Raw genomic sequence first — 72,089 nt, forward strand, 5'->3', positions numbered from 1 at the left:
ATAATCAACGAAATAGCACTCTCCAGTAAAAAGTTGATGCTAATCTCGTGAGCGCTAAAGTTTCTGTTTTTTACAGCATGATCATAAAGACTTCACCCAAGTCTTCCCAAAGGTTCTACTTGGCACAAACACTAATTAAAACATAAAACCACATCTAAACATAAGCTATATGGATTATTTATCCTAAACAGAACCAAAAATCAAGAAACTAAAATAAAATTGGGTTGCCTCCCTACAAGCGCTAACGTTTAACGCCCCTAGCTAGGCATGATGATTTCAATGATGCTCACATAAAAGATAAGAATTGAAACATAAAGAGAGCATCATGAAGAATATGACTATCACATTTAAGTCTAATCCACTTCCTATTCATAGGGATTTTGTGAGCAAACAACTTATGGGAACAAGATTCAACTTGCATAGGAAGGTAAAACAATCATAACTTCAAGATTTTAAGCACATAGAGAGGAAACTTGATATTATTGCAATTCCTACAAGCATATATTTCTCTCTCATAATAATTTTCAGTAGCATCATGAATGAATTCAACAATATAACCAGCACCTAAAGCATTATTTTCATGATCTACATGCATAGAAATTTTATTACTCTCCACATAAGCAAAATTCTTCTCTTTCGGAATAGTGGGAGTATCATAAGAGACTCAAATACTATAAATTGTTTCCACATTAAAAGAGTAATGTTCAGAAAAAGGGTAATCATAATCATGACAAGTTTTATAAATACAATTATCACTACTTTTTGTAGAATATGTATCATCACAATAATCATCATAAGTAGCAACTTTGTTCTCATCATAATCGATTGAAACCTCTTCCAAGATAGTGGAATCATTACTAAATAAAGTCATGACCTCTCCAAATCCACTTTCATAATTATCATAATAAGATTCAACATCCTCCAAAATAGTGGGATCATTACTTCCTAAAGTTGACACTCTTCCAAACCCACTTTCATCAATATAATCATCATAAGTAGGAGGCATGCTATCATCATTATAAATTTGCATATAAAAACTTGGGAGACTAAAAATATCATCTTCATTAAATGTAGCATCCCCAAGCTTAGGACAAACATTAATTTCAGCAAATATATTCTCAAACATGTCATTCTCATCAAACATAGCATCCCCAAGCTTGGGCCTTTTCATATCATAAGCATAATCACTCTCATCATTAATAGTATGGATAGCACCAATAATATAGCAATTGTCATCATCACAATGAGTAGTAGGAGCAACATCATTTGGGAGGGATACCTTTTTACCTTTGCTTCTCCGTTTTTTCTTTTTCTTCTTCACATCATGTGCGGGTTTATCCCTCTTTTTTGAGCTCCTTATTGATGAGATTGGTTGAATAGAAGGCTCCTCCTCGTTACCTGATTCATCATAAGAAATAATAGGAGGATATTGGGAAGTCTCTTCCCTTTCATTAGTATTCTCTTCATCTTCTATTTGCTTTCTTTTCTTTATGTAATTGGCAATATAAGGATTTTCAATGCAATTCACCGCACAATACATATAAATTTCCTCTAGATCAAAATTAAGAAGTTTATAACGGGCAAATTCTGGAAGATAGTTAGTTATACGTTTCATTTCTTCATAGCCCATAAGCAAACTAAGTTCATTATGATGTGCAAGGGAAATCAAGTCATCAAAAATTTTGGACACGAATAGATCAAGAAACAATTTGCATCGGATAGTTAAATGACCACGTTCATTGCAAAGTTCACAAGTACGGCTAAGAAAATTTAAATTTTCAGCACAAACATCTAGCCTTTCTTGCAACCATTTAGTTTCTAAGTACTTATGCCTCTTACAAAATATATCTTCCCTTTTTGGTATGTATTTGCAAACTCTATGCAGTCCACAAAAATCGACATGCTTACAAGAGATATTTTCATCATGACTAGTGCAATCATCATTAGTACCATGGATATTCAATGAGTTCATACTAACAACATTGCAATCATGCTCATTGTAGCGACCCGACCTCAAACGGTCAAGCCTCTGTGTATCTGTACCATCCCTGGATCGGTATGCTGGCACGCACAGTACATCGATGTATATATCAAAGTGCAATCACATGTATAAATAATGTAAAACTGATATATACCTCATAAGTCTTAGCGGAAACAATCGAACGGGTGTGGAGAGGGTCGTCTTACAGCGGGGACGTCGACGAGCAGGAGACGGCGGCGCCGGCATTGGGCGGTGACAGGGCGGCGGCTGCGGTGGCCTCCGGCGGCGGGGGAGAAGACGAACGGGATCGGCGCGTCAAGGGCTATCCGGTGGTGGAGGCAGCTCGCGTCAGGGACGTCGAGGTCGTGCTGCGCGGGGATGGCGGCTCCGTGCTCCGGCGAGGACAGAGGTCGCCGGGGCGGCGTCTCCGGCGAAACCTAGGGGCAACAAATATGTCAACTGGATGCGCTTCGACTCGGGCAACGGATTGGAGAAGAAGACGGGGGCCGTGGCGGCTTACGGACGACGGCAAACTCCGGCGACGGAGCTTCGGCCGGCGAGATCCAAGCGGCAACTGCGGGCGGTAGGAGCGGTGAGAGGACGAGAGAGTGGTCAGGATGGAGAGAGGAGGCTCCGAGGCTTTTATAGGCGCGGAGAGAGGGCTCGGGAGCGAGGGATAAGCCTTCTCCCGAGAGATTCGGCTGGCGGGTTCGGGCGGAGCGCGTGTGCGTGCTCATCCAGCGGGAGGAGCGGGAGGTTGGGGGTGACATGGGGAGCGGGCCCCATCTAGCAGCGGACGCAGCGTGCGAGCGAGGAGAGGAGCGGGCGGCTCGTGCGTGCGGCGCTGGGGCGCTGGCCTCCTGGCGCTTGCCTGGCAGGCCGCTGGCTGCCCTAGCGCTACGGCTGGGCCATGGCCTCGCTGGCCTGTGGCTGGGCCATGGCCTCGCTGGCCTGTGGCTGGGCCGATGTGCTCGAGCGCGCGTGCTTTTTTTTTAACAGAAAGAGAACTCCAACAGAAGTAAATTAAATAAAAATTATACATAGGCATATCATATACCAAAATGCTCACAAAAATACCAAGAATAAGATAAACTATTTTCCAAGTTCAAATAAATGCTATAAAAATTCATAAAAGTCAAACGGTGCTAGATTTGCATTTAAAATCCATACAAATCATTTTTTAAATACCAAAATGATTTAGAATTTATTTTCTCCTAATTTTCTATTGAAGGGAATCATTTTACCCTTATTTCCATTTATTTATTTTTAGGAGAAAAATAATTTGAATTAAAACTAAATAACTCCCAAGAGGATTTGAAAGTTGGAAATTCAAATAACTTCAAAGTGACTTTCAAATCATTTCTTTGAAACTTCCAACTCTCTTTCTTCAAATTTGAAGAAGTCATTTTATCTTCCCTCATGAACTCATTGAGTTGCTTAAAGTTTCTAAATTTGAAATATTTCAAATGGAATTCAAATCATTTTCAAACCCCTTTTTATTTATTTAAATGGAAGAAGTCATATTATCTTCACTCTAGGGTTTTGTGATGAAATGAATTTGAATACACGAGGATCAAAATGCAAGATGAAACATTTTGGGAAAGTCCTTTTATTCCCTCTCATGCAACTTTCAAAAGTTTCAATTCCACTCAATTTCACACAATCAATCACACAAAAATCAAACAAACAATCACAATTATTTATTTAATATAACATTCCAAAATTTAGAATTTTGGGATGTTACAAACTACCACCCTTAAAAGGAATCTCGTCCTTGAGATTCGGAGAGGCTAGAAAGAAGGTTAGGTTTGGGGGTCTTCTTGAAATTTAATTCATCAACACAAGGTATGGGGTGCTACCACCCTTGAAGCATGGTTAAGGTTCCAGCAAAACTCATGTACTCCATCCTTTGCGTTGACGGTGTCGGTCTTCTCATATTCGTCGAGATAACTCCTTCACTTGTGCTCTTCCGGTAAGGGCATGATCTTTTCCTCAAAATCTGGAGTTCTTGCATCAAATAAGATCCTTCTAAGACTTGAAAGGTCTGGCGCCAATGCTAAACAACTACCGAAAACCTCATGGTGGTCAACAATTATTGGTTCCTCCTGCAGGAAATGGGTCTGGGCTGAACCTCACCGCATAACCTACGATTGGCAACAGGTGCCTGTACAGGGTTTCCATCGTCCTGCCATTCTAAGGCTTTTGGTTTGTCGTGTCGACACTCTTCTAGGGTTTTAAGGCTCTCTGATTTTCCATCAACATATGATAGCTCATGATAGAAGTCTCCGGTATGGGGGCCAATCCATCCCGTACTTGAATCATTACCACATACGCAGATAGTGAATCACGTATTCTAACACTTGGGCATCCTCACAAGCATTGCAGAACTTCTCTTCTCCATGAACTGGGTTCGGGTAAATCCAATGGTTCTTCAAGCCAAACAAACCCTTTATCGTTTCTTCACAACTCTTAGGTTTACGTAACCTCCTATGGAACGTCTGCTATGAAATCACAGCTTCTTCCAGAATTCTTTCTGCAACAAGGCTGTGCTTGCTTCTTTATAAATCCCGATCCTATGGGTTATGGCCCACTTCAACACTTGTATATCTTTAACTCATCCTTGGAGTTACTATTTTTCCTTATTCCAACATTTCATCTCCTTTAAATCCAATAGTACTTCATTCCCTCATACTCTTGGGGTAACCATCATAACTAAAATAAAACTCCAACTTATTTTGTCCAAACTGCACCTATGGAACAACATTTTCCTTTCCAGCGGTCTAGTGTTCACACAGGGTTTTACTATTAAAACAACATGTACTAGTTCATCCATAATTCATATTCTCTTCATATCAAATCCTTTATTACATTCTTAACCACTACTCAAAACTCAAATTTCAAAAGTACTTTATTACAAATGTTGCCATCCACATAGTTTGGTATGGTCAAGCATTACTTCCATCTTTATTCATTTGCCCTACTTGAATATGATTCAATCCCACTGGAATTGTGCGATGTGATCCTTCAAATCATCGATGTTTTGCTTCATCTTGGTGGCCATGAGTTTCATCTCCATCATCTCTGCATGCACTTCCCTCAGGTATTCCTGAGTGTGACGGAGTCTTGCTTCTAGTATTTCTCCAATCTGATGTATGGCTTCCATAGCAGCTTCACGAACAAAGTCAAAGACTGTTGCTCGTGGTACTCGAGAGATGAAAAAGTATTGACCCATAGTCTTTGGGCAAACTCCCTTCACACGGTGGAGGTGTACCTCCATGTACCAAAGTTCAACTCCATTCTCCATGAAAGGATAACCCTTGTAAACTGCATCTCCTTCAAGATGAATATGCTTCATCATGTCCTTCAGGATCTTCGGGTAATCCTGATCACTGGTCAGGGTCATGATCGTTTCTGGGCCCTTCAGAAAAGACTCGTAAAGGTTTGTCATCTGCAGGCATAAGATAGAAGGGGTACTCAGGATACTGTATGTATTTCCTTGGGTGAAATGTGGTTATTTTTCCGGGGAAGGTTTGGGTCAGCTTGTCCATGGGTTCAAGGTTTAAGTCTGGGTGACATAGTGAGAGAGGCACTCACAATCAATAAGAACTCATAACATCTCATATGAGATTCTAACCACATCAACTTTTATTGCTTCTTGAGCTATTACAATTTCCATTTCATAACTCAACTCAACATCCTCAATGAAAATAAAAGTATATTCCACATTTATTACATGCTTTATTCCAATATCAAGATCTCAACTACTCTGCTCAAGCTTTCCTCGGGTCTGAACATTCTCTGGCAAAATGTCCTACTCCTTTGCAGCGTAAACAAATGACTTCAGAAAAATCCAGGGGCTTCCTGGTGGCTATCTTGGTTACTTGTGTTCTTGGCTTCCTTGCTGGGCATTTGCTAGCGTAATGACCTAAATCCTTGCACCTATAACAAGTGATATGACTCAGGTCCTTTCCTGCAGAAATTGGGTTGTTCTGGGGACACATGCTCCTTCTCTTCCTGGACTTCTTCTTTCCGATCAATTCTTCTAACTCTTGTGGATCAAACTCCACTTCTTCTGTTGGGAAGTCTCCCAGATACTCTTGGCTTTGCTTCATGCAATACAGTGAAAAATGTTCTTCTTCTCCATATGAATAGCACGCATTGGAGTAAAATTTGTTTAGGCCTTCTCCCTTAGGGTCGTCAACATCTTCCTTCATCACAGGTTCTTTTAAACTTTCCCTGAGTGCTTCTTTCATTGCTCCATTCTGCTGCTTGTCAATTTCTTGTACCTTGGGGTAAATATGACACTGGGCAGGGTAGTGCATAGTTCCTTCACACACGAAACAAGTAATCTGCCTAGTTGGGCATTCTTCCGCCGATTGATTTCCTTCACAATGAGGGCATCCATCCTTGTGTTCCTCATGGGTGTGTCCTATTTCTCCGCATATCTTGCAGGCACGAGGTTTATTCATTAGGTTATCATCGTGCTTCCGGATAAGACGAGATCCCAACAGAGTTTTCTTCAATTCCTCCCAAGTGTTTGCTCCATTACATCCTTGTATGGCCTGATGCATTTTCCATGAGGTTGCAGCTCTTTTTCTAAAGTACTGAAGAGTGTATTGAACCTCATACTTCCTTGCAACCAAATTGCTCCCAAAGTGACTCTCCATATTTTGAATCCATAGCTCTGCCTCCAACTGAGTGATCGGTCCAGAGAATACAAGTCCATCTTCATTCATCATCTATTGGGTCCAAGGGTTTTGGGATGAGATAAGAGGGATAGAGAGAGATACACACAATACAAACAATATAGTTTTGAAAATAAGTTTTATTTGTTGCTGTCGGAAAACACACACAAAATATGACAGCTCACAAATCATCGCATCTAACGTGAGTATACAACAAAGGTTTGGTCCTCTAAAGGTCATATAAATCTTGGAATTCTTCCGTGTCTTCATATTCTTCGAGTCTTCGACTGTCGTAGCATTAATTCTTCTAGTGTATGGTGAAGTCTGATACCTTCCTTCTCGGAGTGGTCTCATCAGTTGATCCTCCATGTGGTCAAAGGGAAAAGGGGTATTGTCTAACTATTTGGGGCAAAATGAAAGATTTGATAAAGCTCGGAAAAGAAGAGAAGTAAAGGATCTTTTTGAAAATAAAGTTTTAGAGAGATCCTTTCCTAAGGGCTTTCCAGTTTCTAGGGTCACGTCCTACAGTCAACATGTGCTCTGATACCATCTTGTAGCGACCCGACCTCAAACGGTCAAGCCTCTGTGTATCTGTACCATCCCTGGATCGGTATGCTGGCACGCACAGTACATCGATGTATATATCAAAGTGCAATCACATGTATAAATAACCTAAAACTGATATATACCTCATAAGTCTCAGCGAAAACAATCGAACGGGTGTGGAGAGGGTCGTCTTACAGCGGCGACGTCGATGAGCAGGAGACGGCGGCGCCGGCATTGGGCGGTGACGGGGCGGCGGCTGCGGTGGCCTCCGGCGGCGGGGGAGAGGACGAACGAGATCGGCGCGTCGAGGGCTATCCGGTGGTGGAGGCGGCTCGTGTCGGGGACGTCGAGGTCGTGCTGCGCGGGGATGGCAGCTCCGTGCTCCGGCGAGGACGCAGGTCGTCGGGGCGGCGTCTCCCTCAAAACCTAGGGGCAACAAATATGTCAAATGGATGCGCTTCGACTCGGGCAACAGATTGAAGAAGAAGACGGGGGCCGTGGCGGCTTACGGATGACGGCAAACTCCGGTGACGGAGCTTCGGCCGGCGAGATCCAAGCGGCAACTGCGGGTGGTAGGAGCGGCGAGAGGACGAGAGAGTGGTCAGGATGGAGAGAGCAGGCTCCGAGGCTTTTATAGGCGCGGAGAGAGGGCTCGGGAGCGAGGGATAAGCCTTATCCCGAGAGCTTCGGCTGGCGGGTTCGGGCGGAGCGCGTGTGCGTGCTCATCCAGCGGGAGGAGCGGGAGATTGGGGGTGACATGGGGAGCGGGCCCCATCTGGCAGCGGGCGCTGCGTGCGAGCGAGGAGAGGAGCGGGCGGCTCGTGCGTGCGGCGCTGGGGCGCTGGCCTCCTGGCGCTTGCCTGGCAGGCCGCTGGCTGCCCTAGCGTTGCGGCTGGGCCATGGCCTCGCTGGCCTGTGGCTGGGCCGGTGTGCTCGAGCGCGTGCGTTTTTTTTAAACAAAAAGAGAACTCCAACAGAAGTAAATTAAATAAAAATTATACATAGGCATATCATATACCAAAATGCTCACAAAAATACCAAGAATAAGATAAACTATTTTCCAAGTTCAAATAAATTCTATAAAAATTCATAAAAGTCAAACAGTGCTAGATTTGCATTTAAAATCCATACAAATCATTTTTAAAATACCAAAATGATTTAGAATTTATTTTCTCCTAATTTTCTATTGAAGGGAATCATTTTACCCTTATTTACATTTATTTATTTTTAGGAGAAAAATAATTTGAATTAAAACTAAATAACTCCCAAGAGGATTTGAAATTTGGAAATTCAATAACTTCAAAGTGACTTTCAAATCATTTCTTTGAAACTTCCAACTCTCTTTCTTCAAATTTGAAGAAGTCATTTTATCTTCCCTCATGAACTCATTGAGTTGCTTAAAGTTTCTAAATTTGAAATATTTCAAATGGAATTCAAATCATTTTCAAACCCCTTTTTTATTTATTTAAATGGAAGAAGTCATATTATCTTCACTCTAGGGTTTTGTGATGAAATGAATTTGAATACACAAGGATCAAAATGCAAGGTGAAACATCCTGGGAAAGTCCTTTTATTCCCTCTCATGCAACTTTCAGAAGTTTCAATTCCACTCAATTTCACACAATCAATCGCACAAAAATCAAACAAACAATCACAATTATTTATTTAATATAACATTCCAAAATTTAGAATTTTGGGATGTTACACTCATCATTCAAATATTTAGTGCCAAACATTTTAATGCGTTCTTCTTCTAATACTTTGGCACAATTTTCCTTTCCATCATACTCACGAAAGATATTAAAAAGATGAAGCGTATGAGACAAACTTAATTCCATTTTTTTATAGTTTTCTTTTATAAACTAAACTAGTGCTAAAACAAGAAACTAAAAGATTCGATTGCAAGATCTAAAGATATACCTTCAAGCACTCACCTCCCAGGCAACGGCGCCAGAAAAGAGCTTGATGTCTACTACACAACCTTCTTCTTGTAGACGTTGTTGGGCCTCCAAGTGCAGAGGTTTGTAGGACAGTAGAAAATTTCCCTCAAGTGAATGACCTAAGGTTTATCAATCTGTGGGAGGCGTAGAATGAAGATGGTCTCTCTCAAACAACCCTGCAACCAAATAACAAAGAGTATCTTGTGTCCCCAACACACCCAATACAATGGTAAATTGTATAGGTGCACTAGTTCGGCGAAGAGATGGTGATACAAGTGCAATATGGATGGTAGATAAAGGTTTTGTAATCTGAAAATACAAAAACAACAAGGTAACTAATGATAAAAGTGAGCGTAAACGGTATTGCAATGCTAGGAAACAAGGCCTAGGGTTCATACTTTCACTAGTGCAAGTTCTCTCAACAATAATAACATACTTGGATCATATAACTATCCCTCAACATGCAACAAAGAGTCACTCCAAAGTCACTAATAGAGGAGAACAAACGAAGAGATTATGGTAGGGTACGAAACCACCTCAAAGTTATCCTTTCTGATTGATCTATTCAAGAGTCCGTAGTAAAATAACACGAAGCTATTCTTTCTGTTCGATCCATCATAGAGTTCGTACTAGAATAACACCTTAAGACACAAATCAACCAAAACCCTAATGTCACCTAGATACTCCAATGTCACCTCAAGTATCCGTGGGTATGATTATACGATATGCATCACACAATCTCAGATTCATCTATTCAACCAACACAAAAGTACTTCAAAGAGTGCCCCAAAGTTTCTACCGGAGAGTGAAGACGAAAAAGTGTGCCAAAGCCTATGCATAGGTTCATGGGCGGAACCCACAAGTTGATCACCAAAACATACATCAAGTGGATCACGTGATATCCCATTGTCACCACAGATAAGCACGACAAGACATACATCAAGTATTCTCAAATCCTTAAGGACTCAATCCGATAAGATTACTTTAAAGGGAAAACTCAATCCATTACAAGAGAGTAGAGGAGGAGAAACATCATAAGATCCAACTATAATAGCAAAGCTCGCGATACATCAAGATCGTATCACCTCAAGAACACGAGAGAGAAAGAGAGAGAGAGATCAAACACATAGCTACTGGTATATACCCTCAGCCCCGAGGGTGAACTACTCCCTCCTCGTCATGGAGATCGCCGGGATGATGAAGATGGCCACCGGTGAGGGATCCCCCCTCCGGCAGGGTGCCGGAACAGGGTCCCGATTGGTTTTTGGTGGCTACAGAGGCTTGCGGCGGCGGAACTCCCGATCTATTCTGTTCCCCGATGTTTTTAGGGTATATGGATATATATATAGGCGAAAGAAATACATTAGGGGAGCCACGAGGGGACCACGAGGGTGGAGGGCGCACCCAGAGGGGGTGGGCGCGCCCCCTGCCTCGTGCCTCCCTCGTTGCTTCCCTGACGTGCACTCCAAGTCCCCTGGATTGCTTCTGTTCCAAATATAACTTTCCCGAAGGTTTCATTCCGTTTGGACTCTGTTTGATATTCCTTTTCTGTGAAACACTGAAACAAGGGAAAAACAGAAACTGGCACTGGGCTCTGGGTTAATAGGTTAGTCCCAAAAATAATATAAAAGTGCATAGTAAAGCCCATAAACACCAAAAACTGATAATATAATATCATGGAAGAATCAAAAATTATAGATACGTTGGAGACGTATCAGCATCCCCAAGCTTAATTCCTGCTCGTCCTCGAGTAGGTAAATGATAAAAACAGAATTTTTGATGTGGAATGCTTCTTAGCATAATTCTTAATGTAAGTCTTTTTATTGTGGCATGAATATTTAGATCCGAAAGATTCAAGATAAAAGTTTAATGTTGACATAAAAAAAATACTGCAAACATGCTAACCAAGCAACTATGTCTTATCAAAATAACACCAATGTGATGGTACTACCCCGCAAGAAGAAGACACTCACACTGGTACCAGTGCAGATGGTAAACCACAAAATGAATCTTCGGAAGAAGAAGAAGAAGATTCTTTAGAAGATGAAGAGGCAGAGGAAGTTGAAGACCAATTATCAGAAACTCTAGGGAATGGGGAAGACTATGGATGTTGCATGTGCAGCGACGATGCTCTGGAACCAGCGCAACAACAGCAGGACGATCGACGCAAGACCGACGATGGTTTTGTGGTCGAGAAGCGGGCTAGCTTTAGGAAGATTCATGATATCATGGTAGAAGTGGACCGATCCAAGAAGTCCAGGCCCGCGGAGGGGAAAAACTCTGAAGCTTCATCCGATGATCCAGTTTCTGGGGGAGCAGCGTCAAGCGACAGCTTGGCAGGTAATTAAGAAGAACCCTCTAATCGATTGACTAATTTAAAAATAATTAGTACATGTAGTACCTTTTACATATATATTGTTATGAGATGGCTTGATTTTCTAAAATGATTCGTATACTCTTGTTATCGAGCTAACCTTTGTCTATGTGCACATCGAACTATAAGAAGAATCTGAGCGTCATCCACCCATGATGTCCAAGTCAGAGGAGATAAGGTCTCCACCTGGTGATTCCGCTTCTAAGTCAGTAGCATCAAGTGACAGTTTGGTAGGTAATTCAGAATAACCATTGGATGGATCGATTTCAAATTAACTATATATTGTGATGGCAAAATGTTGCCACATGATTCATAGGCTCTTGTTATCTAGCTAACCTATGGGCACATCCATTGTAAGCAGAGTTGGCCAGTCGTCCATCAAAGGACTCCAAGGGTGAGGGAAAAAGCTGCTCCTTTAATTGTTTATACCAGGTCTGCTGCTTCGGCATCTAAAAGAGTTCCCCTCAAAAAATCTTTGGAAGAAATAACATCAAGTGATAATTTGGCAGGTAACGAATCGATTTCAAAATGAGTAGTACTTTTTTACACACACACACGTACACACACACACATTGGTTGAGATGTCTTACATGTTGTATCATCGAGCAATCCATATGCTCTGCAAGCTACATAGCACCGCTCTTTGTTGGAAATATGCCCTAGAGGCAATAATAAATGGTTATTATTATAGTTCTTTGTTCATGATAATTGTCTATTGTTCATGCTATAATTGTGTTATCCGGAAATTGTAATACATGTGTGAATACATAGACCACAACGTGTCCATAGTAAGCCTCTAGTTGACTAGCTCGTTGATCAACAGATAGTCATGGTTTCCTGACTATGGACATTGGATGTCATTGATAACGGGATCACTTCATTAGGAGAATGATGTGATGGACAAGACCCAATCCTAAGCATAGCTCAAAGATCGTGTAGTTCGTTTGCTAGAGCTTTTCCAATGTCAAGTATCTTTTCCTTAGACCATGAGATCGTGCAACTCCCGGATACCGTAGGAGTGCTTTGGGTGTGCCAAACGTCACAACGTAACTGGGTGACTATATAGGTACACTACGGGTATCTCCGAAAGTGTCTGTTGAGTTGGCACGGATCGAGACTGGGATTTGTCACTCCGTATGACGGAGAGGTATCTCTGGGCCCACTCGGTAATGCATCATCATAATGAGCTCAATGTGACTGAGGAGTTAGCCACGGGATCATGCATTACGGTACGAGTAAAGAGACTTGCCGGTAACGAGATTGAACAAGGTATTGGGATACTGACGATCGAATCTTGGGCAAGTAACATACCGATTGACAAAGGGAATTGTATACGGGATTGATTGAATCCTCGACATCATGGTTCATCCGATGAGATCATCGTGGAACATGTGGGAGCCAACATGGGTATCCAGATCCCGCTGCTGGTTATTGACCGGAGAGGCGTCTCGGTCATGTCTGCATGTCTCCCGAACCCGTAGGGTCTACACACTTAAGGTTCGGTGACGCTAGGGTTGTAGAGATATTAGTATGCGGAAACCCGAAAGTTGTTCGGAGTCCCGGATGAGATCCCGGACGTCACGAGGAGTTTCGGAATGGTCCGGAGGTGAAGAATTATATATAGGAAGTCCAGTTTCGGCCACCGGGAAAGTTTCGGGGGTTATCGGTATTGTACCGGGACCACCGGAAGGGTCCCGGGGGTCCACCGGGTGGGACCACCTGTCCCGGAGGGCCCCATGGGCTGAAGTGGGAAGGGAACCAGCCCTTAGTGGGCTGGGGCGCCCCCCTTGGGCCTCCCCCTGCGCCTAGGGTTGGAAACCCTAGGGGTGGGGGGCGCCCCACTTGGCTTGGGGGGGAAGCCACCCCCTTCCCCCTTGGCCGCCGCCCCCCTTGGAGATCTGATCTCCCAGGGCCGGCCCCCCCCAGGGGTCCCTATATATAGTGGGGGGAGGGAGGGCAGCAGCACCACAGCCCCTGGCGCCTCCCTCTCCCCCTGCAACACCTCTCTCTCTCGTAGAAGCTTGGCGAAGCCCTGCTGAGATCCCCGCTACTTCCACCACCACGCCGTCGTGCTGCTGGATCTCCATCAACCTCTCCTTCCCCCTTGCTGGATCAAGAAGGAGGAGACGTCGCTGCTCCGTACGTGTGTTGAACGCGGAGGTGTCGTCCGTCCGGCACTCGGTCATCGGTGATTTGGATCACGGCGAGTACGACTCCATCAACCCCGTTCATTGGAACGCTTCCGCTCGCGATCTACAAGGGTATGTAGATGCACTCCTTTCCCCTCGTTGCTAGTATACTCCATAGATGGATCTTGGTGATGCGTAGGAAATTTTAAAATTCTGCTACGATTCCCAACAGTGGCATCATGAGCCAGGCCTATGCGTAGTTACTATGCACGAGTAGAACACAAAGCAGTTGTGGGCGTAGATGTTGCCAATTCTTCTTGCCGCTACTAGTCTTATCTTGTTTCGGCGGTATTGTGGGATGAAGCGGCCCGGACCGACCTTACACGTACGCTTACGTGAGACAGGTTCCACCGACTGACATCACTAGTTGCATAAGGTGGCTAGCGGGTGTCTGTCTCTCCCACTTTAGTCGGAACGGATTCGATGAAAAGGGTCCTTATGAAGGGTAAATAGAAATTGGCATATCACGTTGTGGTTTTACGTAGGTAAGAAACGTTCTTGCTAGAAACCTATACAAGCCACGTAAAAAAACTTGCAACAACAATTAGAGGACGTCTAACTTGTTTTTGCAGCATGTGCTTTGTGATGCGATATGGCCAGAAGATGTGATGAATGATATATGTGATGTATGAGATTGATCATATTCTTGTAATAGGAATCACGACTTGCATGTCGATGAGTATGACAACCGGCAGGAGCCATAGGAGTTGTCTTTATTTTTTGTATGACCTGCGTGTCATTGAATAACGCCATGTAAATTACTTTACTTTGTTGCTAAACGCGTTAGCCATAGAAGTAGAAGTAATCGTTGGCGTAACAACTTCATGAAGACACAATGATGGAGATCATGATGATGGAGATCATGGTGTCATGCCGGTGACGAAGATGATCATGACGCCCCGAAGATGGAGATCAAAGGAGCAGAATGATATTGGCCATATCATGTCACTATTTGATTGCATGTGATGTTTATCATGTTTTGCATCTTATTTGCTTAGAACGACGGTAGTAAGTAAGATGATCCCTTATGATAATTTCAAGAAAGTGTTCCCCCTAACTGTGCACCGTTGCGAAGGTTCGTTGTTTCGAAGCACCACGTGATGATCGGGTGTGATAGATTCTAACGTTCGCATACAACGGGTGTTGACGAGCCTAGCATGTACAGACATGGCCTCGGAACACACGCAATACACTTAGGTTGACTTGACGAGCCTAGCATGTACAGACATGGCCTCGGAACACGGAGGACCGAAAGGTCGAGCATGAGTCGTATAGAAGATATGATCAACATGGAGATGTTCACCGATCTTGACTAGTCCGTCTCACGTGATGATCGGACACGTCCTAGTTAACTCGGATCATGTTTCACTTAGATGACTAGAGGGATGTCTATCTGAGTGAGAGTTCATTGAATAATTTGATTATATGAACTTAATTATCATGAACTTAGTCTAAAATCTTTACAATATGTCTTGTAGATCAAATGGCCCACGTTGTCCTCAATTTCAACACGTTCCTAGAGAAAACCAAGCTGAAAGATGATGGCAGCAACTATAAGGACTGGGTCCGGAACCTGAGGATCATCCTCATAGCTGCCAAGAAAGATTATGTCCTAGAAGCACCGCTAGGTGAAGCACCAATCCCAGAGAACCAAGACGTTATGAACGCTTGGCAATCACGTGCTGATGATTACTCCCTCGTTCAGTGCGGCATGCTTTACAGCTTAGAACCGGGTCTCCAAAAGCGTTTTGAGAAACATGGAGCATATGAGATGTTCGAAGAGCTGAAAATGGTTTTCCAAGCTCATGCCCGGGTCGAGAGATATGAAGTCTTTGACAAGTTCTTCAGCTGTAAAATGGAGGAAAATAGTTCTGTTAGTGAGCACATACTCAGAATGTCTGGGTTACACAACCGCTTGTCTCAGCTGGGATTTAATCTCCCGGATGGCGCGGTCATTGACAGAATCCTTCAGTCGCTTCCACCGAGCTACAAGAGCTTTGTGATGAACTTCAATATGCAGGGGATGGAAAAGACCATTCCTGAGGTATATTCGATGCTGAAATCAGCGAAGGTGGAGATCAGAAAGGAACATCAAGTGTTGATGGTGAATAAAACCACTAAGTTCAAGAAAGGAAAGGGCAAGAAGAACTTCAAGAAGGACGGCAAGGGAGTTGCCGCGCCCGGTAAGCCAGTTACTGGGAAGAAGTCGAAGAATGGACCCAAGCCTGAGACTGAGTGCTTTTATTGCAAGGGAAGTGGTCACTGGAAGCGGAACTGCCCCAAATACTTAGCGGACAAGAAGGCCGGCAACACCAAAGGTATATGTGATATACATGTAATTGATGTGTACCTTACCAGTACTCGTAGTAGCTCCTGGGTATTTGATACCGGTGCGGTTGCTCATATTTGTAAATCAAAACAGGAACTGCGGAATAAGCGGAGACTGGCAAAGGACGAGGTGACGATGCGCGTCGGGAATGGTTCCAAGGTCGATGTGATCGCCGTCGGCACGCTACCTCTGCATTTACCTACGGGATTAGTTTTAAACCTCAATAATTGTTATTTAGTGCCAGCTTTGAGCATGAACATTGTATCTGGATCTCGTTTAATTCGAGATGGCTACTCATTTAAATCCGAGAATAATGGTTGTTCTATTTATATGAGAGATATGTTTTATGGTCATGCCCCGCTGGTCAATGGTTTATTCTTGATGAATCTCGAACGTGATGTTACACATATTCATAGTGTGAATACCAAAAGATGTAAATTTGATAACGATAGTCCCACATACTTGTGGCACTGCCGCCTTGGTCACATTGGTGTCAAACGCATGAAGAAACTCCATGCAGATGGACTTTTGGAGTCTCTTGATTACGAATCATTTGACACGTGCGAACCATGCCTCATGGGTAAGATGACCAAGACTCCGTTCTCCGGAACAATGGAGCGAGCAACCAACTTATTGGAAATCATACATACCGATGTGTGCGGTCCAATGAGTGTTGAGGCTCGCGGAGGATATCGTTATGTTCTCACTCTCACTGATGACTTAAGTAGATATGGGTATGTCTACCTAATGAAACACAAGTCTGAAACCTTTGAAAAGTTCAAGGAATTTCAGAGTGAGGTTGAGAATCAACGTGATAGGAAAATAAAGTTCTTACGATCAGATTGTGGTGGAGAATATTTAAGTCACGAATTTGGTACGCACTTAAGGAAATGTGGAATCGTTTCACAACTCACGCCGCCTGGAACACCTCAGCGAAACAGTGTGTCCGAACGTCGTAATCGCACTCTATTGGATATGGTGCGATCTATGATGTCTCTTACCGATCTACCGCTCTCATTTTGGGGCTATGCTTTAGAGACTGCCGCATTCACTTTAAATTGGGCTCCGTTGAGACGACACCGTATGAATTATGGTTTGGGAAGAAACCTAAGCTGTCATTTCTAAAAGTTTGGGGATGCGATGCTTATGTCAAGAAACTTCAACCTGAAAAGCTCGAACCCAAGTCAGAAAAATGCGTCTTCATAGGATACCCTAAGGAAACCATTGGGTATACCTTCTACCTCAGATCCGAAGGCAAGATCTTTGTTGCCAAGAACGGGTCCTTTCTGGAGAAAGAGTTTCTCTCGAAAGAATTGAGTGGGAGGAAAGTGGAACTTGATGAGGTGACAGTCACCCCTTCCGAACCGGAAAGTAGCGCAGCGCGGGAAGATGTTCCTGTGGTGCCTACACCAACTGGGGAGGAAGTTAATGATGATGATCATGAAGCTACGGATCAAGTTACTACTGAACTTCGTAGGTCCACAAGGACACGTTCCGCACGAGAGTGGTACGGCAACCCTGTCCTGGAAATCATGTTGTTGGACAACGGTGAACCTTCGAACTATGAAGAAGCGATGGCGGGCCCGGATTCCGACAAATGGCTAGAAGCCATGAAATCCGAGATAGGATCCATGTATGAAAACGAAGTATGGACTTTGACTGACTTGCCCGATGATCGGCGAGCCATAGAAAATAAATGGATCTTCAAGAAGAAGACAGACGCGGATGGTAATGTGACCATCTATAAGGCTCGACTTGTCGCTAAGGGTTATCGACAAGTTCAAGGGGTTGACTACGATGAGACTTTCTCACCCGTAGCGAAGCTGAAGTCCGTCTGAATCATGTTAGCAATTGCCGCATACTATGATTATGAGATATGGCAGATGGACGTCAAAACGGCATTCCTTAATGGCTTCCTTAAGGAAGAATTGTATATGATGCAGCCGGAAGGTTTTGTCGATCCTAAGAATGCTAACAAGGTATGCAAGCTCCAGCACTCCATCTATGGACTGGTGCAAGTATCTCGGAGTTGGAACATTCGTTTTGATGAGATGATCAAAGCGTTTGGGTTTACACAGACTTATGGATAAGCCTGTGTTTACAAGAAAGTGAGTGGGAGCTCTGTAGCATTTCTCTTATTATATGTGGATGACATACTATTGATGGGAAATGATATAGAATTCTTGGAAAGTATAAAGGCCTATTTGAATAAGTGTTTTTCAATGAAGGACCTTGGAGAAGCTGCTTATATATTAGGCATCAAGATCTATAGAGATAGATCAAGACGCCTCATTGGTCTTTCACAGAGTACGTACCTTGACAAGATATTGAAGAAGTTCAATATGGATCAGTCCAAGAAGGGGTTCTTGCCTGTATTGCAAGGTGTGCAATTGAGCACGGCTCAATGCCCGACCACGGCAGAAGATAGAGAAAAGATGAGTGCCATCCCCTATGCCTCGGCCATAGGGTCTATTATGTATGCCATGCTGTGTACCAGACCTGATGTAAACCTTGCCGTAAGTTTGGTAGGAAGGTACCAAAGTAATCCCAGCATGGAACACTGGACAGCGGTCAAGAATATCCTGAAGTACCTGAAGAGGACTAAGGATATGTTTCTCGTTTATGGAGGTGACGAAGAGCTCGTCGTAAAGGGTTACGTCGACGCTAGCTTCGACACAGATCTGGATGACTCGAAGTCACAAACCGGATACGTGTATATTTTGAATGGACGAGCAGTAAGCTGGTGTAGTTGCAAGCAAAGCGTCGTGGCGGGATCTACATGTGAAGCGGAGTACATGGCGGCCTCAGAGGCAGCACAGGAAGCAGTCTGGATAAAGGAGTTCATTACTGACCTAGGGGTGATTCCCAATGCGTCGGGCCCGATGACTCTCTTCTGTGACAACACTAGAGCTATTGCCCTTGCCAAGGAGCCCAGGTTTCACAGGAAGACCAGGCATATCAAGCGTCGCCTCAACTCCATTCGTGAAAGTGTTCAAAATGGAGACATAGATATTTGTAAAGTACATACGGACCTGAATGTAGCAGATCCGTTGACTAAACCTCTCCCTAGAGCAAAACATGATCAACACCAGAACGCTATGGGTGTTCGATTCATCACAATGTAACTAGATTATTGACTCTAGTGCAAGTGGGAGACTGTTGGAAATATGCCCTAGGGCAATAATAAATGGTTATTATTATATTTCTTTGTTCATGATAATTGTCTATTGTTCATGCTATAATTGTGTTATCCGGAAATCGTAATACATGTGTGAATACATAGACCACAACGTGTCCCTAGTAAGCCTCTAGTTGACTAGCTCGTTGATCAACAGATAGTCATGGTTTCCTTACTATGGACATTGGATGTATTGATAACGGGATCACTTCATTAGGAGAATGATGTGATGCACAAGACCCAATCCTAAGCATAGCTCAAAGATCGTGTAGTTCGTTTGCTAGAGCTTTTCCAATGTCAAGTATCTTTTCCTTAGACCATGAGATCGTGCAACTCCCGGATACCGTAGGAGTGCTTTGGGTGTGCCAAACGTCACAACGTAACTGGGTGACTATAAAGGTACACTACGGGTATCTCCGAAAGTGTCTGTTGAGTTGGCACGGATCGAGACTGGGATTTGTCACTCCGTATGACGGAGAGGTATCTCTGGGCCCACTCGGAAATGCATCATCATAATGAGCTCAATGTGACTAAGGAGTTAGCCACGGGATCATGCATTACGGTACGAGTAAAGAGACTTGCCGGTAACGAGATTGAACAAGGTATTGGGATACCGACGATCGAATCTCGGGCAAGTAACATACCGATTGACAAAGGGAATTGTATACGGGATTGATTGAATCCTCGACATCGTGGTTCATCCGATGAGATCATCGTGGAACATGTGGGAGCCAACATGGGTATCCAGATCCCGCTATTGGTTATTGACCGGAGAGGTGTCTCGGTCATGTCTGCATGTCTCCCGAACCCGTAGGGTCTACACACTTAAGGTTCGGTGACGCTAGGGTTGTAGAGATATTAGTATGCGGAAACCCGAAAGTTGTTCGGAGTCCCGGATGAGATCCTGGACGTCACGAGGAGTTCCAGAATGGTCCGGAGGTGAAGAATTATATATAGGAAGTCCAGTTTCGGCCACCGGGAAAGTTTCGGGGGTTATCGGTATTGTACCGGGACCACCGGAAGGGTCCCGGGGGTCCACCGGGTGGGGCCACCTGTCCCGGAGGGCCCCATGGGCTGAAGTGGGAAGGGAACCAGCCCTTAGTGGGCTCGGGCGCCCCCCCTTGGGCCTCCCCCTGTGCCTAGGGTTGGAAACCCTAGGGGTGGGGGGCGCCCCACTTGGCTTAGGGGGAAGCCACCCCCCCTTCCCCCTTGGCCGCCGCCCCCCTTGGAGATCAGATCTCCCAGGGCCGACGCCCCCCCCCCAGGGGTCCCTATATATAGTGGGGGGGAGGGAGGGCAGCAGCACCATAGCCCCTGGCGCCTCCCTCTCCCCCTGCAACACCTCTCCCTCTCGCAGAAGCTTGGCGAAGCCCTGCCGAGATCCCCGCTACTTCCACCACCATGCCGTCGTGCTGCTGGATCTCCATAAACCTCTCCTTCCCCCTTGCTGGATCAAGAAGGAGGAGACGTCGCTGCTCCGTACGTGTGTTGAACGCGGAGGTGCCGTCCGTTCGGCACTCGGTCATCGGTGATTTGGATCACGGCGAGTATGACTCCATCAACCCTGTTCATTGGAACGCTTCCGCTCGCGATCTACAAGGGTATGTAGATGCACTCCTTTCCCCTCGTTGCTAGTATACTCCATAGATGGATCTTGGTGATGCGTAGGAAATTTTAAAATTCTGCTACGATTCCCAATAGTCTTATACTATAAAATGGTTCCTATCTATATGCTCTTGTCATGGAGCTAATGAACTTTACCTGCATATAGTTCATACAGGTGTATTCGCACCAGAATCCGTGTGCACGGACTTAACCACGTGGCACAAATCTTTTGTAAAAGGCTTAGTAAGCAGAATCAGTTCCCGATGTTTAACAAGAGCAATGGTGAAAACCAACCTAGAAGAGGTAAATCTCTTTCTTCCTTCCTTCCTTCCTTCCTTCCTGTAAGCGCACCTTTTATTATACTGCTAGTACTAATTAGAACAAACTTGAAGTGAACTATCCTGATAGTATGCATCTTTTTATACTAGTTCTCATCAAGGTTATGAGAAGACTGGGATTAACGTCGCAGAGGCGTCCAATAACTCAAAGGGAGAAGGAATATGCCATGGACAGGGCATAGAGGTTCAAATCTGAGAGGCCCTTCACCATCAAGGCAATGAAGCACAACGATGTCTATGCCTCGTACTTCATGGTAATTGATCAATTCGATTTCTCCTTTCGATACACATATTAAAAAAATGCATTGCTCACCGAATGATTGTGATCGACCTGCAACTGTAGATCATCCCAGACAAGTTCGTGAAAACATTTCTCCCCAAAGAGAGTAGGAAGATGATGTTGTGGGACCCACAGGCGAAGCCGTGGAAGGTGTGGTACGAGTACACCGGCGGGAAAAGTCCCTGCGCAGTGTTCAGCGCTGGGTGGGGTGCGCTGGCCATGGAGAACAACCTGGAGAAGTGGGACGTGTGCGTCTTCGAGCTCCTAGACCAGGAATACAACATGAAGCTGCACGCCTACAAGGTCGTGCTGGAGATCACCCCCTGCGTCATCGCACCAAAACCTCGCACATGCGAGTGATAATTCGCTCCAATACGTTTTGATCTAGTATCGTTCATGATGGAGAAAGACCCATTCTATCCTGTCATTGTCAAACCACAATATTAAGAATTATATTATGTTTGTTGTTGAGGCTAATTATCAGATTATAAGGAAAAGATAAGCATGCAGTTCATACTTTTATTTCTTCTCCATGTCCCAATCCCCTTAATAACCTAGGGTTTCCGTCGTTGCCGAATTCCCTTTATTTATAAACCCAAAATTTTGCAAAATCCCTCGAGCCGCCGCTCCCACAACTAACCATTTGAATCGGATGGATCTCTTATCTCGTCCTCTTGTTTGAATCAAAGCCCCCTTGGCGAGGTCATCTGAACTCTGAAGATCCTTCTAGATCTTAATTGGTTGACTACGGTTGGTAAGCCTACATTATGTGTATCAGATCTATGCTAGCGCAAGTGAATCTTTAGCCCATTTGCACCATTATGGTTTTCAATCAACTTAGCTTTCTATACATAATCCATGGTGCATCTTACTTTTGTACTGCTTCCCACCACAAGAAATGGTGTATCCATGTTCCTAGTTCTTTCTGATGGAAATATTCCCTAGAGGCAGTAATAAAATGGTTATTATTATATTTACTTAATCATGATAAAGATGTATTATTCATGCTAGAATTGTATGGACCGAAAACGTAAATACATGTGTGAATACATAAACAAATACCGTGTCCCTAGTAAAGCCTCTACTAGACTAGCTCGTTGGTCAAAGATGGTTAAGGTTTCCTAACCATAGACATGTGTTGTCATTTGATAATGGGATCACATCACTAGGAGAATGATGTGATGGATAAGAGCCATCTGTTAGCTTAGCATATGATTGTTCAGTTTATTGCTATTACTTTCTTAATGTCAACCTGGCACCCGCCGGGTTCGGGTGCGGGTAATGGTTGCCCAAACTCTTACCCATCTCAGTATTTTCGCCCAAACTCATACCCGTACTCGCACATCGGGTTTCAAATTGTTTCCATACCCGTACCCGGCTAGGTGCGGGTAATACCCGCGGGTAAAAATACCCATCTTGTCCACCTTACCCAATTCATACTTCATCGTGTATTTTTTCGCATTTCTGCATATATACACAACATTTTAGTGTATATGATTTAAAATTTCAACACATATATACCAAATTTTAGTATTTCAACACACAGACACACACACACACACACACATATATATATATATCACAATTTGATGTGCGATGGAATAAAAAATGATGTTATTTTTCAGAAGTAGATAACAATAAGCTTGAACTAGATTGTACCAAACAATGTCCAATTACATTCATGGATGAGTAGCCTGTAACTGAACTTCTTAGAGAAACATTCCCATATTTTCTTTCTTGTTCTTCTTAATTACAGAACAAACAAGAGGGACACATTTTTCTCTAACTTTCTTTTATTCAAGTTACTTCTACAACTCCTACTTCGAAATGATCAAATGAAGGAGACTATATAATAAGATCAACAAAATCAGAGACAAAATTATGAGTTCACAGAACAAGATCAACACATTTAAACAAGATCGTGCACTTGGTTAAGGGGAGGGGATTTTGGGTCGAGGTTGGCGCTTGTGTTCCCGTATGCGGGTACGCGGGTATGGGTATTGCCTTCACATACCCGTACCTGCCTTACCCGATGGGTACAATTTCTTCCCATTTATAAACCCATGGGTATTTATTTTTCCCATACCCTTACCCTATTAGGGTTTTTAACCGTCGGGTTCGCGGGTTGCGGGTACCCATTGCCATGTTGATCTTAATGTCAAATACATATTCCTTCGACTATGAGATTACGCAACTCCCGGATAACGGAGGAATACCTTGTGTGCTATCAAACATCACAACGTAACTGGGTGATCATAAAGATGCTCTACAGGTATCTCCGAAGGTGTTTGTTGAGTTGGCATAGATCAAGATTAGGATTTGTCACTTCAAGTATCAAAGAGGTATCTCTGGGCCCTCTCGGTAATACACATCATAAGAAGCCTTGCAAGAAAAGTGACTAAGGAGTTAGTTGCAAGATGATGTATTACGTAATGAGTAAAGAGACTTGCCGGTAACGATATTGAGCTAGGTATGAAGATACCGGCGATCGAATCTCGGGCAAGTAACATACCGATAAACAAAGGGAATTACGTATATTGTCATAAGGTTCGACCGATAAAGATCTTCGTAGAATATGTAGGAACCAATATGGGCATCCAGGTTCCGCTATTGGTTATTGACCGGAGAGGTGTCTCGGTCATGTCTACATAGTTCTCGAACCCGTAGGGTCCGCACGCTTAATGTTCGTTGACGATATAGTGTTATATGAGTTATATGGATTTGGTGACCGAATGTTGTTCAGAGTCCGGATGAGATCACGGACATGACGAGGAGCTCCAGAATGGCCCGGAGGTAAAGATTGGTATATAGGACGATGATATTCAGACACAGGGAGAGTTTCGGAGTTCACCGGGTAGTCATCGGGTCACCAGAAGGTGTTCCGGACACCCCCGGTAAGTGTATGGGCCTAATGGGCCAAAGGGGGACAGACCAGCCCACAAGGGGGACTGGTGCGCCCCTTCCCTGGCCGGCCGGCCCTATGGGGAAGGAAAGAGGAGGGGTGGCCCCTCCTGCCTTTCCCTCCTCATGAGAGAAAGGAAAGGGGGGGTGCCACCTCCCCCTGCCTTCCTCCCGCACTCAAATAAGGAAAGGGGGCGCAGGTTGGGGAGGACCCCAAGTAGGATTCGGCTTACTTGGGGGCGCCTCCTGGCTACTCTCCTCTCCTTCCACCTATATATATATGTGGGAGGGGGGCGCCACACATAACCACGACATTCTCTTAGCCGTGTGAGGCGCCCCTCTCCACTGTTTACACCATCGGTCATATTTTCGTAGTGCTTAGGCGAAGCCCTGCGGAGATAGCATCACCACCACCGTCACCACGCAATCGTGCTGCCGGAACTCATCCACTACTTCGCCGTTTTGCTGGATCAAGAAGGTGAGGACGACACCGAGCTGAACGTGTGCTGAACGCGGAGATGCCGTATGTTCGGTACTCGATCGGTTGGATCACGAAGAAGTTCGACTACATCAACCGCGTTAACAAACACTTTCGCTTACGGTATACGAGGGTACGTAGACACACTCTCCCCTCTCATTGCTATGCATCTCCATGGATAGAGCTTGCATGTGCGTAGATTTTTTTTGTTTTTCATGCAACGTTCCCCAACACTATCTTCCTAAACGTTTTAGTTCAGCATAGATCAACTTGTGGGATGTAACTAGAGGTTTCAGCATGTTGACAAGATTGACTTATCCTTATTATGATTTTGCGAGCATCTTAGACTCTTGTTATATTCCTAATGTATTATTTAGTTAATCAACTTCATTAAAATATTGGCGATTATTGTAATGCTACCTTTTCTGCACTGATAGTCCTTGGGTTGCTAGCTAGTTAGGCCATAGATTTCTAATCTCAACACAAGGCTAGTGCAGATTTGAATCATCCATTAATATATGATATCAAAGCCGTATATGCATGTTTCATGGCTTTCGAATTTGCACAACAGAATGATCGAATTTGTAAATCTCTTCAAGAAAAAATAAGGTATTTTTTTGGCAAATGCTGTAAAAGGATAAAAAAAGGGGTGCACGTGGAGATCTGTTAGTGGATACATTAGACAGAGTGTCAGAACTGTATTTCCTAGCTAGATGGATATATGCAGATATGCAAGGAGCTAGCTAGGCTGCAACACAAAATATGCATGTGGCCACTCTCTACTTATATTCCTAGCATTGATGATAGTAGCATCAGCCGGGCTTGCAGTGTCATGTTTCCATTTGAGAGAGCGAAGCTTGATCGAAGTTGCAGGTAGATCAGGCAGGTATATTTTTCAAAAAAGTATATTTTTTGATAGCAACAAAAACGTGCCGCTTACATGAACTAGGTTGCATGCTGCTCTGTCTCACAGGGGGTGGGGAGTTCCGTTTCCTCTATGTTCTTCTTGCCTAGGAGCTGGATTTTAGATTTGAGGCATTGTCCGCCTCATGCCCACAATTTTTAACTCAATTTACTCCAACCATAATCTTTAATTAATCCATCCCACAATTCTTACTGTTAAGTATGCATTTTTTCTGGCCCACAATCATTCCTTGCAATTTTTTCATGCCCACAATTTTTCATTCAATTTACTCCAACCATAACCCTTCATCTTTAATAATGCTCTTTTTTCCAGCCCACAATTTTCCGTCAAATTTACTCCAGCCACAATCCTTACTCTTTAATTATGCACTTGTTTCGAGCCCACAATCATTCCTTTCATAATATGCACAATGCAAAGTTTAAATACCAGGCAACCCACATACACCCACGATTTCCTTGCATGTTATGTTAGAGATCCTGTTTAATTAGCTCACGACAGACAACGACATTGAACATGTATAAATTGGTAAGATTCAATTTTGTGGAGCAAGGTGGGATTATTCAGTATGAAATATCTATTTTTTTCGTCCGTTGATGATGTTTACACGCGCTGATGAATTTGGCACAACCGCTGGAGCACAGGCGAAGGTCCAATGCCGTTGTGTGGCCTCTTCCTTTAATATATGAATATTATACAACCTTTTGTCGAAATCACTAATTGAGGAGTACTCATCGCAACGATCACTCCCACCTTTTCAGGTTGTGACAAGTGGCATTGCTGCATGTGCGCCACTTGTCGCAACCTGAGAATTTTCCCTTTTTCCTTAGATCCGTTTATACAAAATATTTTATCTCCTAAATCGTGCGTCCAAATCTTGAACCGTTTTCACCATTCGATTCCTCGCGTCGAGATCTTCAAAACTAGCTCCCATGTTGATAGGTTTTAACGAACTTTTTTTCACGAAAAAATGGACAAAAAACCGAACCGGGAGCATGGTTTTTTCCCTTTCAGAAAGAGGCACGACCGTGCCTCTCGTCAAATCATAACCATGCCTCTCACGCAAGGAAAAAAAATAAAAAACGCGTTTTTCCCTTTTTGAAAGAGGCACGGTCGTGCCTCTCGCGAAACACAACCGTGCCTGTCGCAGAAGCAAAAGCGTGCCTCTCGCGAAAAAAATAGAGGACATGTTTTTTTGTTTCCGAGACGCACGGTCGTGCCTCTCGCTAAAGCAAAACCGTGCCTCTGGCGGAAGAAAAAAAATAAAAAACACATTTTTTTTCCGTTTTCAAGAGGCACAGTCGTGCCTCTCGTGAAAGAAAAACCGTGTCTCTCGCGGAAGCAAAACCGTGCCTCTCGAGGAAGCAAAAAACACGTTCTTTCACGGAAAAAAAATTGTTTCAAAATTTTTTGTTGGCCCAAAAGCTAAGGAAGACCCGTGAAAAACCAAAACATCAAAAAGACCCAGAAAAAACTGTTTAAAAGCCAAAAACGCGTGCGGAAAAATAAAAAAAAATAAAATATGAAGGAAATGCCCAAAACACGACACGTAGCGGGGCGGCTGAGAGCGCGCCAAATGATGTTGATTGTTGCGAGGCTCCCGAAGGAGTGCTCGTCAACTAGTTGCTCTCACCTTTCGTAGTAACAAGTTTACAGGAGCCTAGTTGATTAAGGGAGTTAAAGCCAACTCTGAGGTTTTGAGTTCGAGTCCACTGGAGTTTATTGTTTGTTGTTTTATTACCACCGCGAGGGGCGAACAAAAATGAACTTGGCTGCAGTTGGGCTGTTCAAGCTGAGGCCCATACGGGCGATACCCAGCGCCAGAGGAAGTGACCAAACACCAAACGAATCGTTCTTTTTATACATGGACGGAGGGACAAAAATCCTACGACGGACCAGACGGATGGAAATTACGGTGGATAAAAGCAATGGCCCTTTTATTAGCATATATAGGTGTAGATTATTAGTTAAATTTATAGTAAAACTTTAACCCAAAATAAGAGGCACCCCAATAAACCTAGTCGGAGGGAGTAGTCCATAACAGGCGGACACTCGTACTCTATCCATATATTTACTTTAGTTATTACTAGCACACATGCCCGTGCGTTGCAACGGGATAATAGAATTACATGCATCTGACTCAATATAAGAATGGATCATGACCCCCAAATGTCTGTATTCTCTAGTTCAACACGACGCCATTTAATTAGAGCCAAACCAATATATTCTCTTTTATTGGCACGTACCCATAATTTCCTTCAATTAAAATTAACCAGTATATTCTCTTTTATTGGCACATGGAAGCTACCACCATCAATAATTTATGGCGTCCCTTATTCTGAACAAGCCGAATTAGCTCGATATGCCAGATGCAGAGCAGGCCCAGTATGGAAGTGATCGAACTCACGACCTCAAATACCCGACCACATGTTGCTAGCCACACAAACAAACGCGTCCTGCTAACCAATGCGGAGCAGGCCCAGTATGGGAGTGAATATTTAAGAATATTTTTCATTTTTTAGAACTTTTCAAAAAATGAGAAGTATGAACTGCTAAATATACTCGGCAAATTTGAACGGTACTTTTATAAATTACGAACAGTTTTTTGAAAATTCCATACATTTAAAACAAACACGGATAAAAAATTGAACAGAACATTTTTTTTAGATTCACAGACATTTCTTAAAAGCATGAACTTTTATAAAAATACAAACATTTCATAAATTTGTGAACAATTTTAGGAAATGGGAGCATGTTTTCAACATTTAGAAAAAAAATAGAAAATGTGTTTTTAATGCAAAAATTATTTTTATTTTTTGAACATCTCACTAAAACAAGAAAATTATAAATTTGTAACATTTTTTAAATGTAATTTTTAAATCTTGAAAAAATTAGAAGAACCCAAATAATTTTTTTTTAAAGATTATTTTTTACAATTTTAAAAAATTGGAATGACAAAATTTTGAAATTGCAAACATTTCTATACTACTCTATAGTGTACAAGTAACTCTCAATATGGACCGTTGGATTGTTACGATCGTATGGCTGACATTGGTTTGCTCGGGTACTAAATCGCTGTGGTGCAATATATACCGTTGGATATGAAAGATCCGACGGTTGTTGTTCCAGGGATTCGTGGTGCTACAGGATGGCCACACATGGCAGTCGCCAGGCTGGGACCCATCCATCATTGTTTCATAGAGTACCTCGAGTAAACTCCAGAGGATTCTCCTCTTTAAAATATTGACTGCTACTCTGGCCGATTCTCTACACAGCCTGCCAAACGAAAGAAAGGCTTGCTCGGTAGTAACCTGCAGAGAAAAATCAACCTCAAAATGCAGCAAGTCTCCATGATACTACAAACCCAAACTTACTAGGCTTCCCCTAAATGTTCTTTACTAGGCTGAATAATACTAGTACAAAATAAATACTTCGCACCTATCTGTGTTTGCCAGAAAAAAAAACCGTTCTGCTGGTCCACCCACTAGTACAAAACAGGGCTTTGGTTCGGGCCTGGCCAGCCCATTAGTCCCGGTTCAGTCACGAACCGGAACCCATGGGGGCATACGTCCCGGTTCGTGCGTCCAGGGGGCCGTCCGGGCCTCGTGGGGCATTGGTCCCGGTTCGTCTGGACCCTTTTGTCCCGGTTCCAGGCACGAACCGGGACCAATGGGCCTCGCTCCTGGCCCACATCCATCGGTCCCGGTTCGTGGCTGGAACCGGGATAAAAGGGGGGCCTTTAGTCCCGGTTCCAGCCATGAACCGGGACCAATGAGGTGCCTATATATACCCCTCGCCGGCGAGCAGAGCACTCCACACTGCTCTGTTTTTTCTGGCCGGCAAGGGGAGAGCTTTGTGGTGCTCTAACTCACCTCCTATGCACATGAGGTGTTCGATGAAATGCCCGAGCCACACTAGCTAAGCTTTCTCCTCTTGAAGCTCGGCCTCCAAACTCCATTTTCCTCGAGATTTGTCTAGGTTTAGCGGTCCGTCAAGTCCCGTCCCTTCACTGCCGTCGATCGCCCGCGCCGATCTCGTCGCCGGCACCACCGTGGTGAGCCTCTTGTTCTTATCTTCTTTCCAAAAGAAAAAAATCTTACTTCTATGATTAGATAGATACTTGTCTAATTTTCTTACTTTTATTATTGCTTGTTATTCTATAGTGCGATGGTTTTGGTGTCCGTCCCCGTCGGCCCTCGTCCTGTCTATGATTCGGATGTGGTATATATTATCTTTTATAACTATTTGGTTCATTTATTGTTTATGACAATTATGCCGACCAACGTGACATGGATTTTATTTATCTAGGAGGTATGTGAACCAGAGCTTCACCATCGCATGGGGTCAGGTGGCTACCTCAAAGCTCGGCCGTTGTGGGACAAGGCTGAGAAGGACCTGCTTGATAAAGGGGTCGAACCAGAGACATTGAACTGGACAGACCGTTCAAGGACTTGGTTCTTCGGGGTTGGGGGAACCTTGGACCCTGAAACAGGGAAGTGCCGTTGGACAAACCAGCAACTGGAAATACCCGTCAAGAACCTTCAGAAGTATATCGCCGCAGTGCAGCAAGGGACGTTCGTTCCCGATAGAGAGAACGACGAGCTCATAGAGGCCCTCGGGAATCTTGAGCACCTAGGACGCACATGAGGCACGCTAGGCTCCGTTTCATGGAAGGCTGGGTTTCCCGACGCAGGCGGTTACAAAACCCGGAAGAGGAGGAGGAAAGTGGAGCATACCCAACTGCAGAAGCTGCACGCAAGGGTAGAAGCGCTAGAGGAACAAGCAGTTCACAGCAAGCGACCTGCCGAAGCTACCCCGCCATCTCAGCGGAGAAGCAGCGTGGCTTCCACCGAGCTGCTTCGGGAGCCTGTCTTCACGGCTCCTGCTAGCTACCCAGTGGATGCTATCACGAGCCACCTTACGATGCAATGGCAGAACTTCAAAGTCAAGGCGGCTGTCGGCTCTGTTCCACCTCCTGAACCCGGCGCAACTTTTCACTTCCACCCGATTCCAGAAGGATATGTTGTTGTGATGGTGGATGAAATAACAGAGGGATTTGAGGAGCTCGAGCTTGACCACCCTACCGGTGAAGGGGAGACTCGGCTGGGTCTTGCTCTGAAGACTCCATGTCTATGGCGGAAGGAGCTCATGAACCTTCCGAACTGGACGCCTCCGCCTCCTCCTCCTCCTCCGGCGAGTCAGGGCACTCCACCTCCTCGTCTGGCGAGTGATCAGGGCACTCCGCCTCCTTCTCCGGCTGCTCCGGCGCGCGGCGGCACTCCGCCTACGCCGGCGCGTCCGAGTAGCCCACCTCCTCCTCAGCCTTGTTAGCAAGGGCGGAAGAGAGCCGCCGCCGCTCCGGCTGCTCCGGCGCGTCGTAGCACTCCGCCTCCTTCTCCGCCTCGTAAGCAACAAAGGAAGACAGTCGCCGCCGCTCCGGCAGCTCCGGTGTCTAGCAGTACAGCAAGAGGCGGGAGGCAATACAGATTCGGTCCATCTCTCAAGCCTCTAGAGAAGTTACCATATGAGAGGACCGTGGAGGAAAACGCGGAGATCTGTCAAGCCTATGTGAAGGACTTCTTTGAAATGCAAATAGCTAAGAAACATCCACCTCCGGAGGAGAAGATAGATTCGGTGAAATTGAAGCGCACTTTGGATGCCCTGAAGCGACCACCACCGCCTCCGCCGGATGACAACCATGTCCACGCTCTTAAAAAGGAAGCGCAAGAAGCGCGCCGGTCGGGAACTACTTCTAGTGACAAAAGGTTACAAGAACGAAGAAGTGGGAAAAAATTCCCCAGCTCGGCGAACAGGCGAACCAATCGTGCCCCCCGCTGAAGGTGTCTAGCGATATCGTCGTAAATCTGCCACGGATGCTGCCCGGTACCAATCCTGGTGATTACCTGCCCGACGATGCACATTTTGATATAATGGAGGTGGACAAATACAAATATCGGTACGGGAAGCCTCTCGTCAAACCTGGAGCTCCTCCTCTAACAACGATGATGCTAAGATTCCATAAGTGGTACTTGGACACCTGCAAGTCTGAGAAGGATATTTTGACGCTGAGAGTTAAAGAGGAGCATGACCTCGTTGGAATTGATCTGTTGTCTGTTCCATTTGAGGAGTTCTTCCAGTTTTTCAATCAGAAGGCCCTCGATAAAATAATCATCACTTGCTACTGTCTGTAAGTACTACTTCTGTAATTAAGTCTCTATATATAGCTCAACTCTTTCATTGCATGTATATATAATTATCCTCACTATATTATGCAGATTGAAGATCGTCGAATGCAAGAAAAGACAAATCTATGATATTGGGTTCATTAACACAAATATCATAGATGAATGGACGGTTAAACATGATGCCAAAGAAGCAGAGGCCAACTTGCTAAAATCGTTGCTTCAAAATCAAAACAAATATAAAATACTCTTTCCTTACAACTTCAAGTGAGTGTTACTATCTTGTGCATATTTGGTTTCCCTTATTACTCTAGGTTATAGTAATGTAATCGATGAGTTATCCATGCGTGCGCAGCTTCCACTTTATTCACCTAGAGATTGAGCTTGAGCAGGGACTAGTAACTGTCTTAGACTCAAGACGAAAAGATCACATGGAGTGTGCGGCCATGACTGAAATGCTCGAGAAGTAAGTTCAATCGATCATTATCGGCAACTTTGTTCATTTCCTCATATCAAGTAATAATTATTTTCTTTGTCTCGCAGGGTTTGGAAAGTGTTCACCGCAGAAGCTCCGGGATTGCCGGGGGAGCTGCGATTTACACACCCGAAAGTAAGTACTACTAGCTAGTTCCGCGCATCTCCCATTGATTCTAGCTAGTTTCATCAATACCATTTATAATGCTTGATTATCAGTTTGATTGACCTCTATTTCTCGTAAAGTGGTTGTGGCAGGAAGGCGGGAATAATTTTTGTGGATACTACATTTGCGAGTACATCTACAACGCGATGACCTCTAAGTGGGGCTACTCTAAAGAAGATTTTGAAGTACGTAAGCAATAATATTCACAATTTTATTTTATTACCATCATTTATGTTGAGTTTCATTCATATATATGTATTCACCCCCTTCTTCAAATTAGCTTTGGAAGTTGCGGGAGGAACTCCTACCACAAAATCGCATAAAAGCAATTCAAGAGGAATTGGCGGGATTCTTTCTTAACCACGTCATAGATAAAGACGGAGAATACCATGTGAAACTTGACATCAGATGCTAGGGATTGTAAGAGATCTTATATTGTATATATGTAGCTACTAGCGTCGGATAGATGTACGAAACTTGTTGTTCGACCAATCTCTCGGAGAAAGAGAGGTCGATCACTTCACTTTGTATATGTTCATGACGATCTTGTGTACTTAATGGTTTCCTTCATTTGCTTACTAGCTAGCGTGTGGAGCCCTCTCTATACGTATAGTACGTAGCGTCGACCAAGCACGAAGATAAGAGAGGACAATTCTCTCTATAATTAGCTAGCTAACACAATATATGAAATCCCTAAATTAACCCTACAAAACCCCCCACCCCCCTTTAAAAAAAACAAAAACCCCAGCAACTGAACTGCTGACACGTTGACGCTTATCGGTCCCGGTTGATGCTACCAACCGGGACAAAAGGCCCCCCTGCCTGGGCAAGCCACAGCGGCCACGTGGAGCCCCATCTGTCCCGGTTCGTATAAGAACCGGGACTAAAGGTATTGGGTTTTAGTACCGACCTTTTAGTCCCGGTTCCCGAACCGGGACAAATGGGCCTTATGAACCGGGACAAATGGGCCATTTTCTACTAGTGACCTGCCAATATAATTGTACGTTCTTTTGTGTGGATTATGAACTTTCTACAGTAATATAATCTTACTTTTCTTCTATACATTTTTTATCGACCTATATAAGCAATACGTGCACATAGTTACCCCGCAAAAAAATGTGCACATAGTTAAATTGTATGTATTATTTCCATCAATTTTCTTTTACATTTCATAACTTTCAAGCTACGTATATCATATGGACATAATATGAATAGATTATTTCCTGTATTATCAAAATCAATAAATGAACATATATATGTAGATGATACAATAATTTCATTAAGGACCACATGTTTCTTAGATAAAATGCAAGCGCATATTTGACACCCTCCCAAAATACATTAGCATTGTTTTCGTATTTAGGGTGTGTGAAAAAAAAACTTTAGATAAAATGACAAGCAAAAAGAAATTTAACAACTCCAGGGGCCACTTACATGTCACATGCCAAAAAACAATTTGTTTCAATAAGTTATGTCCAAAGTCCGATTTAGATCCAGCGGCGATAACTTTATCTTCCTCCTCATTTCGGTGTTGTTCTTCTTCCTTTTAGAACCATCGCCCGACGGTGGACCAACAACACACCAGCCCGCTCTCTGCCTTGCTCGACTCCATCTCCTCTGCCCCATGGGCCTCCCTCCAAACCTTGTCAGATTCCATCACTTGAGAGCTCCCCACAACCCCTTGCATCCGAACCCATCAACATATGACTCCCCAGCACCGACAACGATGTGGTCACTTCGTCCCAGGCACCAGTCACATCTCGCTCGGACTCACCAATACACCTGTCTCGACATCAGACGCTAGGTAAAATGGTCTGATTTGGAATTTTACGCAAGTAATAAATATCAAAAACTTTGAATTAATTATTTATTAGTTTTTTTCTAAATGATTAGTGACTAATTTTTCTATGATAGCGCTCTCTCCTATCTTATGATTTATTTGTTTATAACATTGCATACCTTTTTTTTTGCAATATTTCGTTAGAAATGGAAAATGTTGTCTGAGTCGTGCCCTGCTAAGTTATTCATTACGTGCAAAGCACGTGCAACTAACTAGTTATAAATAGGACCACAATTTGGGAATTCGTACATATTTTTAAAACACAGAAAAAAAGGTGGCCCAGTCTTGGGTGCCTTGTGCGTACGTCGGTCTATTTGCCGCTCTGTGCGGTAAATAGGGCTTTTCATTGCTGTGTGGGCAGAAAATATGGGCTGGGTTTACTGGGCCATAGCGCGCGCGGCCCATGTACGTAATTCTTTAAAATTCGTTTTTCCTTTCCTAACAGACGGATTACAAAAGTTTAGTACCACCTCGGATAGAATACAAATCTTTTGGTGGTGAACGGATAAAAAACGGAGAAACGCGCCTTGCTTTATATTATTATATATATTATATTATTAATTAATCAATTATTTAAAAAAGTAGGTATAGAAGATAAGAGGGAAATGCCTTATAATCCAAGTCTGTATGTATGGGGTGGGAACAGTGCATGCTGACTCTAGCACATAGCCTCAAAACTAGGATAAACCTCGCCATCACCTAACACACACGCGCACACCAGAAAAGAAAGAAAGAAAACGCATGCATGTTTCTTCCATGGTCCGGTCGACCTCAGCTAGGTGCATCATGTTCATGCATGAGCTTTCTAGCTAGGCGGTCTCATGGCCGGGGGGACACGGCCTTCATCCATCCATCCATCAACCTCTTCGTCCTTTTCCACCCGTCCTCCTTTCTGTGACATTCTCTGATTGGTGGCGAGGGCCACAGATGGCGCAAAGGCGTGTCCTCCAAAGAGGAGGCCGTGACTTAACATGAAAGCTTCGCTTTACAACTCCAACCCCATGATCAGTATGTGAAGCTTCCTCCTGCATATGTTTGGAGTATGATGATATATATCTAAATGTCCTTGTGTTGTAGTACATGCATTGCTACCTAGATAGGGATCTCGATCGATCATCGGTGCATGCATGTCTGCCTCCCTGTCAACTCCTCTTTGCAAAAGCAGCCAGCCGGCCGGCCTCTCCAATAATTTTTGCAATTCCAACGTAGGGTAGCTGCATGATGGGATTAGGACAGATATGTTGAGGAATCTGCCTCTCTGGTGAGTGGTCACAACTATCATGATATTTACTTACCGTGTGATTCTGAACTAATTATAGATTTTCAAGTGCAAACGTGGTTGCGAAAATCATCATAGTTGATAGTTCACCACAATGTAAAATCCAGTACTAGGATGTATTTTCCCCTAGCAGAAAATGGTTCCTTTTTTACCGCAGATGCACACAATCAAATAAAAGCGCAAACTACACTGAGAAAACCATCAAATTACATATAACACGAAAAAAAAGTAGAGATAAGTGCATTTTCCATCACTTAGGTTATCACGAAGCGTAGTTTTCGTCTCTGAACTTATCGTGCCATGATATTTACCCCAAACTATGAGCACCATGTAGACTTGGCCCATCACAGTGGTATTCCTTAGTCAAACCCGGTTTTGACCTAATGTGGCATGGACGAGACTGTACAAAAACCATGAAGGTCACCATGGGTCCAATCCGTACAAAAACTCTAGATTAGAATGGTGTACCGTCCAAAACAAAGCATAAACGAGAGTTGCTTGTCAGATGGCAAAAGTCGACACCGTGATTGCCGTTGAGGCCACCGCCTCTGCTTACATGTCATTATCATCATCGATAACCTCAGCACAGAGGAAGAGCAATGAAAGCCACTCCGTCACCGTTCCACCGCGAGGCCGATGGGCATGTGATGGTGGGATATATGCGAGAGCCGCCAGGTAGAGGTTGCTAGTATAAAGAAAACTAAATTATATCCCGCATGTTGTTGTGGGAATTGCTTGTGATATATTTGAATTACACGTAGTTGGTTAGTTATGTGAACATGAATAATAATATACGAACTAAAACTGAAAATACATATGATTATTATATAGTTATAAAGATACTGAATATAAATAGCATAATATAATTGATTTTTTTGAGAATTTTTGCATGCAATGTTGCATATTGAAATGTATCTTTTTGCATGCATGGCTGCATGTTGATGTATTATAGCTGTATTAGTGGTTGGGGCGCCACCCTGGCCGCTTAAGAGGAAGTTGTGCATATGTTTTCAATTTTTTTTAAATACATAGAGTCCTAGCCTTCGTCTAAAAAAACATCTCAGGAAAAAGTCCTCATCTTCATCTAAAAAAATAAAAAAATTACCACCGTAGCCTACTAGCGAGTGCCACTTTGCATAACCCTTCATTTAAAAAATACCAGAGGTCCTCACCTTCATTTAAAAAGAAAAATGCATTAAAAAAATAATCCACACCCTCATCGAAAAAAGTTTCAAAAGATTTCTCATTGAGGCCAACCAGCTTGCGCCCTTCACGCGTAGCTTAATGGGTTTAATGTGAGAATAATATGTTAGTGAAGATCATCCATTTTAGTTATATTTTATAGGATGAGGGGAGCTTTACACACAAAAATAGGACAAGGGTAGACAGCTAGGGTTGGGGAAGAGGGTGGAGGCGTGCTTCCCTCCATCAAGGTACGTGGTGTATATGTACCAATGAAAACAGAAGACCGAAAAGTTTGCCTGCACGTGTCTGTTTCCTCCAGCAAACTTGTGTTGGAATAGATTGCGACCGCCCGGAATATTTAAGCCGATGGTGCTTAATGGGCCATATGCATATGCTCTCTTTACACATTGTAGATCTTTCGTCTATAGACCAGCTGCATCTCGTGGATTTGTTTTCTGATCGATGCATCATGCATGTCACCAACTCTCTCTTATTCCACTCCTTCACTTTCTAGATCTTCTTCTTTGCACTTTCGTCAGTTGGTTGCTTCTTTTCTCTAGTGGGAAACAAATCTGCGTGAGATGTGAAAATTCAATATTGCAGTTCTATCAAAACTAGATAAATACAGTTTAGTTTCTGCAAAATAAACTACAATAATGAATTAATACCGCTCGCTCATTATCAAAACATAACTATAGAACAATTTCTCATTCATTTTATAGGTAAGCTCATCCATAAAAAAAACATACAAGGAATATGCTTATTTGTCCGGGTTTATTATATCCCTCTTATTTTGGTTCAAATGTTGACGATAAGTTTAACAGTTAAAACAAAGATTATATGTCACAAAAATTATGCCGCGAAAAACTACTTTCAAATACAAACACAATATTATATTTTTTATGTAATAAATTAAATTTTGTTGGTTACTATGAGGGACCAATAAACCAGGGCGAAGAAAGTAGCATGACACTCTTATCTTTTCCGAGCATATATAGATTATATCTGGATTTATTTTTGTACTGTCGTAGTTAAGTACATGTGTGTGATTTTTTTGATAAATGATGGATTTTATTGACTTAAAATGGATATGTGTGCGATGAAGACATCATATTCTCATGCATACAAATTGGTTAAAAACATCAGTCGGCCACGGGGACCAACTCCGTGGCCCCGGCGTACAATTCCAGTTCATTCGATCGATGTGCTAGTCAGATGCCGATCTGTGGAAGGCTTGGGCACCGGCCGGCGAATTGCCGGCTCTTCGCTGGCTTTTTTTAGGGCTGAAAGCTGCTCTATTAAAACTCAATAGTCAAGGGAATACAGATTATGTCCGGGGTTCCCGTTAGCCAAAGATGGCGTCCCGGGCCTAATGTAGTAGCAGCTTTCGCAACCACATGCGCTTTGAAATTATGATCACGTCTCTCATGGATGACTTCAGATGCTTGGAACATCTAAAGCTTCATCTTGATCTCCTCCACGATAACTTTACTTGGACCTAGAAAAGGTTCTCCAATGTGATTGACAGTAGCCATATAAACAGTCCGTGCTGATCTGGACTTTCTGTAAGTTGAGATCGAGGGCCAATGAGAGACCCTCATTACCGGCCATCGCCTCCAGTGTTTCCGGATGTAGGTTGTCCACCACCATCGTTGGTGCTGCCAGAAAGAGACCAGTGTAGTCACGGCAAACAGCAGCCACTACTCCCCTCTCGGCATTTCGAGAAATTGCAGCATCAACATTCGCCTTCGCCCAACCGTATCTAGGTGGTAGCCATTTCTTTTCTTGTACATTGGCTCTTACACTAACATGTTGCACAAAATGCTTCTTTTGAGGGACAAAAGACAGATCCTGAATAAATCTATTTATGAAGCAAAGAGTTAAATGGGGCGATTGGTACTGGTCTTCATGTATGGCCTTCCTGCGCACCCACCATATCGACCACAGCGTGACCAAGGCCTTGATGAATTGTTCTTCGTTCGCTGTACCTTGTAGCTCCACTAGCCATAATCGAGCATCATCAGTGCATCTACAACCGGACTTGGTAAATCCGGCCTCTCAAACGCCCGTGGACGTGCCCGGGCGCGTCCGCGGGCACTGACCGGCCACCCCTCAAATGTTGCGCCGCACATCCACATACCGCAAAGTCCGATCCCCAAATCCATGCAATCCATGCACATTGACCATACGATACAAACTGTCCATATGCCAAAGTTCGAAATAAAGCAAAGCAAATTATAGTTCAACAAACTAGACATGGCAAATTGAAATCAATGTCTGAGTGTGGCGGATGGCCTTGGATCACTGGCTGGGCGCCTCCTCTGAGCGAAATGCGTCGTGCTGCAGGCGGAATGCGTCATGCTCGTCTTGCTCTGCCTGCATCCGGGTTGCGTGCTCCACCTGCATCCGGGTTGCCTCCACCGCCTGCATCCGGGCCGCAGCCGCCCTCGTCGCCTCGTACTTCCTATGATCGTTGATCCCCATCTTCTTGTCCGCAAGCCACTTCTTCGCATGCTCATCCAAGAGGGTCTTGTCTGCCAACATGATCCTCGCATCTTCCGCATCCCGTGCGATTGCAACCTCTCCTTATCAAGCTCTATGTCACCAAATGTTTTGGCCTTCTCGAGCTCCCATTTGATCGCCGCTTGTTGCTTCTCTAGCTCAATCTTCTCCCTCTCAATTTCTAGCTTATTCTCCGCCCTCTTCCGGTCCCACTCCATCCTTTCCTTTTGCGCATCCAACATGAGCTTGTACCTCTCCTCCTTCCTGTTCTCCGTCACCGAAAAAATGCCCGTCCATGTGGACGCCATTTTGGTAGCCGCGGCATCATGGGCGGCACGTGCGTTCTCCCACATGTTTCCCATGGCTTGGCGGTTGTTCTTTGGCACGGTGGATTTTCCATTCATCACGACAACATTGTCCAACCCAGTTGATTGGTTCGAACTTGAGCCATCATTCCTCTTCTTGTCGGACTTGAGGTCGGCCACAAGTTGGTTCCACTTTGGGTTGCCATTCAATATGACCCAACAATGACTAAAAGAAAATGGCTTCTTCTCCAGCTCGTGATACAAAGTAGCTGCCACCGCCGTCTAGCAAACAACATTTGTATGAGCACGAGAATGCAAACACAAGAAGCATATGCAATGGACGACAGGATGAGGCAATCGAGCTTAGATGAGTTGTGACTCACATCCCACTTTGAGCATGTTTGATCACTTGTAAGTAGTAGCCGACGTACTTGTTCGCTTCCCCTTGAATGACCCCCCAACGATGTTGGAGAGATGCCACATTGTGGGTGGTCAAGATAGGATGCCGCTCCACATACTCCTTTTGCTCGTGATACTCCTTCCAAATCTTCGTCCAATAGGTGTTCCCCTTTTGCTCGGTGTCGCATATTGGATCCATCGTTGTGGCCAACCAAGCTTTGACCAACAAGATGTCCTCAAATCTTGAGAATGCCGAACCTCTTGCCTTCGGCTTCTTGGTCTTCTTCTTCTTCTTGCTCAGATTGGGATCAGATGTTGTCCCAACTTCAAATGCGGTGGTGGCCTCCAATTCATACTCCATTACGGCCGGATCTTCATTTTTATTGATCATGTTCGACAAGAACGCCTCCTGCATAATTATGCTTTGCAAGCATTCATCATGAGTGAAAATGAACTAGTGGTCTATGCTAAAATTTGGTCAGACAAGAGCAAAGAAAATGCAGCGACTCTTGTTCGATCATTCCGTCGAACATGTCAAGGGCAGCCCGGGCACTGCTGGAGCTTGTGCTCATCCACGCCCGAACGAGCTGCGGCGAGTCACACACGTTGACCGCCAGCATCTGCGTGGGTGCAAAGCTCTCCGGAATGGCCCAACCAGCGGTCGAATCATCCTCTGCCCCAAGGTGTCAGACGGCGTAATTCGCATAGGCGCTCGTAGGGAAGGGGTGCGGGGATCCGGGCGCGATGGAGGAGACAGCTGCTCCACCAAGTACGAACCTCCCTGCACCATCGCCACTGCCTCCCTCTCTCGCTGTCAGCGTCGCCGCAACTTGCGGGCGACGTTCTCCGCTTTGCAAGTCATTGTCGATGAATTGACGCCGCCGACGGATGAGGCGGACTGCGTCTTCGTCACGGCGGTGTGGGTCGGGCTAGACGCCATCTCCGGGGGTGGATCAGGACCAGAGGTAACGATTGGGAGCAAGGGTGGAGGACGGCGTGGGTCCGAGCGCGGGAAAGGTTGGAGGGCGGCGGGAGGAGGAGGCAGGGTTTGGTGGATTTGGTGCAATTTGGGGTGGGGTCGGGCTGTCGGGTCTGACGTGGCGGGCGTGCTCGGGTGCTCCTATATCCACCCCATACTTGGGCTGGATAAAGGGGGTTGCCGGTCAACCGGGAGTTTGAGGCCCGTTTAAGGAGCCTGTTTGGGTCAAAAACGTGACCGGACAGTGAACGGCCGGCCCACCCGGGCGTATGAGGTGGGTTTGAGGCGCCCGGCCATAGATGCTCTCATCGCCGATTGCCTCATGGCTCGCTCGGCAGTGGCCAAATGCCAACTTGTGCCCACTTTGCAGGAGGAGCCTCGAGATGGTGCTTGTCGCCTTCGACGTTTTGCAGGTACGCGGTTCAGCTGGATGATTCCATGCCGGGCAGGTGGCCAGTGTCTTGCAGTCTTGCTCCTTACCGGATTGCTTGGTTGTCGACGGCAAATTTGAACATGCTCCCTCTTATCTTCTCTTTTTACATGTGAGGTAAGAAGATAAGAGTTAATCAGACCACTAATTAATGAGATCAACGGCTCAGATGTATTATATAATCTTACCTCTCATGTGAAAAGAGGGGGTAAGAGGGAGCATGTTAAAACTGCTTTACTACTAGGGAAAACCCTAGTAGTAGCGCGGGTATTTCACCTAGCAGTAGAGCGGATAGCCGCGCTACTACTAGGGCGCTACAGCTAACTATTAGTAGTAGCATGGTCCGACAATTGCTACTGCTAACTCAGTTAGCAATAGCGCGTTTCCACATCCTCGGTACTGATATGTACTTGCAGCGTGCACCTAACCCCATGCTACTACTATTCATCAGTATTTCATTTATTTTGTTTTGTTGTATACTATATCTATACACCGTTATACAAGTTTTCTTATAGTAGCAATTTAGAGATTGTTATATCATTATGATCATAATGAGTTATTATATCATAGGGTGAAAGAACCGCGGATTAAATTCCAGTGGATGGATCCAAAGTGACTGATGACCCACAAGTAGAGGGGATCTATCATAGTCCTTTCGATAAGTAAGAGTGTCGAACCCAACGAGGAGCAGAAGGAAATGACAAGCGGTTTTCAGTAAGGTATTCTCTGCAAGCACTGAAATTATAGGTAACAGATAGTTTTGTGATAAGATAATTTGTAACAGGTAACAAGTAACAAATGTAAATAAAGTGCAGCAAGGTGGCCCAATCCTTTTTGTAGCAAAGGACAAGCCTGGACAAACTCTTATATGAAGGAAAATGCTCCCGCGGACACATGGGAATTATCATCAAGCTAGTTTTCATCACGTTCATATGATTCACGTTTGGTACTTTGATAATTAGATATGTGGGTGGACCGGTGCTTGGGTGCTGTCCTTACTTGGACAAGCATCCCACTTATGATTAACTCCTATTGCAAGCATCCGCAACTACAAAAGAAGTATTAAGGTAAACCTAACCATAGCATGAAACATATGGATCCAAATCAGCCCCTTACGAAGCAATGCATAAACTAGGGTTTAAGCTTCTGTCACTCTAGCAACCCATCATCTACTTATTACTTCCCAATGCCTTCCTCTAGGCCCAAACAATGGTGAAGTGTCATGTAGTCGACGTTCACATAACACCACTAGAGGAAAGACAACATACATCTCATCAAAATATCGAACGAATACCAAATTCACATGACTACTAATAGCAAGACTTCTCCCATGTCCTCAGGAACAAACGTAACTACTCACAAAGCATATTCATGTTCATAATAAGAGGAGTATTAATATGCATAATGGATCTGAACAAATGATCTTCCACCAAATAAACCAACTAGCATCAACTTCAAGGAGTAATCAACACTACTAGCAACCTACAGGTACCAATCTCAGACTTAGAGACAAGAATTGGATACAAGAGATGAACTAGGGTTTGAGAGGAGATGGTGCTGGTGAAGATGTTGATGGAGATTGACCCCCTCCCGATGAGAGGATCGTTGGTGATGACGATGGCGATGATTTCCCCCTCCCGGAGGGAAGTTTCCCCGGCAGAACAGCTCTGCCAGAGCCCTAGATTGGTTCCGCCAAGGTTCTGCCTCGTGGCGGCGGAGTCTCGTCCCGAAAGCTTGCTTATGATTTTTTCCAGGGTAAAAGACTTCATATAGCAGAAGATGGACACCAGAGGCCTGCCAGGGGGCCCACGAGGCAGGGGGCGCGCCCAGGGGGTAGGGCGCGCCTCCCACCCTCGTGGCCAGGGTGTGCCCCCCCTCTAGTAGTTTCTTCGCTCAGTATTTTTCATTATTTCCAAAAATGACTTCCATGAAGTTTCAGGACTTTTGGAGCTATGCACAATAGGTCTCTAATATTTACTCCTTTTCCAGCTCCCGGCATTCTCCCTCTTCATGTAAACCTTGTAAAATAAGAGAGAATAGGCATAAGTATTGTGACATAATGTGTAATAACAGCCCATAATGCAATAAATATCGATATAAAATCATGATGCAAAATGGACGTATCAACTCCCCCAAGCTTAGACCTCGCTTGTCCTCAAGCGAAAGCCGATAACGATAAATATGTCCACATGTTTAGAGATAGAGGTGTCGATAAAATAAAATACGGACATGAGGGCATCATGATCATTCTTATAACAGCAACATATATGGATATTGTCATATTATTTCTTATGCTAAAGTAACAATCTATTCACAATGCAAAGTATGAATCAGAAACTTCATTGAGAACTAACAAACTAAAATCTCAGTCATTGAGGCAATTGCAATTTATCATAACATCAGAAAGAGTCTATGTAAGAGCTTTTCAGCAAGTCCACATACTCAACTATCATTTAGTCTTTCACAATTGCTAACACTCACGCAATACTTATGGGTATGGAGTTTTAATCGGACACAGAGAAAGATAGGGGCTTATAATGTTGCCTCCCAACCTTTTACCTCAAGGGTAATGTCAATAATAATAGTCCATGCTAACTTACATCCAATTGGATATATATATCAGGATCATTCCAACACAATGTGTTTGCCAAAGGATAAAATGTAAAAAAGGAAAGGTGAAAATCACCATTACTCTTGCATAAGGTAGAAGATAAAAGTAAAAGATAGGCCCTTCGCAGAGGGAAGCAAAGGTTGTCATGCGCTTTCATGGTTGGATGCACAAAATCTTAATGCGAAAGAACGTCACTTTATATTGCCACTTCTGATATGGACCTTTATTATGTAGCCTGTCGCTTTTATTTCTTCCACATCACAAGATCGTATAAAGCTTATTTTCTCCCACACTAATAAGTCATACATATTTAGAGAGCAATTTTTATTGCTTGCACTGATGACAACTTACTTGAAGGATCTTACTCAATCCATAGGTAGATATGGTGGACTCTCATGGCAAATCTGGGTTTAATGGTATTTGGAAGCACAAGTAGTATCTCTACTTGGTGCAAAGAATTGTCTAGCATGAGGGGGAAAGGCAAGCTCAACATGTTGGATGATCCATGACAATATACTTTATCTCGGATATAAGAAAACATAACCCATTACGTTGTCTTCCTTGTCCAACATCAACTCTTTAGCATGTCATATTTTAATGAGTGCTCACAATCATAAAAGATGTCCAAGATAGTATATTTATATGTGAAACCTCTCTTTATTTATTACTTCCTATTAATTGCAACGATGACCAAAACTATGTTTGTCAACTCTCAACAACTTTTAATCATCATACTCTTTATATGTGAAGTCATTACTCTCCATAAGATCAATATGATCTCTTTGTTTCTTTTTATTCTTTCTTTTTCTTTTATTCACTCAAGATCATAGCAATATAATCAAGCCCTTGACTCAACACTAATCTTTATTATATAGCTCACGGACTCGATTACATAGAAGGATCATAAAGCAAAACTCACAACTAGATCAAACTAAAACTTTATTCTACTAGATCAGGATATTACCAAAAGGATCGAACTAAGAAAAACGGTAAAGATAGGAGTGTGATGGTGATACGATACCGGTGCACCTCCCCCAAGCTTGGCAGATGCCAAGGGGAGTGCCCATACCCATGTGATTAGATCTCCTTTGCCGGTGAAGATGATGGTGGTGATGATGGATAGTCGCACATCGAGCGTAAGAGATCCTCCAACTTGCGGATAATGCCCTTGAGTGCGACGATATGATCCTTCAACAAAATATTTTCACGTGTGAGATACTTGTTTTGTATACGAGCTAACTCAATCATCTTGAAAGCTTCAATCTTAGTTGGGGTAAAGAGAGGTGGAAGGGTGTCTTCTTCTTCTGCTGCCGGAGCTTGATCTTCCATAGTCTCCTTGATCCCATCATCCTTGTTGATCTCCTCGGGTTCTTCTCTCTTCAGCTCTATCTTTCAGCCAAGCATTGTTGCCCTGATCGATGGAGGAGGGGGACGACATGATGCCTGGCCTTCCCGACTCTGACAGAAAACAGCTCGAAACAAGAACAGAGGATATTTGCGTGATACAGGAGACAAAACCTTCGGGAGATTATATAATGAATTTTTACCGACCAAAATACGTATCATGCAAGAAAACGGAGTCCGGAGAGTACACGAGGTGCCCACGAGGCAGGGGGCGTGCCCAGGGGGTAGGGCGAGCCTCCCACCCTCGTGGAAGCCTCGTGTCCTTCCCGGACTGCTTCTTATTTTTCTATTTTTCTAAATATTCCAAAACGGAGAAAAATTGCCATTAGAACTATTTTGGAGTCGGTTTACTTACAGTATCACGTACCTATTCCTTTTCGGAGTCTGAAACATTCTAGAAAGTGTCCCTTATGTATTCCTCCGGGGTTACGGTTTCAATAATATTAGTTTCAACATTTATGGGATTACCTGAGATATAATGTTTGATTCTTTGACCGTTCACCACCTTCGGATTTGTGCCTTCGAAGTTGTTGATTTTTATGGCACCGGAACGATAGACCTCCTCGATAACGTAAGGACCTTCCCATTTAGAGAGGAGTTTCGATGCAAAAAATCTTAAACGAGAGTTGTATAGCATCACATAATCACCTACATTAAACTCACGTTTTTGTATCCTTTTGTCATGCCATCGTTTAACTTTTTCTTTAAACAGTTTGGCATTCTCATAGGCTTGGGTTCTCCATTCATCAAGTGAGCTAATGTCAAATAACCTTTTCTCACCGACAAGTTTGAAATCATAATTGAGCTCTTTAATAGCCCAATATGCCTTATGTTCTAGTTCGAGAGGTAAGTGACATGCTTTTCCATAAACCATTTTATACGGAGACATACCCATAGGATTTTTATATGCAATTCTATAGGCCCATAATGCATCATCAAGTTTCTTGGACCAATTCTTTCTAGATCTATTAACAGTCTTTTGCAAAATTAACTTGAGCTCCATGTTACTCAATTCTACTTGACCACTAGACTGTGGGTGATACGGAGATGCAATTCTATGATTAACATCATACTTAGCAAGCATCTCACGAAAAGCACCATGAATAAAATGTGAACCACCATCAGTCATTAAATATCTAGGGACTCCAAACCTCAGAAAAATAACTTCTTTAAGCATCTTAATAGAGGTGTTATGATCAGCACTACTAGTTGGAATAGCTTCTACCCACTTAGTAACGTAATCAACAGCAACTAAAATATGTGTATACCCATTAGAGGAAGGAAACGGTCCCATATAATCAAAGCCCCAAACATCAAATGGTTCAATAACAAGTGAATAATTCATAGGCATTTCTTGACGTTTACTAATATTACCAATTCTTTGACATTCATCACAAGACAAGACAAACTTACGAGCATCCTTGAAGAGAGTAGGCCAATAAAAACCGGATTGCAATACCTTATGTGCAGTTCTATCTCCAGCGTGGTGCCCTCCATAAGCCTCGGAGTGACACTTGCGTAGGATCTATTCCTATTCATGCTCAAGTACACAATGCCTAATAACACCATCTACTCCTTCTTTATAAAGATGTGGGTCATCCCAAAAGTAATGTCTTAAATCATAGAAGAACTTTTTCTTTTGCTGGTATGTGAAACTAGGTGGTATAAATTTAGCAGCAATGTAATTAGCATAATCAGCATACCATGGAGCAGTACGAGAAGCATTTATGACATTCAGTTGTTCATCAGGAAAGCTATCGTCAATAGGTAGTGGGTCATCAAGAACATTTTCTAACCTAGACAAGTTGTCTGCAACGGGGTTCTCAGCTCCCTTTCTATCAATAATATGCAAATCAAATTCTTGTAGCAAGAGAACCCATCTAATAAGTCTAGGTTAGCATCTTTCTTTTCCATAAGATATTTAATAGCAGCATGATCAGTGTGAATAGTTACTTTAGAATCAACAATATAAGGTCTGAACTTATCACAAGCAAAAACAACTGCTAAAAATTCTTTTTCAGTAGTAGCATAATTTCTCTGGGCATTGTCTAGAGTTTTACTAGCATATTGAATAACATTTACTTTCTTATCAACTCTTTGCCCTAGAACAACACCTACAGCATAATCACTAGCATCGCAGATGATTTCAAAGGGTAAATTCCAATCAGGTGGCTGAACGATAGGTGCAGAAATTAATGCTTTCTTAAGTATTTCAAATGCTTCTACACAATCATCATCAAAGACAAAAGGTATATCTTTTTGTAAGAGATTAGTTAGAGGTCAAGAAATTTTTGAGAAGTCCTTAATGAACCTCCTATAAAAACCGGCATGACCAATGAAACTTCTTATACCTTTGATGTCCTTAGGACACATCATCTTTTCAATAGCATCAACTTTAGCTTTATCAACTTCAATACCTCTTTCAGAAATTTTATGCCCCAAGACAATGCCTTCATTAACCATAAAGTGGCACTTCTCCCAGTTCAAGACAAGATTAGTTTCTTCACATCTCTGCAAAACTCGATCAAGATTTCTCAAGCAATCATCAAAAGAGGATCCATAAACGGAGAAATCGTCCATGAAAACCTCACATATCTTTTCACAAAAGTCAGAGAATATAGCCATCATGCATCTTTGAAAGGTAGCAGGTGCATTACATAAACCGAAAGGCATACGTCTATAAGAAAAAGTACCGAAAGGGCAAGTAAAAGTGGTCTTTGCTTGATCATCAGTTGACACAGGTATTTGAGAGAAACCAGAGTAACCATCTAGAAAGCAAAAATGTGTATGTTTGGATAATCTTTCTAGCATTTGATCAATAAAAGGTAAGGGGTAATGATCTTTTTAGTAGCCTTATTTAATTTGCGAAAATCAATCACCATCCTATAACATGTAATAATTCTTTGCGGGATCAATTCATCTTTATCATTAGGAACGACAGTAATACCTCCCTTCTTAGGGACACAATGGACAGGACTTACCCACTGACTATCAGCAACGGGATAAATAATACCTGCCTCAAGGAGCTTTAGTATCTCCTTTCTTACCACTTCTTTCATCTTAGGATTTAGTCGTCGTTGGTGATCAATAACTGGTTTGGCATCTTTCTCCAAATTTATTTTGTGTTGACATAGGGTAGGACTAATGCCCTTAAGATCATCAAGAGTTTATCCAATAGCAGCATGGTGCTTCTTCAGAGTTTTCAATAATCTCTCTTCTTCTTTCTCTGAAAGGTTAGCACTAATAATAACAGGATATATCTTCTTTTCATCAAGATAAGCATATTTTAGAGTATCAGGTAATGGTTTAAGCTCAAACACGGGATCACCCTTGGGTGGAGGAGGATCCCTAGGATTTCAACAGGCAAGTTGTGTTTCAGAATAGGTCCCTGTTTAAAGAATACTTCATCTATTTCCCTTCTTTCATTCATAAACATACCATTTTCATGGTCTAGCAAATATTGTTCTAAAGGATCATTAGGGGGTACGGCAATAGAAGCAAGATCAATAATTTCATCCTTACTAGGCAATTCCTCATCACGAGGTTGTCTACGAAATTTAGAAAAATTAAACTCATGAGACATATCATCCAAACCAATAGTAACGACATCCTTTTCACAGTCTATCTTAGCATTAACAGTATTCAAGAAGGGTCTACCAAATATAATGGGACAAAAGCTATCTTGTGGGGAGCCAAGAACAAGAAAATCAGCAGGATATTTAACTTTCCCACACAAGACTTCAACATCCCTAACAATCCCAATCGGTGAAATAGTATCTCTATTAGCAAGCTTAATGGTAACATCAATTTCTTCTAACTCAGCAGGTGCAATATCATGCATAATTTCTTGATATAAAGAAATAGGTATTGCACTAGCACTAGCATCCATATCACACAAGCCATGATAAAAATGATCTCCTATTTTAACAGAAATAACAGGCATGCCCACAACAGGTCTATGTTTATCTTTAGCACCAGGTTTAGCAATTCTAGCAGTCTCATCATAGAAGTAAATAACATGCCCATCAATATTATCAGCCAAGAGATCTTTAACTATAGCAATATTAGGTTCAACTTCAACTTGCTCAGGGGGTTTATGTGTCCTAATATTACTTTTGTTGACCACAGTTGAAGCTTTAGCATGATCCTTTAATCTAACAGGGAAAGGTAGTTTCTCAACATAAGCAGTAGGAACAACAGGATCATTATAAGTGATAGTCTTTTCTTCAACTTTAGTAGGTGCAACTACTTTTACTTCAATGGGAGGATTATATTTAAACCACTTCTCCTTTGGGAGATCAACATGAGTAGCAAAGGATTCACAAAAAGAAGCTACTATCTCAGAGTCAAGTCCATATTTAGTGCTAAATTTACGGAAAACATCGGTATCCATAAAAGATTTAACACAATCAAACTTAGGTGTTATACCTGACTCCTTACCTTCGTCGAGATCCCAATCTTCAGAGTTACGTTTAATTATTTCCAATAAATCCCATTTGAATTCAATAGTCTTCATCATAAAAGAACCAATACAAGAAATATCGAGCATGGAGCGATCGTTGTTAGAAAGCCGAGCATAAATTTTTTGAATAATCATTTCTCTTGAGAGCTCATGATTGGGGCATGAATATAACATTGAATTAAGCCTCCCCCAAACTTTAGCGTTGCTTTCTCCTTCGCGAGGCCAAAAATTATATATATAATTATGGTCACGATGAACAAGATGCATAGGATAAAACTTGTGATGAAATTCCAATTTCAATCGCTTATAGTCCCATGATCCCATATCATCACATAGCCTACACCATGTCAATGCATCTCCCTTCAAAGATAAAGGGAAGAAATTCTTCTTGATAACATCATCGGGCATACCTGCAAACTTAAATAATCCACAAACTTCATCCACATAGATTAAGTGTAAATCGGGATGCAATGTTCCATCTCCTGCAAAAGGATTAGCTACTAGTTTCTCTATCATACCCGAAGGAATTTCAAAGTAGACATTTTCAGTAGGTTCAGTAGGTTGAGGAGCAACTATTTGCTCTACTGGACGGGGTGAAGATACCCCGAACAAGCCCCTCAAAGGATTACTTTCCATAGTAACAAGTGACAGTAAATTTCAGCACACTATATAATTTTTTTCCTTACCAAATTCCACCTACCAAAGGCGCTTCACTCCCCGGCAACGGCGCCAGAAAAGAGTCTTGATGACCCACAAGTATAGGGGAACTATCGTAGTCCTTTCGATAAGTAAGAGTGTCGAACCCAACGAGGAGCAGAAGGAAATGACAAGCGGTTTTCAGTAAGGTATTCTCTGCAAGCACTGAAATTATAGGTAACATATAGTTTTGTGATAAGATAATTTGTAATGGGTAACAAGTAACAAGTGTAAATAAAGTGCAGCAAGGTGGCCCAATCCTTTTTGTAGCAAAGGAAAACGCTCCCGAGGACACATGGGAATTATCGTCAAGCTAGTTTTCATCATGTTCATATGATTCGCGTTCGGTACTTTGATAATTTGATATGTGGGTGGACCGGTGCTTGGGTGCTGTCCTTACTTGGACAAGCATCCCACTTATGATTAACTCCTATTGCAAGCATCCGCAACTACAAAAGAAGTATTAAGGTAAACCTAACCATAGCATGAAACATATGGATCCAAATCATCCCCTTACGAAGCAACGCATAAACTAGGGTTTAAGCTTCTGTCACTCTAGCAACCCATCATCTACTTATTACTTCCCAATGCCTTCCTCTAGGCCCAAACAATGGTGAAGTGTCATGTAGTCGACGTTCACATAACACCACTAGAGGAAAGACAACATACATCTCACCAAAATATCAAACGAATACCAAATTCACATGACTACTAATAGCAAGACTTCTCACATGTCGTCAGGAACAAACGTAACTACTCACAAAGCATATTCATGTTCATAATAAGAGGAGTATTAATATGCATAATGGATCTAAACAAATGATCTTCCACCAAATAAACCAACTAGCATCAACTACAAGGAGTAATCAACACTACTAGCAACCTACAGGTACCAATCTCAGACTTAGAGACAAGAATTGGATACAAGAGATGAACTAGGGTTTGAGAGGAGATGGTGCTGGTGAAGATGTTGACGGAGATTGACCCCCTCCCGATGAGAGGATCATTGGTGATGATGGCGATGATTTCCCCCTCCCGGAGGGAGTTTCCCCGGCAGAACAGCTCCGCCAGAGCCCTAGATTGGTTCCGCCAAGGTTCCGCCTCGTGGCGGCGGAGTCTCGTCCCGAAAGCTTGCTTATGATTTTTCCAGGGTAAAAGACTTCATATAGCAGAAGATGGAGACCGGAGGCCTGCCAGGGGGCCCACGAGGCAGGGGGGCGTGCCCAGAGGGTAGGGCACGCCTCCCACCCTCGTGGCCAGGGTGTGGCCCCCCTCTGGTAGTTTCTTCGCTCGGTATTTTTCATTATTTCCAAAAATGACTGCCGTGAAGTTTCAGGACTTTTGGAGCTGTGCAGAATAGGTCTCTAATATTTGCTCCTTTTCCAGCCCAGAATTCCAGCTGCCGGCATTCTCCCTCTTCATGTAAACCTTGTAAAATAAGAGAGAATAGGCATAAGTATTGTGACACAATGTGTAATAACAGCCCATAATGCAATAAATATCGATATAAAAGCATGATGCAAAATGGACGTATCAGTGACCAAGTTGGATTAGTCTTTCACCCAGTGATATAATAACTCATCATCATCATAATATCATTAACAACTTATCATCATAATACATCATAGTCATTATAACAACTCCTCATCATCATCATTATCGTCCATGAGTCATCATATAATAACTTGGTCACTAGTCATAATCACAACTCCTCCTCCTCATCATCATAGTAGTCATAATCACAACTCCTCCTCTTCCTCCACCTCCTCCTCATCATAGTCGTAACCATAATCAACACTAACTAATTGTTATTAATACCTAGGACCTCTACTCCTCTCTCCTAGGTAAAATAACATAAAATAGGTTAACCGTCCCATCTCCAAAATGGAGAATAGAGATCCACCTGTCTCCAACTTGTGGCTTGCGCACTTGCATGTTGTCTTCAACCGGTTGCGTGCGCGCATCCGTTAGTTTGCTCCATTCTTTGATATTGAGCCTTGCATCTTTCAAAGAAATAGAGTATGCACTATGGTAAACGTCGGCGAGAACGGTCGTAAGCTAACCATATACATATCACCTTCGGTAAGCATCATCTGAGGCACAACCTCCTTCGGGAGCTTCTGTTAAACAACACAATGGTAACTTATATAGTTAGCAACGTAGTTTACTTAAGAAGAATGTATGCAATGAAGTTATTATTGTTAACAAAATCATACCAAGTTTTTGGAAATAAAGTTACCATCCTGCAACTCATGGACCAGTGGCATGTATCCACTAAAATTTGGGCTGATAAAGTGATTGCTCTTAAAGGCCTCAACATCATTTACAAATGAGACAAGATAACCTATCTCCTCACAATTAAGTTCGGAGCCATAGCTGTAGTATGTCCTATCTACAACCTTCCGAGTATTTCCGAAGATAAGAAATAATCTGACAATTATAAATAAAAAAGTTTAGTGGCGATGAACACCAAATATTTTTTAATAACCAATATAAATTACTTAACTTAACAAATTAATTTGAAAAACTTACATTTAGGCAAAACTATCGACATCCACCCAAATGTCGATATTATTTTCAACATCATCTTTAGGACGAATATCAAATGTTATTTGCATATTCTCCTCAAATGCATATGCCTTGCAGAGAGCTTCCCAATTAGAGCAACCGAAATGGGACTTATAAACCGCATTGTATAGCTTAAACCAAAATGCATGACCATGTTTAGTCCTTAGGTGAGCCCTCCTCGTCTCCATATTCTCAAAGTCTTGGAAACCGAGCTTCTGCAAGACATTAGGTCTTGCATGGGATGGGATGTACTAGTCGAATTAAAAAAACAAAAATTATGCGTTGATGCAAAGAAGCACAAGTGAAGATTTATTTACGATGAAATGCTTGTCGTTGTGTACTGTACAAAGATCGAAGGTCTCTTCTAGCTTCATGGTGAAAAACCTACCATTTTGCAGGTGAGGCTCCCTGTCGCACAAACCCCGGTCATCGCACTAGTAGTCGCACTCCGGGATCCTATCATCGTCAGACATTTCTTGTGATCAAAATTCAAAGATTACATTCGACGGCAATTACCAGGAACTCACGAGAACATATCATTATTAGTCATCACAGGTTGGTGATGTCTACTACACAACCTTCTTCTTGTAGACGTTGTTGGGCCTCCAAGTGCATAGGTTTGTAGGACAGTAGCAAATTTCCCTCAAGTGGATGACCTAAGGTTTATCAATCCGTGGGAGGCATAGGATGAAGATGGTCTCTCTCAAACAACCCCGCAACCAAATAACAAAGAGTTGATACGTCTCCGTCGTATCTACTTTTCCAAACACTTTTGCCCTTGTTTTGGACTCTTAACTTGCATGATTTGAATGGAACTAACCCGGACTGACGTTGTTTTCAGCAGACTTTCCATGGTGTTATTTATGTGCAGAAACAAAAGTTCTCGGAATGACCTGAAACTCCACGGAACATCTATTTGGTAAATAAGAAAAATACTGGAAGAAAAATCCACGTCAAGGGGCCCACACCCTGTCCACGAGGGTGGGGGCGCGCCTGCCCCCCTAGGGCGCGCCCCCTGCCTCGTGGGCCCCCTGACGCTCCACCGACCTCAACTCCAACTCCATATATTCACTTTCGGGGAGAAAAAATCAGAGAGAAGGATTCATCGCGTTTTACGATACGGAGCCGCCGCCAAGCCCTAAAACCTCTCGGGAGGGCTGATCTGGAGTCCGTTCGGGGCTCCGAAGAGGGGGATCCGTCGCCATCGTCATCATCAACCATCCTCCATCACCAATTTCATGATGTTCACCGCCGTGCGTGAGTAATTCCATCGTAGGCTTGCTGGACGGTGATGGGTTGGATGAGATCTATCATGTAATCGAGTTAGTTTTGTTAGGGTTTGATCCGTAGTATCCACTATGTTCTGAGATTGATGTTGCTATGACTTTGCAATGCTTAATGCTTGTCACTAGGGCCCGAGTGCCATGATTTCAGATCTGAACCTATTATGTTTTCATGAATATATGTGTGTTCTTGATCCTATCTTGCAAGTCTATAGTCACCTACTATGTGTTATGATCCGGCAACCCCGAAGTGACAATAATCAGGACCACTCCCGGTGATGACCATAGTTTGAGGAGTTCATGTATTCATTATGTGCTAATGCTTTGTTCCGGTACTCTATTAAAAGGAGGACTTAATATCCCTTAGTTTCCATTAGGACCCTGCTGCCACGGGAGGGTAGGACAAAAGATGTCATGCAAGTTCTTTTCCATAAGCACGTATGACTATATTCGGAATACATGCCTACATTACATTGATGAATTGGAGCTAGTTCTATGTCACCCTATGTTATGATTGTTACATGATGAACCGCATCCGGCATAATTCTCCATCACCGATCCAATGCCTACGAGCTTTCCATATATTGTTCTTCGCTTATTTACTTTTCCGTTGCTACTGTTACAATCACTACAAAACACCAAAAATATTACTTTTGCTACCGTTACTTTTGTTACCGTTACCACTACTATCATATTACTTTGCTACTAAATACTTTGCTGCAGATACTAAGTTATCCAGGTGTGGCTGAATTGACAACTCAGTTGCTAATACTTGAGAATATTCTTTGGCTCCCCTTGTGTCGAATCAATAAATTTGGGTTGAATACTCTACCCTCGAAAACTGTTGCGATCCCCTATACTTGTGGGTTATCAAGACTATTTTCAGGCGCCGTTGCCGGGGAGCATAGCTCTATTCTTTGAGTCACTTGGGATTTATATCTGCTGGTCACTATGAAGAACTTGTAAGACGCTAAGACAACAATTTATCCCTCAACTACGAGGGGAGGTAAGGAACTGCCATCTAGCTCTGCACTTGATTCACCTTCTGTTTTGAGTAAGCTTGCGACACCTAAACCTGCTTCTGCTGTTTGTTCTGATATGTCGCATGTTATTGATGATGCCACTTCTGCTATGCATGATACTTATAATGAAACTACTTCTATGCTTGATACTACTGTGCCACTTGGTGAATTTCTTGATGAACAACTTGCTAGGGTTAGAGAGGATGAAATTATTGATAATATTTATGAAAGTGATGATGAAGACTCTTCCCCTAATGAATATGAATTGCCTGTTGTGCCTGAGGGCTATGTTATGGATGAAGCAATTGCTAACAAAATTTTTGCCTGCAAAGATAGATATGATGTTAAGAAATTATTAGCTAAATGGAAGCAGCAATCTCTTAATGTAGAATGAAACCTGACCCTACTTTTGCTACTTCACCTATCTGTGTTACTGATAAGGATTATGAATTCTCTGTTGATCCTGATATAATTACTTTGGTTGAATCTGATCCTTTTTATGGCTGTGAATCTGAAACTGTTGTGACACATCTTGCTAAATTAAATGAAATAGTCACCCTATTCACTAATGATGAGAGAACCCGCTACCTTTATATCCTTAAAATATTTCCGTTCTCATTAAAGGGTGATGCTAAGATATGGTTTAATTCTCTTGATCCTGGTTGTGTGCGTAGTCCCCAGGATATGATTTATTACTTCTCTGCTAAATATTTCCCTGCTCATAAGAAACAAGCCGCTTTAAGGGATATATATAATTTTGTGCAAATTGAAGAAGAGAGTCTCCCACAAGCTTGGGGGAGGCTTCTCCAATTACTTAATGCTTTGCCTGATCATCCTCTCAAGAAAAATGAAATACTTGATATCTTTTATAATGGACTAATCGATGCTTCCAAAGATTACCTGCATAGTTGTGCTGGTTCTGTTTTCAGGGAAAGAACACCGGATGAAGCTGAAATTTTATTGAATAATATGTTGACTAATGAAAATAATTGGACACTTCCTGAGCCAATTCCTGATCCTATTCCTAAACCAACTCTGAAGAAGAGAGGTGTTCTATTTCTCAGTCCTAAAGATATGCAAGAGGCAAAGAAATCTATGAAAGAAGAGGGTATTAAAGCTGAAGATGTTAAGAATTTACCTCCTATTGAAGAAATACATGGTCTTAATTTACTGCTTGTTGAAGAAACATATGATCTTAATCCATTACCTATTGAAGAAACACATGGTCTTGATAACCCGACACAGGTAGTAAAGGTAAATTCTCTCTATAGATATGATAAAGCTGAAATCCCTCCTACTAAAATTGCTTGCCAATGCTTGGATGAGTTTGATAACTTTATGGTTAAGCAAGAAGATTTCAATGCTTATTTTGGTAGACAATTAAAACAAAATGCTTATATGATTGAGCACTTGGGTGATTATATGGCTAATGTTAAGGGTGAACTTAAACTCATTACTAAACATGCTTCTATGGTTACCACTTAAGTAGAACAAGTACTTAAGGCTCAAAATGATTTGCTCAATGAATTGAATAGTAAGAATAATGATTATGCTGTTAGAGTGGCTACTAGAACTGGTAAGATGACTCGGGAACCTTTGTATCCTGAAGGCCACCCTAAGAGAATTGAGCAAGATTCTCAGAGAAATAATATTGATGCACCTAGTCCTTCTAAAAAGAAGAAAAACAAAAATGATAGGACTTTGCATGCTTCTAGTGAACCTATTGCTGAAACACCTGAGAATCCAAATGATATTTCTATTTCTGATGCTGAAACACAGTCTGGTAATGAACACGAGCCTAATGAAAATGCTTTTGATGATGTTCATGATGATGCTCAACCTAGCAATGATAATGATGTAGAAATTGAACCTGCTGTTGATCTTGATAACCCACAATCAAAGAATCAACGTTATGATAAGAGAGACTTTGTTGCTAGGAAGCACGGTAAAGAAAGGGAACCATGGGTTCAGAAACCCATGCCTTTTCCTCCTAAACCATCCAAGAAAAAGGATGATGAGGATTTTGAGCGCTTTGCTGAAATGATTAGACCTATCTTTTTGCGTATGCGATTAACCGATATGCTCAAAATGAATCCTTATGCTAAGTATATGAAAGATATTGTTACAAATAAGAGAAAGATACCGGAAGCTGAAATTTCCACCATGCTTGCTAATTATACTTTTAAAGGTGGAATACCAAAGAAACTTGGAGATCCAGGAGTGCCCACTATACCTTGCTCCATTAAAAGAAATTATGTTAAAACTGCTTTATGTGATCTTGGAGCTGGTATTAGTGTTACGCCTCTCTCTTTATATCGTAGACTTGATTTGAATAGGTTGACACCTACTGAAGTATCTTTGCAAATGGCTGATAAATCAACTGCTATACCTGTCGGTATTTGTGAGGATGTGCCTGTTGTGGTTGCAGACGTTACTATTTTAACGGACTTTGTTATTCTTGATATTCCCGAGGACGATAGTATGTCTATTATTCTTGGAAGACCTTTCTTGAATATTGCAGGAGCTGTTATTGATTGCAACAAAGGCAATGTCACTTTTCATGTTAATGGTAATGAGCATACGGTACACATTCCGAGGAAACAACCTCAGGTCCACAGTATCAATTCTATTGGAAAAATTCCATCGATTATTTTTGGAGGTTTTGAATTTCCTCTACCTACTGTCAAGAAGAAATGTGATATTCTTATTATAGGGGATGTGCATATCCCCGTTGAGGTAACATAGTGTTATTCGAAATTTCTCCGGTTCCATGTTAGTCGGAATGAGTTTGTTAACAAGACTTGATCAACCTTGTTAGTGGATTCCTTTTGATGAGCATGAGATGGATGAAACTAGAAGCACAAACTTCTGTACCCTCTTTCTACTTTCTGTTATTTAGTTCAAATAAAGTAAAAATAGTATTTTCCTTCCTGTTTTCTGATTTATCCGTGCAATATAAAAATACCCCGAAAATAAAAGTTCTCCAAATGCCCTGAAAATGGAATATGATTTTTTTTAGAATTTTTGAGAATATCTGGCACTGAGAACACAGCAGGAGGGGCAAGCACCTGGCCACGAGGGTGGAGGGCGCGCCCCCTGCCTCGTGGGCCCATGGTGGCCCCCTCCACTTATTCCTGCAACCACACATTCCTTCTTCCTCCCACAAACACCAATATCCAGCTCAAGCATGAGTTCTAGCTCATTTTGCTGCAGATATTAAATTATCCAGGTGTGGTTGAATTGACAACTCAACTGCTAATACTTGAGAATATTCTTTGGCTCCCCTTGTGTCGAATCAATAAATTTGGGTTGAATACTCTACCCTCGAAAACTGTTGCGATCCCCTATACTTGTGGGTTATCAAGACTATTTTCTGGCGCTGTTGCCGGGGAGGGTAGGACAAAAGATGTCATGCAAGTTCTTTTCCATAAGCACGTATGACTATATTTGGAATACATGCCTACATTACATTGATGAATTGGAGCTAGTTCTGTGTCACCCTATGTTATGATTGTTACATGATGAACCGCATCCGGCATAATTCTCCATCACCGATCCAATGCCTACGAGCTTTTCATATATTGTTCTTCGCTTATTTACTTTTCCGTTGCTACTGTTACAATCACTACAAAACACCAAAAATATTACTTTTGCTACCGTTACTTTTGTTACCGTTACCACTACTATCATATTACTTTGCTACTAAATACTTTGCTGCAGATACTAAGTTATCCAGGTGTGGCTGAATTGACAACTCAGTTGCTAATACTTGAGAATATTCTTTGGCTCCCCTTGTGTCGAATCAATAAATTTGGGTTGAATACTCTACCCTCGAAAACTGTTGCGATCCCCTATACTTGTGGGTTATCAAGAGTCTCTTGTGTCCCCAACACACCCAATACAATGGTAAATTGTATAGGTGCCCTAGTTCGGCGAAGAGATGGTGATACAAGTGCAATATGGATGGTAGATATAAGTTTTTGTAATATGAAAATATAAAAACAGCAAGGTAGCAAGTGGTAAAAGTGAGCGTAAACGGTATTGCAATGCTAGGAAACAAGGCCTAGGGTTCATACTTTCACTAGTGCAAGTTCTCTGAACAATAATAACATAATCATATAACTATCCATCAACATGCAACAAAGAGTCACTCCAAAGTCACTAATAGCGGAGAACAAACGAAGAGATTATTGTAGGGTACGAAACCACCTCAAAGTTATTCTTTCTGATCGATCTATTCAAGAGTTTGTAGTAAAATAACACGAAGCTATTCTTTCCATTCGATCTATCCTAGAGTTCGTACTAGAATAAAACCTTAAGATACAAATCAACCAAAACCCTAATGTCACCTAAATACTCCAATGTCACCTCAAGTATCCGTGGGTATGATTATACGATATGCATCAAACAATCTCAGATTCATCTATTCAATCAACACAAAGAACTTCAAAGAGTGCCCCAAAGTTTCTACCGGAGAGTCAAGATGCATAAGTTCACAAGGTCACTGAACCCGCAAGTTAATCACCAAAACATGCATCAAGTAGATCACGTGAATATCCCATTGTCGCCACAGATAAGCACATGCAAGACATACATCTAGTGTTCTCAAATCCTTAAAGACTCAATCCGATAAGATAGCTTCAAAGGGAAAACTCAATCCATTACAAGAGAGTAGAGGGGGAGAAACATCATAAGATCCAACTATAATAGCAAAGCTCGCGGTACATCAAGGTCGTGCCAAATCAAGAACACGAGAGAGAGAGAGAGATCAAACACATAGCTACTGGTACATACCCTCAGCCCCGAGGGTGAACTACTCCCTCCTTGTCATGGAGAGCGCCGGGATGATGAAGATGGCTACCGGTGATGGATCCCCCTCCGGCAGGGTGCCGGAACAGGGTCCCGATTGGTTTTTGGTGGCTACAGAGGCTTGCGGCGGCGAAAATCCCGATCTAGGTTATTTTCTAGAAGTTTTGGGATTTATAGGAGAGGTTGGCATTGAGAACAAGTCAGGTGGCCCCACGGAGAGTCCACGAGGCACAGGGACGCGCCCTAGGGGGGTGGGCACGCCCTCCACCCTCGTGGGGCACATGGGCCTCCCCTTCGGTAACTCTTCGTTCCAGTATTTTTTATATTTTCCAGAAAAAATCTTCATTGATTTTTATCGCGTTCCGAGAACTTTTATTTCTGCACAAAAACAACACCACGGTAGTTCTGCTGAAAAGCGCGTCAGTCCGGGTTAGTTCTAATCAAATCATACCAAAATCATATAAAACTATTGTAAACATGGCATGAATACTTCATAAATTATAGATACGTTGGAGACGTATCAGCATCCCCAAGCTTAATTCCTGCTCGTCCTCGAGTAGGTAAATGATAAAACAAATAATTTATGAAGTGTGTGTTGGGGATCGTTGCAGAATTTTAAAATTCTCTACGCATCACCAAGATCCATCTATGGATTTTACTAGCAACGAGGGGAAAGGAGTGCATCTACATACCCTTGTAGATCGCGAGTGGAAGCGTTCAAGTGAACGGGGTTGATGGAGTCGTACTCGTCGTGATCCAAATCACCGATGACCGAGTGCCGAACGGACGACACCTCCGCATTCAACACACGTACGGAGCAGCGACGTATCCTCCTTCTTGATCCAGAAAGGGTGAAGGAGAGGTTGATGGAGATCCAGCAGCACGACGGCGTGGTGGTGGAAGTAGCGGGGATCCCAGCAGGGCTTCGCCAAGCGCAAGCGGGAGAGAGAGGCGGGAGGGAGAGGGAGGCGCCAGGGGCTAGGGTACAGCAGCCCTCCCTCCCCCCTTTATATAGGCCCCCTGGGGGGGCGCCGGCCCCTGGGATCCCATCTACAGGGGGGGCGGCCAAGGGGGGGAAACTTCCCCCCAAAGTCAGGTGGGGCGCCCCCCACCCCTAGGGTTTCCAACCCTAGGCGCAGGGGGAGGCCCATGGGGGGCGCACCAGCCCACCAGGGGCTGGTTCCCCTCCCAATTCAGCCCATGGGGCCCTCCGGGATAGGTGGCCCCACCCGATGGACCCCCGGGACCCTTCCGGTGGTCCCGGTACAATACCGATAACCCCCGAAACTTTCCCGGTGGCCGAAACTGGACTTCCTATATATAATTCTTCACCTCCGGACCATTCCGGAACTCCTCGTGACGTCCGGGATCTCATCCGGGACTTCGAACAACTTTCGGGTTTCCGCGTACTAATATCTCTACAACCCTAGCGTCACCGAACCTTAAGTGTGTAGACCCTACGGGTTCGGTAGACATGCAGACATGACCAAGACGCCTCTCCGGTCAATAACCAACAGCGGGATCTGGATACCCATGTTGGCTCCCACATGTTCCACGATGATCTCATCGGATGAACCACGATGTCGAGGATTCAATCAATCCCGTATACAATTCCCTTTGTCAATCGGTACGTTACTTGCCCGAGATTTGATCGTCGGTATCCCAATACCTTGTTCAATCTCGTTACCGGCAAGTCACTAACTCCTTAGTCACACTGAGCTCATTATGATGATGCATTACCGAGTGGGCCCAAAGATACCTCTCCGTCATACGGAGTGACAAATCCCAGTCTCGATCCGTGCCAACCCAACAGACACTTTTGGAGATACCCGTAGTGCACCTTTATAGTCACCCAGTTACGTTGTGACGTTTGGCACACCCAAAGCACTCCTACGGTATCCGGGAGTTGCACGATCTCATGGTCTAAGGAAATGATACTTGACATTGAAAAAGCTCTAGCAAACGAACTACACGATCTTTGTGCTATGCTTAGGATTGGGTCTTGTCCATCACATCATTCTCCTAATGATGTGATCCCGTTATCAATGACATCCAATGTCCATAGTCAGGAAACCATGACTATCCGTTGATCAACGAGCTAGTCAACTAGAGGCTCACTAGGGACATGTTGTGGTCTATGTATTCACACATGTATTACGATTTCCGGATAACACAATTATAGCATGAATAATAGACAATTATCATGAACAAGGAAATATAATAATAACCATTTTATTATTGCCTCTAGGGCATATTTCCAACATTGTGAATGCTGGCAAGTGTATAAGTTTGATCAATGATAGTTCCAATTACTTTTTCTAGCATCATTATATATCATAACAGTAGCTCAACACATAAAACTTCTCATGATCAAGTAACAAGCTATTCACATGTTAAAGTATAGATCATAAACTTTCTTGAAAACTAACAAACCGTGCTCTTAGTCATCAAACAATTGCAATTCATCTTATTTTTGGGAAGGGTCTATGCAAGATCTTTGATTCAGAAAACTCCACATACTCAACTATCATATAATCTTTCACAATTTCTAACACTCATGTGATATTTATGGGTTCAAAGTTGTAATTGGACACAGAGAAAGATAGGGGCTTATAGTTACGCCTCCCAACCTTTTACCTCAAGGGTAATGTCAACAATAATAATTTATGAAAACCTACATCCAGGTGGATATGTATATCCGGATCGCTCCAACACAAAGTGCTTGCCAAAGGAAAAAGTGTAAAAAGGAAAGGTGAAAATCACCATGACTCTTGTATAAGGGTAGAAGATAAAAGTAAAAGATAAGCCCTTCGCAGAGGGAAGCAGAGGTTGTCATGCACTTTAATGGTTGGATGCACAAAATCTTAATGCAAAAGAACGTCACTTCATATTGCCGCTTGTGATAAAGACCTTTATTATACAGTCTGTCGCTTTTATTTCTTCCCTATCACAAGTTCATATAAAGCTTATTTTCTTCGCACTAATAGATCAGACATATTTAGAGAGCAATTTTTATTGCATGCACCGATGACAACTTACTTGAAGGATCTTACTCAATCCATATGTAGGTATGGTGGACTCTCATGGCAATACTGGTTTAAGGGATGTTTGGAAGCACAAGTAGTATTTCTACTTGGTGCAAAGAATTTGGCTAGCATGAGAGGGAAAGGCAAGCTCAACATGTTGGATGATCCAAGACAATATAACGTTTCCGATATAGGAAAGCATAACCCATTAAGTTGTCTTCCTTTTCCAACATCAACCTTTTAGCGTGTCATATTTTAATGAGTGCTCACAATTACAAAAGATGTCCAAGATAATATATTTATATGTGAAATCTCTCTTCCTTTAATATTCTTTCATGAATTGTTCAAGTGACCAATTCTGCATCTGCTAACTTTCAATAAATTTACCACCTATACTTATTATGTGTGAAGTCATTACTCCCCAAGTATAAGCATATGAAACATATATAAATTCAGATTTATGATATTAAATTTATTCAACCATTTACTCATAGGATGTACGTGAAGCATGTGAGTAAACAACAAACTACTCTAAAAAGATATAAGTGAAGAACACTGAGTAGTCAAATAATTAACTAGCCATGGGAGGATTCTTTTTCATTCAAGATTTCAGATCCAATGATTTTATTCAAACAACAAGTAAAACAAAATAAAACAAAATGATGCTCCAAGCAAAACACATATCATGTGGTGAATAAAAATATAGCTCCAAGTAAAGTTACCAATGAACGAAGACGAAAGAGGGGATGCCATCCGGGGCATCCCCAAGCTTAGGCTCTTGGTTGTCCTTGGATATCACCTTGGGGTGCCTTGGGCATCCCCAAGCTTAGGCTCTTGCCACTCCTTAGTCCATAGTCCATCGAATCTTTACCCAAAACTTGAAAACTTCACAACACAAAACTCAACAGAAAACTCGTAAGCTCCGTTAGTATAAGAAAATAAATCACCACTTTTGGTACTATTGTGAACTCATTCTAAATTCATATTGGTGTTATATCTACTGTACTCCAACTTCTCTATGGTTCATATCCTCCGATACTACTCATAGATTCATCAAAATAAGCAAACAACACAATGAAAACAGAATCTGTCAAAAACAGAATAGTCTGTAGTTATCTGTAACTCTCGAATACTTCTGTAACTCCAAAAATCCTACCAAATTAGGAGAACCTGAGAAATTTGTGTACCAATCCAGAGCAAAAAGAATCAGATCAAAAGCACGTTTCTGTGAATTATCAAAACTAATTTACTGGGCGCAAAAGTTTCTGATTTTCAGCAGGATCAACACAACTATCACCGTAAGCTATCCTAAAGGTCTTACTTGGCACTTTATTGAAACAAAATCTATAAAACATGATTACTACAGTAGCATAATCATGTGAACGCACAAAAACAGTAAGGTATAAATGTTGGGTTGTCTCCCAACAAGCGCTTTTCTTTAATGCCTTTCTAGCTAGGCATGATGATGACAATGATGCTCACATAAAAGATAAGAATTGAAACATAACGGGAGCATCATGAAGCATATGACTAGCACATTTAAGCCTAATCCACTTTCTATGCATAGTGATTTTGTGAGCAACCAATTTATGAGAACCAGAATCAACTAGCATAGGAAAGCAAAACAAGCATAACTTCAAGATTTTAAGCACATAGAGAGGAAACTTGATATTATTGCAATTCCTACAAGCATATATTCCTCCCTCATAATAATTTTCAGTAGCATCATGAATAAATTCACCAATATATCCATCACATAAAGTATTCTTTTCATGATCTACAAGCATGGAAAATTTACTACTCTCCACATAAGCAAAATTCTTCTCATTCGGAATAGTGGGAGTATCATAAGAAACTCGAATACTATAAATTGTTTCCACATTAAAAGAGTAATGTCCAGAAAAAGGTTAATCATAATCATGACAAGTTTTGTAAATATAATCATCACTACTTTTTATAACATAAGTATCATCACAATAATCATCATAAGTAGCAACTTTGTTCTCATCATAATCAGTTGAAACCTCTTCCAAGATAGTGGAGTCATTACTAAATAAAGTCATGACCTCTCCAAATCCACTTTCATCAATATAATCATCATAAATAGGAGGCATGCTATCATCATAATAGATTTGCATATCAAAACTTGGGAGGTTAAAAATATCATCTTCATAAAACATAACATCCCCAAGCTTGGGACAAACATTAATTGCAGCAAATAAATTCTCAAACATGTCATTCTCATCAAACGTAGCATCCCCAAGCTTGGGCCTTTTCATATAATAAGCATAATCACTCTCATCATTAATAGTATGGATACCACCAATAGTATAGCAATTATCATCATCAAAATGAGTAATAGGAGCAACATCATTTGGGAGGGATACCTTTTTACCTTTGCTTCTCCGTCTTTTCTTTTTCTTCTTCACATTATGTGTGGGTTTAATCCTCTTTTTGGAGCTCCTTATTAATGAGATTGGTTGAATAGAAGGCTCCTCCTCGTTACCTGATTCATCATAAGAAATAATAGGAGGATATTGGGAAGTCTCTTCCCGTTCATTAGTTTTATCTTCATCTTCTATTTGTTTTCTTGCCCTATTTGTTGTGTACTTGCAAACTCTATGTACTCCACAAAAGTTGACATGCTTATAAGAGACATTTTCATCATGACTAGTGCAATCATCATTAGTACTATGGATATTCAAAGAGTTCATACTAATAACATTGCAATCATGCTCATCATTCAAATATTTAGTGCCAAACATTCTAATGCATTCTTCTTCTAGCACTAGGGCACAATTTTCCTTTCCATCATTTTCACGAAAGATATTAAAAAGATGAAGCATATGAGGCACCCTCAATTCCATTTTTTGTAGTTTTCTTTTATAATCTAAACTAGTGATAAAACAAGAAACTAAAAGATTCGATTGCAAGATCTAAAGATATACCTTCAAGCACTCACCTCCCCGGAACGGCGCCAGAAAAGAGCTTGATGTCTACTACACAACCTTGTTCTTGTAGACGTTATTGGGCCTCCAAGTGCAGAGGTTTGTAGGACAGTAGCAAATTTCCCTCAAGTGGATGACCTAAGGTTTATCAATCCATGGGAGGCGTAGGATGAAGATGGTCTCTCTCAAACAACCCTGCAACCAAATAACAAAGAGTCTCTTGTGTCCCCAACACACCTAATACAATGGTAAATTGTATAGGTGCACTAGTTCGGCGAAGAGATGGTGATACAAGTGCAATATGGATGGTAGATATATGTTTTTGTAATCTGAAAATATAAAAACAGCAAGGTAGCAAGTGGTAAAAGTGAGCATAAATGGTATTGCAATGCTAGGAAACAAGGCCTAGGGTTCATACTTTCGCTAGTGCAATTTCTCTCAACAATAATAACATAATTGGATCATATAACTATCCCTCAACATGCAACAAAGAGTCACTCCAAAGTCACTAATAGCGGAGAACAAACAAAGAGATTATTGTAGGGTACGAAACCACCTCAAAGTTATTCTTTATGATCGATCTATTCAAGAGTCTGTAGTAAAATAACACGAAGCTATTCTTTCCGTTCGATCTATCCTAGAGTTCGTACTAGAATAACACCTTAAGATACAAATCAACCAAAACCCTAATGTCACCTAGATACTCCAATGTCACCTCAAGTATCCGTGGGTATGATTATACGATATGCATCAAACAATCTCAGATTCATCTATTCAATCAACACAAAGAACTTCAAAGAGTGCCCCAAAGTTTCTACCGGAGAGTCAAGACGAAAACGTGTGCCAACCCCTATGCATAAGTTCACAAGGTCACCGAACCCGCAAGTTGATCACCAAAACATACATCAAGTAGATCACGTGAATATCCCATTGTCACCACAGATAAGCACATGCAAGACATACATCAAGTGTTCTCAAATCCTTAAAGACTCAATCCGATAAGATAGCTTCAAAGGGGAAAGTCAATCCATTATAAGAGAGTAGAGGGGGAGAAACATCATAAGATCCAACTATAATAGCAAAGATCGCGGTACATCAAGATCGTGCCAAATCAAGAACATGAGAGAGAGAGATCAAACACATAGCTACTGGTAAATACCCTCAGCCCCGAGGGTGAACTACTCCCTCCTCGTCATGGAGAGCGCCGGGATGATGAAGATGGCTACCGGTGATGGATCCCCCCTTCGGCAGGGTGCCGGAACAGGGTCCCGATTGGCTTTTGGTGGCTACAGAGGCTTGCGACGGCGGAACTGCCGATCTAGGTTACAGGAGAGGTTGACGTCGAGGACAAGTCAGGGGGCCCCACGGAGAGTCCACGAGGCACAGGGGCGCGCCCTCCACCCTCATGGGGCCCACGAGCCTCCCCTCCGGTAACTCTTCGTTCCAGTATTTTTTATATTTTCCAGAAAAATTCTCCGTTGATTTTCATCGCATTCCGAGAACTTTTATTTCTACACAAAAACAACACCATGGTAGTTCTGCTGAAAACCGTCAGTCCGGGTTAGTTCTAATCAAATCTTACCAAAATCATAAAAATCTATTGTAAACATGGCATGAATACTTCATAAATTATAGATACGCTGGAGACGTATCAGTTGGCTTTTGGTCTGTCGAGTCTTCCTTAAAAACTCTCATCTCCCGTGGTGTATGTGGCGGGCATTCCCTCTCTGATATATTCGCCCATCGGTGATGGTCGTTCCTCCCTTTGTCCCCGAGTGCATTACACCAAAATGTCTAGCACATGAGAACGAAGGAGAAACGACCCCAATGACAACAGCCGGGATTCTTCCTCTTTGACATTTTGCGACCGTCGGTGATGGAAGCTCCTGTGTTCATTCGAAATTGCATTACACCAAAACGTCTAGCACCTTCGAATGAAGAAGAAGCTCCCCTCATGACAACAATCGGGATTCTTCCTCTCTTATATTTGGACAGTATATGGTGGACACTCCCTCATAGTTATTTCGACCGTCGGTGATGGTCGCTTCCCCTCCTTCTCTCGTGCATTACCAAGGTATATCACGGGAGAAGGAAAAGGAAGCGGCCCCCACAACAACAGACGGGATTTCTTCCTCTCTGATATTTCGACAATATATGGTGGACACACAAGTATCATCGATAGACTAAAAGTCAACCCGTTACATATATGGAGCAATGACATAAAAATGGCCTATATATGTTCTGCCGGAATGTTGATTAATTCCCTTTCCGGCAAATCACGGGCACTCGACATTTCCTACTTTCTAGCACAAGTCATGCCAAAATTCACGAAAAAAAATCGGGCACGACCTTTGCTAAAAAGGACATATCGAGCGCTTGAAATTTGCCGGAACGGAAATTAATCAATACTCTGGCAAAACATAGGCCACTCGGAGTTTCGCTGCAAACAATAAAAGCTAAGATAGCACTTGGGCAAGCACATACACATGCTACTACTACACATCACTACTCCACATATCACAGTAACAGATAGACCATCTTAATTTACTCAATGGATGACTATCGAGGATGCCGGTGAACTTCTGGGTGTCGTCGAGCGGCACGTCGATGATCTTCCCTGCACACAAATAAAATAACTATGTGAGCTATGCTTGATATGCTATCCAAATCATCAAATGGCTAGTATATAGCATCCTATGAGAATATCCAATTTGATTCCAAATAAAAAATTCAACTGTCTGCAATTTGTTTCCTAAACCCTAGAAAACTGCCCTGATTTTTTTACCTAATGTCTACTTCTTGAACCATAGAAAAATGCCCTAATTTCACATAACTTAGAGTTTGATTGCTGAAATATATACTATGAGACATAGAAAAATGCCCTAATTTCATAATATAACAAGTAGAGAATTTTTTTTACCAACTAAATGTAGTAAACTATAAACTATAATATAGAAACTAAAAACTATAATATAGAAACTAAAAACTAAAAACTAGTATATTTTCAAACTATAAACTAGTATGAACCCTAGAAGGTAGGAGGAGGAGTGAGGAGTGATGTCGCTTGAAGCTACGTCGGTATTTCCCCAAAGAGGAAGGGATGATGCAGCACAGCGGCGGTAGGTATTTCCCTCAGATATGAAACCAAGGTTATCGAACCAGTAGGAGAACCAAGCAACACAACGTAAACAGCCCTTGCAAACAGATAACAAATCCTCGCAACCCGACGTGTTAAAGGGGTTGTTAATCCCTTCCGGGGTACGGCGCCTCAACATAGGTAAACAGATGTGAGATAAATCATAGTAGATTGATAGCTCGAACGCCAAATAAAATAAATAGAAATAAAACGCAGCAAGGTATTTTTGTATTTTTGGTTTAATAGATCTGAAAATAAATGCAAGAGAAAAATAGATCGCAAAGGCAAATATATGAGAAAGAAGACCCGGGGCCGTAGGTTTCACTAGTGGCTTCTCTCGAGAAAAATAGCAAGCGGTGGGTAAATAAATTACTGTTGGGAAATTGACAGAACTTCAAATAATCATGATGATATCCAGGCAATGATTATTATATAGGCATCACATCAAAGATTAGTAGACCGACTCCTGCCTGCATCTACTACTATTACTCCACACATCGACCGCTATCCAGCATGCATCTAGTGTATTAAGTTCATGGAAAAATGGAGTAATGCAATAAGAACGATGACATGATGTAGACAAGATCTATCTATGTAGATATAGACCCCATCGTTTTATCCTTAGTAGCAACGATACATACGTGTCGGTTCCCCTTCTGTCACTGGGATCAAGCACCGTAAGATCGAACCCACTACAAAGCACCTCTTCCCATTGCAAGATAAATAGATCAACTTGGCCAAACAAAACCCAAATATCGGAGAAGAAATACGAGGCTATAAGAAATCATGCATATAAGAGATCAGAGAAACTCAAATAACTTTCATGGATATAAAAAGATAGATCTGATCATAAACTCAAAGTTCATCGATCCCAACAAACACACCGCAAAAGAGTTACATCATATGGATCTCCAAGAGACCATTGTATTGAGAATTCAGCTAGAGAGACAGGAAGCCATCTAGCTACTAACTACGGACCTGAAGGTCTACAAAGAACTACTCATGCATCATCGGAGAGGCACCAATGGAGGTGGTGAACCCCATCCGAGATGGTGTCTAGATTGGATCTGGTGGTTCTGGACTCTGCGGCGGCTGGATGAATATTTTGTCGACTCCCCTAGGGTTTCTGCAATATTGGGGTATTTATAGAGTAAAGAGGCGGTCCGGGGGCACCCGAGGTGGGCACAACCCACCAGGGTGCGCCTGGGCCTCTTGGTGGGTTGTGCCCCCCTCGGGCACCCCCCAGGCGCAGCCAGGGCCCATTATGTTCCTTCTGGTCCATAAAAAATCTCCGTGAAGTTTCGTTGCATTTGGACTCCGTCTGATATTGATTTCCTGCGATGTAAAAAACATGCAGAAAACAACAACTGACACTTGGCACTAAGACAATAGGTTAGTACCAAAATGATATAAAATGATTATAAAACATCCAAGATTGATAATATAACAGCATGGAATAATCAAAAATTATGTATGTTGGAGACGTATCAAGGAGGGAGGAGGATCCGCGGCGGCTGGAGGAGGAGGGAGGAGGGCTGGGCATCCTCACCTAGGGTGCCGGCGGAGGCGTGGAGGAGAAGGAGCTCGCGGACGGCGACAATGCAGCGGCGGCGGGAGGAGCACGGCGACATACGATGACAGAGGGAGAGTGAGTGAGTGAGGAGGAGGGGAGACAGGTGGAGACGAAGAGGATAAGGTAGCAGTAGAAGTAGCGACGGTACGCAACCGCGTTGCTGCCATCTACTTAACAGTAGCGCTTGTATGCTCCCGCGCTGCTGCTACCTACTTAGCAGTAGCGCGTCCCTGGGAAAAGCGCTGCTGCTACGCCTAGCCTAGTGGGTATACCACTTAGCAGCATTGCCTTTCAGCACACACGCGCTACTGCTAAATGTGTAGCAGTAGCGCGGTCAGCAAGCACGTGCTACTGTAATGTAGCAGTAGCGCGCTAAGTGGAGCCGCGCTACTGATAAGCCTCTACCTATAAGGTATTTCCTAGTACTGCTTGTTCTCGACACTTTGGCTTGTTTTTAGAGCATCTACACGCGGGTGCCCCAAACACGCCTCAAACGCCTGGGCGGACAGTCCGGTCATTGACCGGTCTCATAAAACCAATCGAGGCGAACGCTTCAAACGGGACTCAACCCCTCGGGCTATCCGGCGCCCCTCATATCCAGCCCAAATCTAGGGTGTGTCCAGGCCCGTCCGCCATGTTAGCCCGGCACAACCCGACCCCACTCCGTCCGCACAAATATTCTCCATCCGAAAACCCTTCCTCAACTATCTCTGCTCTCGCTCCGTCTCTTCTTCTCTGATTCCGATCCAGTCTGACACTCAGGCGACCACGTCGAGCTTCGACAACTGCTCCGACTCTGACCTGGAAGCCGACGAGGAGTTGGCCCTCGGCATTGCCCTCAAGAGGTCCAAGGTGGACATGGGGGGGGGGAGGGGGCAGTTTCGGATCTACCATCTTGCCTCTCCCCCGCAGGCCCAGCGCAGACGATGACGTTGGCCCCTCCCGGCCCGCATGCAGCTCCACAAGGGCAGTCTGTGCCTCCCCACGACACCCCCCTACCCTCGCTGGCTGCTACTCCCACGTGGGCAGCGGTGGGTGCTTGTGCCCGCCCCGCCAGTCTGGAT

At 42.8% G+C, this 72,089-nt stretch overlaps 1 pseudogene; it reads left to right on the plus strand.

Moving 5' to 3' along the window:
• The first annotated feature begins 11,089 nt into the window (after nucleotides 1-11,089).
• On the plus strand, nucleotides 11,090-21,805 carry LOC109746570 (uncharacterized; annotated as a pseudogene).
• Nucleotides 21,806-72,089: the final 50,284 nt, after the last annotated feature.

This window comes from Aegilops tauschii, chromosome 7 (genome assembly GCF_002575655.3).
Source record: "Aegilops tauschii subsp. strangulata cultivar AL8/78 chromosome 7, Aet v6.0, whole genome shotgun sequence".
Lineage (NCBI taxonomy): Eukaryota > Viridiplantae > Streptophyta > Magnoliopsida > Poales > Poaceae > Aegilops > Aegilops tauschii.